The sequence below is a fragment of the Gossypium raimondii genome, chromosome 9, assembly GCF_025698545.1.
Source record: "Gossypium raimondii isolate GPD5lz chromosome 9, ASM2569854v1, whole genome shotgun sequence".
Classification (NCBI taxonomy): domain Eukaryota; kingdom Viridiplantae; phylum Streptophyta; class Magnoliopsida; order Malvales; family Malvaceae; genus Gossypium; species Gossypium raimondii.
The window spans coordinates 41,672,697-41,733,644 of record NC_068573.1 but is presented as its reverse complement, the minus strand read 5'-3'; the positions used below and the strand labels follow the sequence as shown (position 1 = coordinate 41,733,644).

The 60,948-nt window shown below is 34.2% G+C and overlaps 9 protein-coding genes and 3 long non-coding RNA genes across 20 annotated transcripts in view; 9 read left to right on the top strand and 3 right to left on the bottom strand.

The window, feature by feature from the left end:
* The first annotated feature begins 255 nt into the window (after positions 1–255).
* Positions 256–3,679, top strand: LOC105799816 (uncharacterized). The gene is made up of 2 exons (XR_001135672.2): positions 256–452; positions 1,858–3,679. It is a non-coding gene; the product is annotated as an uncharacterized LOC105799816 (long non-coding RNA).
* Positions 3,680–3,759: 80 nt separating this feature from the next.
* On the top strand, positions 3,760–4,245 carry LOC128032802 (uncharacterized). Its single transcript, XR_008189133.1, has 2 exons — positions 3,760–3,906; positions 4,110–4,245. It is a non-coding gene; the product is annotated as an uncharacterized LOC128032802 (long non-coding RNA).
* Positions 4,246–6,598: 2,353 nt separating this feature from the next.
* Positions 6,599–14,221, top strand: LOC105799812 (probable LRR receptor-like serine/threonine-protein kinase At1g67720). The gene is made up of 15 exons (XM_012630570.2): positions 6,599–7,104; positions 8,322–8,853; positions 9,025–9,530; positions 9,713–9,845; positions 9,963–10,034; positions 10,140–10,208; positions 10,285–10,356; positions 10,552–10,620; positions 11,185–11,339; positions 11,428–11,675; positions 12,371–12,497; positions 12,567–12,635; positions 12,734–12,920; positions 13,090–13,225; positions 13,444–14,221. Exons 1-15 carry the CDS (start codon positions 7,020–7,022, stop codon positions 13,777–13,779), a joined length of 2,796 nt encoding a protein of 931 aa, XP_012486024.1. The 5' UTR covers positions 6,599–7,019; the 3' UTR covers positions 13,780–14,221.
* A 451-nt stretch (positions 14,222–14,672) lies between these two features.
* Positions 14,673–17,375, top strand: LOC105799813 (pentatricopeptide repeat-containing protein At3g09650, chloroplastic). Its single transcript, XM_012630571.2, has one exon. The coding sequence runs from the start codon at positions 14,887–14,889 to the stop codon at positions 17,143–17,145; it is 2,259 nt and encodes a 752-aa protein (XP_012486025.1). The 5' UTR covers positions 14,673–14,886; the 3' UTR covers positions 17,146–17,375.
* Positions 17,376–17,858: 483 nt separating this feature from the next.
* Positions 17,859–20,465, top strand: LOC105799811 (uncharacterized). Its single transcript, XM_012630569.2, has 8 exons — positions 17,859–18,349; positions 18,603–18,679; positions 18,830–19,024; positions 19,112–19,378; positions 19,540–19,574; positions 19,661–19,729; positions 20,043–20,193; positions 20,295–20,465. Exons 4-8 carry the CDS (start codon positions 19,141–19,143, stop codon positions 20,453–20,455), a joined length of 654 nt encoding a protein of 217 aa, XP_012486023.1. The 5' UTR covers positions 17,859–18,349; positions 18,603–18,679; positions 18,830–19,024; positions 19,112–19,140; the 3' UTR covers positions 20,456–20,465.
* A 358-nt stretch (positions 20,466–20,823) lies between these two features.
* Positions 20,824–22,461, top strand: LOC128032505 (uncharacterized). The gene is made up of 2 exons (XM_052620895.1): positions 20,824–20,966; positions 21,158–22,461. Exon 2 carries the CDS (start codon positions 21,197–21,199, stop codon positions 21,794–21,796), a length of 600 nt encoding a protein of 199 aa, XP_052476855.1. The 5' UTR covers positions 20,824–20,966; positions 21,158–21,196; the 3' UTR covers positions 21,797–22,461.
* Positions 22,462–23,746: 1,285 nt separating this feature from the next.
* Positions 23,747–25,205, bottom strand: LOC105799810 (40S ribosomal protein S23). The gene is made up of 4 exons (XM_012630568.2): positions 25,039–25,205; positions 24,362–24,517; positions 24,137–24,263; positions 23,747–24,052 (listed from the first exon to the last, which is right to left on the bottom strand). The coding sequence occupies exons 1-4, from the start codon at positions 25,041–25,043 to the stop codon at positions 23,912–23,914; spliced, it is 429 nt and encodes a 142-aa protein (XP_012486022.1). The 5' UTR covers positions 25,044–25,205; the 3' UTR covers positions 23,747–23,911.
* Positions 25,206–28,651: 3,446 nt separating this feature from the next.
* LOC105799809 (interactor of constitutive active ROPs 2, chloroplastic) lies at positions 28,652–33,266 on the bottom strand. Of its 4 annotated transcripts, none has more exons than XM_052621108.1 (4): positions 32,989–33,266; positions 31,383–31,563; positions 30,675–30,855; positions 28,652–30,497 (listed from the first exon to the last, which is right to left on the bottom strand). In XM_052621108.1, exons 2-4 carry the CDS (start codon positions 31,400–31,402, stop codon positions 28,839–28,841), a joined length of 1,860 nt encoding a protein of 619 aa, XP_052477068.1. In that variant the 5' UTR covers positions 31,403–31,563; positions 32,989–33,266; the 3' UTR covers positions 28,652–28,838. The 4 variants fall into 4 exon arrangements, with proteins under 4 accessions (XP_052477068.1, XP_012486019.1, XP_012486020.1 ...); XM_012630565.2 differs by having other exon boundaries at positions 30,675–30,858; positions 32,989–33,263; XM_012630566.2 differs by having other exon boundaries at positions 30,675–30,858; positions 31,383–31,536; positions 32,989–33,263.
* Positions 33,267–40,150: 6,884 nt separating this feature from the next.
* LOC128032442 (uncharacterized) lies at positions 40,151–44,962 on the top strand. Its single transcript, XR_008188597.1, has 2 exons — positions 40,151–40,555; positions 44,557–44,962. It is a non-coding gene; the product is annotated as an uncharacterized LOC128032442 (long non-coding RNA).
* Positions 44,963–48,272: 3,310 nt separating this feature from the next.
* Positions 48,273–50,358, top strand: LOC105799808 (beta-1,4-xylosyltransferase IRX9). Its single transcript, XM_012630564.2, has 3 exons — positions 48,273–49,067; positions 49,243–49,489; positions 49,934–50,358. The coding sequence occupies exons 1-3, from the start codon at positions 48,382–48,384 to the stop codon at positions 50,105–50,107; spliced, it is 1,107 nt and encodes a 368-aa protein (XP_012486018.1). The 5' UTR covers positions 48,273–48,381; the 3' UTR covers positions 50,108–50,358.
* Positions 50,359–53,022: 2,664 nt separating this feature from the next.
* On the top strand, positions 53,023–56,912 carry LOC105799807 (protein IQ-DOMAIN 2). 2 transcript variants are annotated; one of them, XM_012630561.2, is made up of 6 exons: positions 53,023–53,417; positions 54,068–54,156; positions 54,250–54,537; positions 55,101–55,322; positions 55,566–55,685; positions 56,000–56,912. In XM_012630561.2, the coding sequence occupies exons 2-6, from the start codon at positions 54,082–54,084 to the stop codon at positions 56,651–56,653; spliced, it is 1,359 nt and encodes a 452-aa protein (XP_012486015.1). In that variant the 5' UTR covers positions 53,023–53,417; positions 54,068–54,081; the 3' UTR covers positions 56,654–56,912. The 2 variants fall into 2 exon arrangements, with proteins under 2 accessions (XP_012486015.1, XP_012486013.1); XM_012630559.2 differs by having other exon boundaries at positions 54,059–54,156.
* Positions 56,913–57,851: 939 nt separating this feature from the next.
* LOC105799805 (uncharacterized) overlaps positions 57,852–60,948 on the bottom strand; it is a 3,573-nt gene continuing 476 nt past the window's right edge. For all 5 annotated transcript variants that reach the window (XM_012630556.2, XM_052620458.1, XM_012630557.2 and 2 more), the window contains 6 exons: positions 60,488–60,948; positions 60,127–60,318; positions 59,810–60,049; positions 59,421–59,638; positions 58,883–59,137; positions 57,852–58,419 (listed from right to left, as the gene is read on the bottom strand). The exon at positions 60,488–60,948 is cut by the window's right edge. In XM_012630556.2, the coding sequence (XP_012486010.1) occupies positions 58,162–58,419; positions 58,883–59,137; positions 59,421–59,638; positions 59,810–60,049; positions 60,127–60,318; positions 60,488–60,920 (1,596 nt within the window). In that variant the 5' untranslated portion in view covers positions 60,921–60,948 and the 3' untranslated portion in view covers positions 57,852–58,161. The remainder of the gene's footprint in view (positions 58,420–58,882; positions 59,138–59,420; positions 59,639–59,809; positions 60,050–60,126; positions 60,319–60,487) is intronic.

Below are 60,948 nucleotides of genomic sequence, written 5' to 3'. Positions count from 1 at the left end.
TATAAAATTCAAAAATCTGAAAATTTCGAGTGCCTTCTTGGAAGTATCTAGGGTGTGCAAAATTCAGGTAAAATCGAAAAAATTCGGTTAACCGACCGAATTTTTTTCGGTCGGGGGTCGGTTAAGAAATTTTTTATTTTTTGGTTAACGGTTAAATCGGTTTGAAACCGATCGGTTAATCGAATTTTTTTAGTTTAACCGAATTTTACAGGGTAATGAGCCTTAAATTAAACCCAGCCGACCAACCCAATTTATTTTCTCTCCTCTAGGCTCCAAGCCCAAGAACCAAACCTTTTCTCAAGAGCACTCAGCAGGTAAGTGGTAACAGCAACACAAAGTCACAAATCAAGTTCTCATTTCTCAATCTTAATCTTAGATTTTCAGTCGAATCGGGAAAATCCACCATTTTTGCTGTCCATTTCTCTTCCAGCACAGCAATACCCAGAGGCCAGGTTTGCTTTCTTCTAATTTCCCTTTCGTTTTTTTTTCCAATTTCTTCAATGGCATATATATTTTAGGGTTTTCTTTTGTTTAGTTTGTCTACCTTTTTCTGATTTAACTTTTCTTCTTCTTCTTATTCTTCTTCAGTTCTTCTTTTATCTTTTTAAGTTCTGAATCACTGCAAACTCCCACTTGCTATTTTTCGTTAGTAGTACAGCCTGCTTCGAAAGGGAGTAATCTGCAAGATTTTTTTTCCTTGACGTTATGTTTTGTTTGGTGGCTGAGAAAATGTAGGAGGATTTTTCCTTTGTGAATTTGGAATTTCTATGGAAAAACTTGAAATTTTTCGTTAGTAGTACTGTCTTTGAATGTGCCTTCAATTTGAAAGATACTGAATTTGTTTTGAAAATTGTTTCCATTTCAATTTTCAAAGATACTGGCATTATATTAAAATATAATTGTTTCAATTACTTCATCACTCTTGCTTTGCTTGCTGCTCATGCTCCTAATTTGCATATTCTATTTCGTTTAATTTTTATTTTTCTTAAAAATTATTGAAATACAAAAGATAAATGATAAATTTATTTTATAATGCTATAAAATAAATTATTTAATACATATTAAATACAATATAGTATTTCTTTTTAGAAATTCAACAGTTTAAAACCAAATCATAAATCCAATAAACATGAAAGTAATATATAATTAACACAACTTGCTCTTGTTTTTAATTTTTTAACATCTATTTAATAACTCACTTTGTTTTTCTATTTACATTAATAAACATATTGTAGCGACTATAAAAATAGCAAAAGATTATTGAACTTAAAAGAAGAGAAAATAGTTGTCTCACTGTCTGCAGCCTTTCAATTTTCAATTTTCATTCTATTGATAAAAGATTTTAATCTCTACATTTTCAAAATAAGATGAAAAAATGCATTTTTTAAATTCTCTTTCATAGATTTTTAATATCTATTTAAATTTTAATATCTATTTAAAATTGGCGCTATCAAACAAGTTTCTAATAACTTTAACAGTAACTTAGCAAAGTGTTATCCTTTTCAAAATTTTTTCTAGTTCTCTCTCAAATTTTAAAGAAACCTTAAAACCCCTAATCTCTACTATAGCCATCGTGCAACCAACTTCTATTTGGATTGTTGAGCGCCATCCGTCCTTCCTCTCTCCGATCTTCCCTCTACTTTTTTATATTGGAGTTCGATGGTTTGTTGAGGAAAGCAGGGTTTTGTTTGCGAGAGTCAATGCACCAGTAAAATGACTCCTAATCTAGTGGCTAATGCCTCAATTTGCGTTGTTGACTCTTCTAATGCTTGTGTTTTTGCTAACCAATTTCAACCTTTGTCTCTCCGAATTGATGACTCGATATTATTTTAATTTATTATATTTTTTTTCTTGCAGAATGTCAACCGAACCAACATCTATTGAGGGTAGTGTTATACCTCCTACTTCGATAGATTCTAAAAATTCGGGAGTTGGAGCTTCAAGCCAAACAAAGGGGACTACCGGGAAAAGAAAAGTCGCTCCTCAAAGGTCAGAAGTTTGGTCTCACTTCACTAAGATTATTAATAGTCAGGGTGCAAGTAAGGCTAAATGTAATTATTGTCAAAAGAAATTTTGTTGTGATATGAAAAAATGGTACAGGGTTATTGAAATATCATATTGGTTCATGTAAGAAAAATCCTAGTAATGTTGTTGAAAATACTCAAGGACAACTAGTTTTACCTAGAAAAGGAGTTGAAGGGGGGGAGGGGAATCTTTCAACTTGGTGATTTGATCAAGAAGCATGTAGGAAAGGATTAGCACAAATGATTGTGATTGATGAATTACCTTTCAAGTTTGTTGAAAGTGAATGTTTTAAGAAATTTATGTTTGTGGCATGTCCTAGGTTTCATATTCCTTCACGAACTACTATGACTAGGGATGTTTACCAATTGTACTTAGATGAAAGGATCAAGACAAAAAACTTTGAGAAGTTCTTGTTCTAGAGTTTGCTTAACTACTGACACATGGACTTCTTTACAAAGAGTTAATTATTTGTGCATCATTGCTTACTTTATTGATAATTATTGGAAATTGAATAAAAATATTTTAAACTTTTATCCAATTTCTAGTCATAAGGGTGAGTCCATTGGGATGGTGATTGAGAAATGCTTGTTGAATTGGGGGATTGATAAGTTGTTTACTGTTACTATTGATAATGCAAGTTCAAATGATATTGCTATTGGTTGTTTGAGAAAGAAATTTAACCCTCGAGGAGGTTTAGTTCAAAATGGTAAATATCTTTATATGAGATGTATGGCACACATTGTGAATTTGATTGTTGTTGAAGGCTTAAAGGAAATGAATAAATCTGTTGAACGTGTTAGGGGGACTGTTAGATATGTGAGACAATCTCCAGCTAGAATACAAAAGTTTAAGGAATGTGTTGTGGTGGAAAAGATAGAGTGCAAGAAGATGTTGTGTCTTGATGTTTGTACTAGGTGAGACTCGACCTACTTAATGTTAGACACTGCTCAGAACTTTGAGAGAACTTTTGAGAGATTTGAGGAGCAAGATACAAACTTTAGGGCTGAACTTGAAAGGGGAGAGAGTTGGCCTAGTGTGGATGATTGGGATAATGTTAGAAACTTGAGGGATTTCTTGGAACACTTTTATGAAGTCACTTTGCGTATATCTGGCACTTCATATGCCACGTTCAATAATTTTTTTGATGAGCTTTCTGAAATTGATATTCTTTTACGAGATGCTCAGTTAAAAAGTAATGTTGATTTCAGTGTTATGGCCATCAAGATGAAAGAGAAGTATGATAAGTATTGGGGTGATATTGATAAGATGATTTTTCTTATGTTTGTTGCTTGTATTTTAGATCCTAGGCAAAATCTAAAGTAGCTTGAATTTGCACTTAGTGAAATATCTAGTTCTGAAAAAGCTTGTGAAATGATGCAAAAATTGAAGGAATATTTGTATGAATTGTTTGATAAGTATAAACCTCTACTTCATAGTACTTGTAGCCAATTGAGTGTGCCAACACATGTTTCTCTTGGTGAACCACAACAAAAAATGAAAAGGCGAATGCAAGCTTTGTATAAAAAGCGTGAGTTGGAAATTTGTGGTGAGGATAAAACATCTGAGTTGGATAAATATCTAGCTGAGGCTAATGAGGAATTTGTTAAAGATTTTGATATTTTATTGTGGTGGAAAGTGAACAGCCCTAGATTTCCCACTGTTTCAAAAATGGCCAGAGATGTGTTAGCTATACTGTGTTTCTCTGATTGCTTGAGTCATGATTAGCACGGGGAGGTGTGCTTGATCAATATAGGAGTTCTTTAACTCCTAAAATTGTACAAGCTCTTGTGTGTACTCAAGATTGGATTCGAAAATTATCATCACAAGAAGACATCAAAAAGATTGAAGAATAAATCCAAGATATTGACAAGATTGAAAATGGTATATTTATTGTTTTATTTTAATAGTTTCAATTTTTTTACTATATCACTCCTACTTATTTAATTGATTCAATGTTTAGACTTTTCTTGGAATGCATCAGAGCCTACCCTAAATTCATGAGCTTTCGTGAGTTGAAGGGTATGCTTACTATCTTATTCTTGTTAACTTATAAGCTAAATTTTTGCACATATTTTTTTTTGTAGATTTAATGCAAATGGAGATTTTTTGGAGAGAAGAAATGGATATAAATGGAGAATATTAAAGACTTCCATTTCAATTATGTGTTAATTTTAAGACTTATGTAATGTTTTTAATTATGTAGTGATTCAATTCGGGTAATTCGGGTAATTTTTAGCCAAAAATGAACAACACATAATTTTCGGTTAATTCAGTTAACCGACCTTAGTAACCGAAAAATTTTCGGTTCGGTTAAATTTTTTTAAAAAAAATTTGATTCGGTTAACGATTAAAAATTTTAGAAGGTCGATTAATTCGGTTATAGCAATTTCGGGTCGCTTAACCGAATAAACACACCTAGAAATATCTATAGTACTTTTATCGATAACATTTCCATATTTCAATAAAAATCTTGCCACTTGAATTGAAATAATGAAGCCCAAACCCACTTCATTGAAAAATAAACAGGCTTGCAAACGAAATTGGAAGTGAAGAAAGAAAACGGAATAGGGAGATGAGATGAGATATCTTTTGGAAAAGCGATAATAAAGAGACCAAAATTAAACAAAGGAAAAGAATGGAGGATGGAGTAAGTAATATATATGGTGGGAAGTCCAACGAGTAAAGTGAAAAAACGAAAGCCGAGGACAAGTGCGGATCATGAGAGATGTTATCTTTTTGAAAAGTTTGGACAAAGCTACCTTTGATAAAAGGAAATCAACTCAACCCCACATTTCTTCTAAATAAATAATACGAAACCAATGCCATTTCAAAGGGATGAGCCATCCGCTTACACAGTCTCCTTCCCTTCCTAGAGTTTTCCATATCCGATAATTACTTATATTGGACTAGAATGGTGTTGAAAAGGACAAATTGTGTTTTATAATTTATTTTTGGGGGTCAACTTTGAAATGAGTTTATGGTGAATGATTAAGTGACATTCTAGTGGTGGAAAATGGAAAGTGGGGGTTTCCTCGTCCTCGTTTTGGTCAATACACACATAAAACAACTACTTGAATCTTCCTTCTACTAATTAATACTTTGAATAGTTATCAATCTTTTTTTAAACTGTTAATATTCTAAAATATCAGGCACTTCCAGTTTCCCCCACTTGAAGACGGGTTAATGGTTTGGTTGGTATCCAAGTCTGTTCTCCCAGCTCCTTAGTCCTTATCTTTGAATCACATTTCTAAAGTCATTGTATTTTTTTTAAGACAAAGAATAGATAAATATGGTATAGTCAATATTGGCAGTTAGTTAAATTCATCATTTTACTTTTGAATAAAGGTTGACACTATATTGGTTTTTGCTAAAGTTTGTTATTTCATTGACAATTGGTAATATTAAGAAAAAAATCAGCAACAGGTAAAATGAGATCCACATCCCATTCCCTATACTTACATCAACGGTGTATGTTTCAGCAGGCTTTTCTTAACATGGAAGAATAAGCTATGATTTCGACCTGGATGTTAACACCAAAACCCATAGACCACATATATTCCGTTCAATTCATTACATAATCTTCAAATTACAACTTTGTTTTCATGGAAAAATAACTCTTTCACATTAACAAAATTAAAATTTTACAATCACACTTACATTTTTACAACTGCTGAATGCAGCAATTAATTACTCTCTTTATCAATTTTAATGCACTAAAAACAATCCTTTATCGAAAAGATAAGAACCCATAAATTTATTGTGCCCAAAATCCCCCATATAGTTTGCTTTATGGCCCCTCGGTTTTTAAAGTTTCACAATTTACCTCATATTCGTTATTTTAACCCTATTTTACAAAATCTAAAAACTCTACCGTATAAATTAGAAAAGGCCCTCCACAATACCAACATAATTAGAATGATGTTAATGAGTTGATATGTATCAATTTTCATGTAAACTTCAGCTCATAAATCATTATTATCTCATTAAAAGAGGGATATATGGCTTTGCTTCCTTTATCTTATCCCTATATATTATCACTTCTTTATTTTTCATTCCTTTTCTAAAAATTATCCTCAAAAAGTGAAGAAAAGAACTTCATCAATAAATATCCAATTAAATTAAAAATTAATTAGAGTTTTTTGAACCAAGACATGGAATGTAATATTATAATAAAAATGACCAAAAATGTAGGGATTTCTTTAACTGGTTAGAGCAATTCTTATGAAATACAAAAATTACAAATGATTCTTTTTAGTAAAAAACAAAGGAAGATTAGTTGATGATGACAAGCTGTATATTATAAAACTAATGGTGGAATGGATCTTTTATCCTTAATCAAGCCCTTGAAAAATTGGTGATTAAGATCAACAAATCTGTTCCCTTCATTTTGCTTACTTTGTTTACCATCTACCCCTGAATTGATCTGATCTGATCTGATCAAAGCCTCTTAAAGAGTCCACTTCCATTGGTACCCACAATTTTCTCATCACTCTCTCTCCCTTTCCATAAAGATATCAGAAATAAAATAAAAATAATTATATATAAAAAAGATAAAGTCTCATGCTTGAGTCGATTAGCATAGAAACAGCAACCAGCCAGCAAACAAAAAACATACAAAACCTCTAAGAAAACCCCAAAAAAATAAATAAAAAAAAGAAAGGAAAAGAAAAAGAAAAAGAATCATCTTTTTTTCTTGAACACCACTGATTCTCTCTCCAAATGATTCATATTTACTTACTCTTTCTTTCTCTCTGTTAGCTGACTTCAAAGTATAATTGCATAATATGGGTACTTGTGAATTTTGAAATTTACTATTTCTAAAAGAGCATCAAAACCAGATTTTCATTTTTTATTATTTTTCTTTTCTGGGTTTTGTATTTTAATATATATACAGTCACAAAGAGCTCTGTTTTTTTTAGCTGTTGTTTCTTTCTTTTTGCCACCATTTCTTTTCTTTTTCATGGTCTCTCATTTTACCATTTGTTGCCTTCACCATGGAGATGGAGAAAAGGCTTCTCTTTTCACTTCTTTTATTCTCCCTGCTTCTTCTTTTGGATTCCTCTTCAGCTCAGATGCAAGGTATTTCCTTTTATTTATATTTGTGTAGTTATTTAACAAAATGGGTTCTCTTTGTTCTTTGTTTGCAACTTTCTCCATGTTTTGTGAAATTTATGCTTTTCTTGTGATATGTGGTTTAAGGGCATCGATTTTATGGGCTATCTCATATAATCTCTTGTATTTTTTAGGCTGTTTTAACCTTATTAATACCTCATCTATTCCTCTAGAAAAATGTATCAATCTTGGGATCATTCTGTTTCAGGATTTTAACTTTGGGTTATATTTTGAGTGATATATTTGTTTTCTGTCGTCATTTTATCTTTATAAGATTGCTATAGTGAGCTATTAGGAGTGGTTTTATTTTTAGTGATTTGAACTTCATCTAGTGTAGCTAAGCTAACAACTAGTTATCTTTTTTGTGAAAAGAAAATTCTTTGTTCTGTTCTTATTTTTTTTTTTAAGATGTTATATGTTAGAAAATATTGACCATTGTAGATGAGCAAAAGAGGCAACAGCTATGGCCAGAGGAAGGCAGAAAATCCTTCTGGTTTTGAATTTGTGAAAAAACTGATGCATAGTTGACTGCTTACGTGTGTCAGAGGAAATTAGAATCCTAACCTATTGACCCGATTTCGGTGTTGCTTCCCTTACTGATAGAGTCTTGTTTTCATTATTGATGAGCCAACTCATGGAGAAAATAGCAAAATTTAGTCATTCGTACAACGATTTAAACAGTTCCAACAATCTGTATTTTGTTCGATGACCTTCATACTTCATGGTTTTAATGATCTGATGGAGAGTTATTTGCTGTTTGAGCTATTTTAAGCATAATCCCATAACCTGGGGAACATGCTTGCAACGTTGCAACAAAGGATAGAAAAAAAAAAGTATGATGCAACCAGGAAAGTTTGATTAAGTTAAAAAAATTTTCTCGTCATGATATGTCTAAATCACATTAGCATAAACTTAGCGCATTAAGAGTAAAACAGTTGTAAACCACAAAGTTTTGGTTTATTTATGGAGTTATTACAAGTAACTGCACATGAGGTGTTAGAAAAAATGCAATTCACCTGTAAAGTACATTTTCAAAATTACGTTTGACATCCTTTAAGCCAGGGGCCTTTCTTTTCCACCTTCATTTGCCCTTAGTTTGGACCATGGTGCGTTAGGTCTAGGATTTGGCTGGTGAGGTCTAATGGAGTTGTGTGATTTCTAACAAATCTAAATATATGAAACAGGTTTTGTGAGTTTGAATTGCGGGGGTGATGGAAATTTCACTGACGAACTTGGCCTCTCGTGGTCTTCCGATGATTTTCTTAATTATGGAGAAACAGCTAGCATATCTGTTTCGAATGAGACAAGACAGCAGTATATGTCACTCAGGCATTTCCCTGCTGATTCGAAGAAGTACTGCTACAAGCTTAACGTTGTAAGCAGGACTAGGTATCTTGTAAGGGCAACTTTCTTGTACGGTAATTTTGACAACAACAATGTTTATCCAAAATTTGACATTTCCCTTGGGGCTACTCACTGGTCTACAATTGTTATATCGGATGCAAATACTATAGAGAAGGCAGAACTTATATTCCTGGCTACCAGTCCTACTATTAGTGTCTGTTTATCCAATGCTACAACTGGACAGCCATTCATATCTACATTAGAGCTTCGACAGTTCAATGGTTCAATCTACTACACGCCATTTGAAGAGAACTTTTACCTTGGTGTCTCTGCTAGAATCAACTTTGGTGCAGACAGTGAAGCTCCTGTTAGGTATGCTTGGGCACATTTTTAAATTGCTGTTAGATAATGAACCATCAATGACCAGCATTTAAAGTGACACGAAGAAAATTGATATATACATTTATGGGAATTATGTGAATTGTTTTCGTTCCATAAAGATTTGTTTTACAGAAGATAAAATAAAGTATAATTATTTTTCAGGTATCCTGATGATCCTTTTGATAGAATATGGGAATCAGATTCTTTGAAGAGAGCAAACTACCTTGTCGATGTTGCTGCTGGCACTGTTAAAGTCTCTACGAACAAGTCAATTTACATTAGCAGTAGTGAAATGCCTCCTGAAAAAGTGATGCAGACTGCTGTAGTTGGTACAAATGGATCATTAACTTACCGCTTGAACTTAGATGGTTTTCCCGGTTTTGGCTGGGCGTTCACGTACTTTGCTGAAATTGAAGACTTGGCTCCAGATGAGTCCAGAAAATTTAGGCTGGTGCTACCAGGCCAACCTGATTTGAGCAAAGCTGTTGTTAATATCCAAGAAAATGCCCAAGGAAAGTACCGTGTCTATGAACCAGGATATCCTAACATATCCCTTCCCTTTGTATTATCATTTAGATTTGGGAAGACATCTGATTCTTCCAAGGGGCCACTGTTGAATGCTATTGAGATAAACAGGTATCTGGAGAAAAATGATGGTTCTGTGGATGGTAAGTAAGGTTAAGTTTCATTCAATAAATATGGATTAGTGGAATGCACTCTTTGATTTGATTCTTGGGATTATGACTTGGTTTTTCGTCTAGATTATTAATTAGACTTTGCTGTCTCATTTTGATTCATTATGAAAATTATAATCACAGTGCCTCTGAAAATAGGTTCTCATGAGTTGCAGGAATGGTGATTGCTAATGTGGCCGCACTCTACCCATCAGCTGATTGGGCACAGGAAGGTGGTGACCCTTGCTTGCCTGTTCCATGGTCATGGGTGCGGTGTAATTCAGACAGACAGCCAAAGATAGTGTCAATGTAAAGATTTATGCCTCTGGAGATTCTTGTCCACTTCTGTTAAATTGTTTGTTTCAGTAGTATCTGAAACAAATACGAATACATTATGACTTCTTTTATTTATGTGGTGCTTGGCAGCCTTTTATCCAGCCAGAATTTAACGGGGAACATACCTTCAGAATTTACAAAATTGAGCGGTTTGGTTGAGTTGTAAGTTTCAAACTGCATTCTTTCCATAGCTGGCTATTTAATTCAATTGGTTGAGACACCCGTTTTACCCCCTAAAAAATCTTATTTCTTATCTATTCCTTACAGATGGCTTGATGGGAATTCCTTGACTGGTCCAATACCAGATTTTACCGGATGTGTGGACCTAAGGATCATGTAAATACTGAGTGCTCTTTTCTTAATTGTGATATTTTTGTGAAGAATTTGCTGACTAAGAATCTGTCTCATGTAGTCATCTTGAAAACAATCACTTGACGGGTGAGCTACCTTCATCTTTGATGAACCTACCAAACTTGAGGGAACTGTAAGTCACTCCAACTTGTCTGTTGTTTTGATTTTGCCTGATAGAAGTTTCCACGGTTTACTAGTGATATTCTAAGATGTATTTCATGCATTAGTTACTGCTCATTTTCTATTGCTTTAGTTATGTGTCATTGTTTTCCATGTTGCTTTCTAGGAAAAATGAAAGTCTTATATAATTGATGCTCTCATGATGCAGGTATGTGCAGAATAATATGTTAACTGGAAGGGTGCCATCAGGCCTTCTGAGTAAAAACTTGGCTTTGAAGTGAGTATCATAAAATGTAATTGAAATTCATTAACATGCTTAATAATTGGTGTATCATAGGTTCATCTTAGATGTATACAACTCTTTTTTTGGAAATGGTATATCATTACAAGCTAGTTTTGGAGATACGTGAGACCATTGTTTGAACAGAGTTGAATATAGTGTGTGCATTAACAGGATTATAATGTTCTAAATCCCCAGATAGGTGTTATTATTGAAACTTCTTCATGAGTTGCCATATAAGTTGCTATAGAGTCCCTGATAAGTAAATATTAGTGTTTTGAATTTGCACTCTTTGCAGTTATTATTATTTTATGGTTTTCTTCCCTTGTAATGATATTATCGAAGGCCTACTGCTAATCTTCTAATGAATAACAAAAGTTGCTCAATAGTAGCCCGTCAAGGAATCCTACACAAACTGCAAATATGTTCTATCTGCTAGTTGGTAGGCAAAAATATACATATATTTTGGCTTCCCTGTTAACATTTTTTCTCCTTTCATACTAATATATGCTTCTTTGTTAGTTTAGCCCAAAATATTTACTAACTACTACTTTCCCACAGCTATGCTGGAAATATTAACCTTCATGAGGGGGGTGGAAGAGCAAAGCACCTTAGTACTATTATTGTTGGTTCTTCCGTTGGAGCTGCTTTTCTGCTTATATCTACGATTTTGTCTTGCATTATTTTGCGCAAGGGGAAGAAAAAACATGAACAAGGTATGGAACCAGGTTTTTGAAAGTTTGGCTTTGGCTAATCTATTGCATATCTGGCTTGACATGCTTAATATCTTCAAATTTATGTCAGAACAATTTCATCATCCTTTGCCTATTCAAGGTCAAAGAATTGCTTCTTCATTAAGTAACGCTCCCACTGAAGCTGCTAATTGCTTTACATTACTGGAGATAGAAGATGCTACAAACAATTTTGAGAAAAAAATTGGTTCTGGAGGCTTTGGAGTTGTATACTATGGGAAAATGAAAGATGGGAAGGAAATTGCGGTAAAAGTTCTCACTAGTAATTCCTTCCAAGGAAAGAGGGAATTTACAAATGAGGTAAGTTTCAAACCCTTGTTCCTCATTATGGAGTTTTGCTGCTTGTCTGTGGTGTTCATGAGTTTTGTTATTTTGGAACTTTTCTGACAGTTGTTTAATCTTTCCCTTGAGATAAAAATCAAATTCAAAATAGTGACATGAGAGTTGTTTGACCATTGAACTTGAAAGAATAATAGCTAAGTTTATTCATTTGAGGCTTCTCATATATAAACCTGTAGTAGTCAGTGTATTAGGTTTCTATCTCCTTGATGTTTTAAAGGGAATTTCATCCATTTTTAAGGGCTATTTAGGTAAAGAACATAACACCAGATTCTAGGCCTTGAAGCCGGGCAATTCGGTAATGATAGTCAGATTTGAAGTGACTTTATTTGACTAGGATGCCTTCAATGCTTTATCATGTATGGGTTCTGAAACGAGCTGACAGGATAAAAATATAAATTTTCATACAAATTATGAATTTGTTAGAACTTAGATCCATTCGATGAGTTTTACTGATAAACCTCAAGTGAATTGGTAGTATGCAAGTCTGCTTTCGGTTGGAAACTTTTCTTAAAAGGAATGTTTCGCCGTAATATGACCTTTTCTTTTCTTGAGAGAGGGTACTGAGGCTTTTAAATAATTTATGCTGCATCGATTTATTTATTTCTAATTGGCCATTTGAAGCTAAGATCATGTGAAATTGACTTATGGTGTAGGTGAGTCTTCTTTCAAGGATACATCATAGGAACCTGGTACAGTTTCTTGGATATTGTCAAGAAGATGGGAGAAGTATGCTTGTTTACGAGTTCATGCACAATGGAACTCTTAAAGAACATCTTTATGGTAAGTTCAATTATTCTTAGGTTAAACCTGATATTGATTGAGTGCTCACCAATGTGTAAATATTTGTAGGCCCTTTAACACAGGAACGTGGTATCGGTTGGATAAAACGCCTTGAGATCGCAGAAGATGCTGCAAAAGGTATTCAAGCTAAGGGACTAAATTGTAGTTTCTCTGTGCAGAAGTTTCTTGCTTTGTTCAAGTATTGAAAGTCTGATTCTTTCAATTCCTTTATTCAGGGATTGAATACCTTCACACAGGCTGTATTCCCGCCATTATCCATAGGGATCTAAAAACTAGCAATATTCTTCTCGACAAGCACATGAGGGCAAAGGTTTCAGATTTTGGGCTTTCAAAGCTTGCCGTAGATGGAGCATCACATGTGTCAAGCATAGTTCGGGGAACTGTGGGGTACTTGGATCCTGAGTAAGGCCTTGCTTCTACTAAATCCTTCTTTCTTTTGTTGAAATCATTTTAAATGACCATTTGCACTGATTTATATATAAGAAACAAAGTAGAGGGATTTGTCTTTTAGATAAGTGTTATCATGCATAAGACACCAAATCTACTGTTGCTGAATGCTTTTGGTGCGCAGGTATTATATCTCCCAGCAATTAACGGATAAAAGCGATGTTTACAGCTTTGGTGTGATTCTTCTAGAACTGATGTCTGGTCAAGAAGCCATATCTAATGAAAGCTTTGGCGTTAATTGCCGAAACATTGTCCAATGGGTAATTTCATGTAGTTTCACAACTATCATATAAATATATAGTTTTTCATAACTTCTGAACCTCTAATTCACTTTTAACAGTAACTAATAGTATACAAAAGCAATGACATTGTTCAAAATGTTACTTTGTTTCTCTATATACTTTCCTACTGCTGCTTATGGTTTGGAAAATGAATTGAGATTTCATTTGTTGATTTCTTCCAATAAATAATATTGCAGGCAAAGTTGCATATCGAGAGTGGGGACATTCAAGGAATCATTGATCCTTACCTTCGCAATGACTATGACATTCAATCAATGTGGAAGATAGCTGAGAAAGCTTTAAATTGCGTGCAACCTCACGGACATATGAGGCCATCGATATCGGAAGTTCTCAAGGAGATCCAAGATGCCATCCTAATTGAAAAGGAAGGTATGATGGTTAGAGAAGGTAACTCGGATGAAATGTCTAGGAACTCTGCCAATTCTTCGTATAACCCTGGTTCCTTGGATATGATTGGAACGGATAATTACCTGTCATTGGATGAGTCCATTGCACGGCCGGTTGCACGATAGTCCGTTGTTTGTCCATGTACAAAGAGGCAATTCCTTATGTTTTCTCTTCTTAAATTCTTTGTTATGTTGCCAGAATCTTCAATCATGCTTTAGCCTGTAGGAAATTTCTTCTGCAATCCACCCTAAATAGCCAGGGAAGATAAAAAAGAAAAGAAAAGAAAAAAGATGGGAAGATGATACCATGAGCTGGTCCTTTTTGAGGTTGTTGCGTAGTATAGTTTTATTGCCTTCCTTGCATGGAATTAATGTTCATTATATGTGAACGGAAAAGGGAAAAGAAAAGATATGACATGGTTTTCGTCGTGCTTAGATTGCGTGGGACATGCATGATTTGGCTTTCATCATGCATGGTAAATGTAAGATTTAAAGTTTTGGCACCATCAAAAGGATAAACAGATGTTCAACATGGTTATGAAATAAACGTGGTCAAATTCTGAAAGAATTTTTTCTTTTCAAGATATTCATTAGAGCGAGTCTAGTGATTAATTTTTCGTGTTTTGTAGGTTGATTAAGTGTGTTTTTCGACAATTATTTTACATGGATAAAAAAAATACAAAAATTATATTATTTGTTGAATTGTAAAGAAAAACGATGAGGTTTTTAACAAAACATAATCTCTAAAATTATTTAAAATTTCTTCTCAACCAATAAATAAAACATTCAGTTAAACATTACTACAGATTAAATTCATCGACCAATAATTAAGGGGAACTGGCGAAATTTATACTGAGCAGAGGAACTTGAAGACGATGTACCACGCGATCTTAATTTGAAACCACTTGTTCTAAACATTACAATAAGATTGTATTTAGATATATTTTTTAAGAAAACTAAATGAGATAAGGTATTTATAGATTTTAGAGCCAGGGGTTGATCGTGTTTTTAATATATATCCGAATAAAAAGAAATGATAGAGCGGTGTAAAGTTTGAAGGAAGAAATAGAGTTTGAGTGTGAAGGAGCAGCGAGGTGTGGATAAAGAAAAAAGGACATAATCCAGTCGACGTAGTACTTCCCTTCTCCATTCAAACCATACCTTTCTTCTTCCTCAACCACATCCTTCTAATACTTGTTTACCTTGTCCCTTCCCCCCCCAAATGGACCAGCCATGTCTATGAATATTGCTTCTCCTTCCCCTTGTTCTTCTTCCTCCTCATTTCCCTCCGCTCTCCGCTGGCTCTCTCTCCTTCCTCTACAGCCTTCACCCTCCACCTCCACTACTTCCTCTAAGCCCGCGCGTCCCTTTTCTTTGCGAGCTCAACCCACCGCTACCGATTTATCTCTCCCTAGTGATAAAAAGACCAACGATGATCAGACACTTCTTTCACTCCTCCGCCAAAGGAAAACCGAACAAGCTTGGACCCTTTACTCTCAATCCCCTCACCTCCCCACCCCTACTTGCTTAAGCCGCTTAGTTGCTCAACTCTCTTACCAAGCCACTCCTCAATCTCTCGCACGCGCTCGTACTATCATCACCCGCCTTCGCAATGAACGCCAGCTGCACCGTCTCGACGCCAACTCCCTCGGCCTCCTCGCATCGGCCTCCGCGAAATCCGGCCATACCCTTTATGCCTCTTCGCTCATCAAGTCCATGCTTCGCTCTGGTTACCTACCCCACGTCAAAGCATGGAGCGCTGTCGTTTCGCGGCTCTCTACCGAGTCACCCTCTGAGTCGATAAGCCTTTTTGACTCCGTGACTCGCCGCGTCAGGCGTTTCGCGGATCCTTCAATTGTTGCTGATTCCAAACCTGACACGGCTGCCTATAATGCTGTGCTTAACGCTTGTGCTAATTTGGGGGACAAAAGTAAGTTTTTGAAACTGTTCGATGAAATGCATGAATGGGGCTGCGAACCTGATGTTTTAACATATAATGTCATGATAAAGTTGTGTGCTAGAGCTGATAGGAAAGATTTGCTTGTGTTTGTGCTGGAGAGGATTATTGAGAGAGGAATACGTTTTTGTATGACTACTCTGCATTCCCTCGTTGCTGCTTATGTTGGATTTGATGATCTTGAAACGGCTGAGAAAATTGTTCAAGCTATGAGGGAAGGAAGGAATGATCTTTGTAAGATTCTCCGAGATGCAAATTTGGAAGATTTAAAACAAGCCAAGGAAGATGATGACTATGACGACTACGACCTGGAGGATGAAAAGGAGGAAGATATGGAAGATTTGAGTAAAAGAAAGATAGATGATGTAGTATTTGAGAAGTTGCTCCCTAATTTGATTGAGCCGAGCAGCGAACCGCTTTTATTGCCGAAAGTGTATGCACCGAATTCTAGGATTTATACGACACTAATGAAAGGTTATATGAAGGCAGGTAGAGTTACTGACACGGTGAGAACTTTAGAGGCGATGAGGCATCAAGATGATAAGGCTAGTCATCCTGACCATGTTACATACACAACAGTTGTTTCTGCATTTGTTAAGGCTGGATTGATGGATAGAGCGCGAGAAGTGCTAGCTGAAATGACAAGAATTCGTGTGCCTGCGAATCGGATTACTTACAATATTCTTCTCAAGGGTTACTGCCAGCAGTTGCAAATAGACAAGGCAAAGGAGCTGCTAAGGGAGATGGCTGATGATGCAGGGATTAAGCCTGATGTGGTTTCATATAATATATTGATTGATGGGTGCATATTGATCGACGACAGTGCTGGAGCACTTGTGTTCTTCAATAAGATGCGAGAGCAAGGAATCACTCCCACGAAGATCAGTTACACTACATTGATGAAAGCTTTTGCTTTGTCAGGTCAACCGAAGTTAGCTAACAAGGTTTTCGATGAGATGCTTAGAGATCCACGGGTAAAAGTTGATTTGGTTGCTTGGAATATGTTGGTGGAGGGATATTGTAGATTGGGACTGGTTGAAGAAGCAAAGAAAGTCATCCAGAGAATGAAGGAAAACGGGTTTTACCCTAACGTTGCTACTTATGGTAGTCTAGTAAATGGGATTGCAGTGGCTAGAAAACCAGGGGAAGCACTGTTGCTTTGGAAAGAGATAAAGGAAAGGTGTGAGATGAAGGAGGAAGGCAAGAGCTCATACTCCGATTCCCCTCCGCCATTGAAACCAGATGAAGGTCTGTTAGATAGTTTGGCAGATATATGTGTTAGGGCTGCTTTCTTCAAGAAGGCATTAGAGATAGTGGCTTGCATGGAAGAGAATGGCATACCACCAAATAAGACAAAGTACAAGAAAATCTATGTAGAGATGCATTCAAGGATGTTTACTAGCAAACATGCTTCACAAGCGAGGCAGGATAGGAGGATTGAAAAGAAGAGAGCGGCTGAGGCATTCAAGTTCTGGTTGGGTTTGCCCAATTCTTATTACGGGAGTGAGTGGGAATATGAACCTCCTCAAAGATGATTATATTTATGCCTCTGGCTCAGGGTCTATAAAAACAACACCAACATTGATCTATACTTATATAGCAAATTGTAACAAGGTTAGTGTAACTATAAATTGCAAAAGCAAAATAGAGTCTCGTGGTGCTTCATGTAATGAATTGAATGCTTCCTTCACTACGTAGTAAATTGTAACAAGTTTAATGCTACTATATATTGCAAATGCAACATAATCAGTCCATTGATGTTGAATACTTTCTTCAATGTGTATACGTCACCCTTTCAAAAAGATAGCTTAATCCATGTATTTTAGTTTGGTATTCTAGAAAATTCAAAATCTGATATGCAAATATATTATCATGTGAAAATATAATGTTATGTTAGCTTGTTATTTTCACGTACACTTACTAAAAATCTAATTAATAGATTAACAGCTACCATTTGTGTTAAGATTGAAATTTCAAAATTCAAAATCGTAAAGACCGAGAATAATTCAGTTGGAGAATATGGATTAACTCTACAATTGTGTACGATAGTACAACACTAATAATTAAATTAAACAAATGAATTTAACTACTATTGCTTGAGTCATGACTAAAATATATAAAAAAAAATAAAAAGCACCAAAGACTTTAATCGATCAATTCAAAAAAGTAAAAAGACTAAAATTGATCAAATTAAAGTTCAAGGAGTAACTTTTACAAAGTATAGAGAGTAATAGCAGAATCTATAACGCACAACGTAAAACGATCTGAACCTCCATACAAGGTTGTCACGGCAAATCAAATCTGTAGAAGCGTTGGATGTGGTGGGAAAGTTAATAGTCCGGGTAACAAACTGAAATCCTAAAAAAATACAAGAAAACAAAAATGGAAGATCCAACGTCATAAATCACCTGATCACCGCACTATACTTGTCGCTCCCACATCCTCTGTGAAGGGCTTCCTACCTCAACCTCGGTGCAAGTGTTTATATACATCATCAACCGCTCCTCACTTTTTTTCGGCTTCAAATTTATTTGTGTAAAGCATTTGTTATTTCCACATATTTCAAAATCTTTACCTTTTCTTCAATTCTTTTTTTTTATATCTCAATTCAATATTTAAATAATTAACGCATTTGGCCTCATTGGGGTGATTCCGGGATGCAAACCGATTTTGATATCGAAGGGCTAAGCCTCATCGATGTTTCGTCCGAAGACGATTGCCTCCTCTCTCAATCCTCAGGTCTTTCTTTATTATCATCATATGATTTCCTCATCTACATTTCATCGAAACATAACTTTATTTTTCATTTTTCTGATAATCATGTTTTAGACTTACGGTGAAATGTTCCTTTTTCCAATTTCTTATTCTGTTTATTACGAATAATTAGCTCCAGAAAATCATTGATGTTAAGCTGATTTTTTATGTTTTATTGATTTTTTATGTTTGACTAAACCTTCAAATGAAACTGATTGATTTTTTTCCCTGAAAGCAGTTCTATCGGCATTTGCTGTTTTTTCACTATAACGGATTCAGTTTGGCCTTCTGAAAGCAATTTCTTGTTAACATTAGGTAATTTGGGGATGCTTTTTCGAACAATATAAGATGATGATCCACTGATCCTCGTTTCTTTTTGCCTATTAAATTTGAAACTTAAATCTCATTTTAATGTTGCAAAACTATATATCTCTCCTGACAAATTGGAAATTGTGTGTTGTGCAGAGAACGGGATTAAAACCAAAACTGTTTGGTTTTCTTTGGATCTCGACAATGTAGAAATCTCATCAGGCTTTCTTGAAGAAGCTGGAGAGTTAGAGCAACCACCAGGTTCTTTGGAACAAGACGAGTTGAGAAAAAATGGAAAATATAATTTACGCAAAAGTTTAACATGGGATAATGCTTTCTTTGCTAGTGCAGGTACAATTTGATCTTTTTTTTTTATATACACTTAGCAAGTTATGGTTTTAAGTTACTTGTTTTGATATATTTGTAATAATATTTTAGGTTTTCTCGAACCGGAGGAGTTGTCTAGCATGTTGGGAGGCAGTGAGAAAGGTGAAATAAGTATATTTCCCGGGATCCAAGAGGATGTAAACAGATCTTTTGATTCATTAACGATGTTGGATACTGAAATTTTGACTTTGGAAAATTCTGATGCTGATTTGTTTGAGGATATAAGAGCTTCAATCCAGAAATTTAACAAAATTTCCAACACAGCAAATTCCATTGCCAGAAAGGAATTGGAAACAACAGATTCTGAAAGTGTATCATGTAAGTATAGTTTGTTTCTTTCTGAATCTGCATCTTTTTCTGCTGTTGCACCCAATAGTTTTTCTTCGATGCCACGAATACAACTGACAATATTCTAGGCATGCTTATTCTTTGCACAAATATTCTCAAACTGACAATACCTGTTTTCCTTTTACTTCCAGCTTCAAAGAAGGTAGCATTTATCACTCAAGATAAGGTACATCAAGATCTGCCAATGCAAAATTTCATTATTTGTAACTTTCTTGTGTGTCCCCGCTAACATTTATTTTTCTGCTATTTCAGATGAAGCAGAAAGCAGCTCCAAAGAGGCCAAACATTGGTGTGAAAGATACTGGGAAAACAATGAAGCAGGTTTCTTTCTGATCGCACATATCTCATGCATTTATTAGCTGTGTCATGCAAATGACTGAAACTGCAACTTGTTTCTTCTTTTGTTGAGATAGAAATAATTTTATTGAACAATGTGTTCTAAGTAAGTTTTAAACTTCCAAATCTAAGAGGTTAGGTGAAATTAATTGGATTTTCTTGTTCTAGAGATTCATAGAAAACAATACTATAAAGCTGTGGTAAGTTAATTATTGTGACTGCTGATTATAGACCTGCATAACGGCTATTTACTACCACTGTAACTCTTATTTGTTTTTCGTCTAACTGGCCTGTACAGCCTCTTTCTAAAAGTGGAGAATCAACTTCTTCTCTTCATAACCTGCCAATGGGACTAAGCCAGTTTGCTCCCATTTCCACAACGTCAACCAGAAGGCTCTCCTTGGATGCTAAGATTGTTAAAATGGAAAAGAATCCAAAAAGTGTGGCTGGTAAATTAAAATACTTTCTCTTGAGATTAGCTTCATCAAATTAGAAGTGTTCTTGCTCATGTATTCTATTTAGTTCACTCTCGATTTGTTTTAATGGTTAGGTAGAGGCACCACTGTATTAAAGACTCGTGGTTTGGGTGGTTCAAGACATATTGTGCCTCAGTCTACCCTATCTACCAAATCTTCTTCCTGCTTCCCAGCCTCTAGCAAAGCAGAGCTGATAAACTATTGTACCTTGCTTGAAAGTAGTGCCAGTGTTTAATCTGAGGGAATTGAAAAGTCTTCCTTGAATTTGACTAAACAAAAACGACTCCAGAAAAGTTATCCGTTCTTCCTCTGGTTATGCTATCAGTAACCCATCCAAAATTGTAGCAAAAGGTAAAAATCAAGCAGGAAATTCGAAGCTTTCCACTTTTTTGAAGTCTTCAACCAAGCTCTCTTCCAGTATATCTCCTGCTAGCTCTATCAGTGTACAGTCCTCAGAGTCACTATCATCAACCTCTGCTGCTAATCAAAGGCCTAACATTGTAAGAGATAGGCTTGGTATTGGCTATCACAAGGGACTCACTACAAATTGTGCTGTCCACCAAGATCTGGATTCTCCGAACCATCCTACCGGTCAGTGCTTACTGGAAGCTGGTGCTGAGGTTACTGGTGCACTTGATGAAAGAGTAAATAAAGTTTCAGAAGAAACTAGTGGGCTTCTTCATCCTGCTTCAGTGAAACCCTCCAGCCTTCGATTGCCATCACCAAAAATTGGCTTCTTTGATGGGGTTAGTTCTTATTTCTTAAAATTTCCATCTTTAACTGTGGTTAAGAATAAGCAAACAGAGATTTTCATATCAGAATCTTCAGCAGGAAAGGAGATAGAACCTGTCTGTGTCTATTCTTTGACGAAATCCAAATGGACAAATTGCCTGCTTGTATTCTTTTTAGCTCAATTCTGTTTTGATCATGAACGCAGGTAAGATCATCAGGTCGTAGTGGAAGCTCAAACAGTGCAATGATTGGAAAGTTTCAACCTGTTAGAATCCTGACTGCAGTCAAGGGCCCCAAAGTTGATGTTAAGCAAACTTCCTCCCTTGTAAGATCTAGATCTTCCTCGTCAATTCAAAAACCTTCAAATGCTGCAACAAAGGTACCAAGTGCTTCAAGAAACCTCAAAAGCAGCCCTGGCACATCTCCAAAACTTCAGAATAAATCCTCTCCTAGAACTGGTAGAGAAAGTTACTCAAAGGCTCAGGGAATTGGTTCTGTTGAAACAGTAGTAAGCCAAATAGTGGGTGTGGGAGGCAAGGATTGTGCTCGCATAAAGGATGCCAAGATTGTTCCTCTTGATGGAGTCCCTCAAACTGCTGATAATTTAACTTCCGAGTCTGATGTCCAACACATTGTCACATTGAAAGAAGCTGCTGAAAAAGAGACATACAGTCAACCATACTTTAAGACTAATACACTTTCCCTTTATAACACCACCAAGGAAGATGCTCCTCTTGAAGACCAAATTACTGGTTTTGTTGCAAACGGAGGCCCTGTGGAAGTGGATATAAATTCAGGCACTCATAAAGAAGCCATTTCTGATTATCATTTGGCTCATGGCTGAAAGGAGTTTGTAAACATTTTGTCAAACCCCACTCATTCCTCAGTGACTTCTGAAATTACTTCTGGGTCAAGGAAACCTTTCTCGGTCAAGGATTCATTTTACAATATTGATGCACCGCTAAAAAGTTTACCAGGAACAGCAGTGGCAGTAGACAAGAGGACCATATTATCGATTCCAGAGAGCATCTTACCCAAGAACAGCTAAGATAAGTGGAAAAATCTTGTTCGGTTTTCTCAAGGTACCTTGGTGTGGATCTAGGTAAAAAGCCTTGTAGAGTATATAATGCACTCTGGTAGCATTTTGTACTCTTTTCCAGCAATGAGGGTTCCAGATTCGAATACCACCAAAGTTGGGATCTGATCCTGATCTTGAGTAGATAGTGTCTTATGGAGCGCGTTTTATAGGTTTTCAGTTATGAAGTAAGAACTTAAAGATGAAGTCATGGATTGGATTTGCCATCATATTACCATTTGTGTCCAGACATATTTATTATGCAATGAGAGCAAGCTTTATTAAGGAAGAAGAAAGAGAAGGTTGTCTCATATAGATTGTGCCCACATCATGAAAATGTACTTGTCTCATATAGATTGTGCCCACATCATGAAAATGTACTTACAAACAACTCTTTATTTCATAGTATAATTTTATGCCCAGTTTGCATGACATGATTTTATATAGTTCTGTGCCAAACAAATCTGCCTTCTTGACTATGCAAGTTTCTGCCAGGCTTGTAATTGAAAGTTGCTGTACTTGTTCTTGGGATGGGATTTTTACGAGATTACTTGTTCTTAGTTTTTTTAAACTGTCAGTGTCATACCAACAAGAAGATATTTACTTATAGAATCTGTGGATTGTTTTTAGTACCAACAAGTAGACAGACCCAGCAAGTCGGGGCAAATTCTTAGCAGCTATAGGACTATTAAACAATGTATGAATTTTCAATCCCATAAATACAATTTTATCTTTTCCGATGCATTTGCATACTTTAAAACCCTTAAATCCAATAAACAGCTTTCATGTATATTGACAATCTTCATTCATAAATCATCTCAGGCTCCAAGTTTGTACTCACATTGAACAGAAGACAAACAAATTGACAGGATGGAGGTCTACTATTGGTACGTGTGAACTAGGGTTGAGCAAGGGTAATTTTAAAAACTGCAATACTCGAAACCAAATAGAATTCTATTTTTTATTTAATATATAGTAATTTTTTTATTTTTTATTATACAATAATAGTAAAAACAATTTAAAATTTGTTGAAAAATTGTTTTTTTAGAAATATTTATAAAAAAAATTGAAAATTTATCAAATAATATTTAAAAGCCATAAAACAAATCTGCTAAAGTTTTAAAACCAAAAATGTGTATGACCCAATTCAATCCATATTTGAGCATCATTAAAAACTAAGAATCAACCCAATTCTCACCTCTAATTCTTTGCATAACTAAAAACTAAAAATCTCATTATTGAAATACATGGCATTATGAAATTAATTGCCCTTTCTTACTATTATACGACACATTGCGAAATGTGGTTTAGAAGCACTAGAATTACTAAATTTCATTTTCAGTTAGTCAACCATTCGACCTGAATTTCCGCAATAGACTTAGAATTACCAAGAACCTATTTAATCTGTTTTGTTCTTTAATTATTTATAATTCAGTCCTACCTCTTATGCACTAATTTGATTAAATCAACAACCAAAATTGTTTTTAGCATTTTATTTAACATTCATTACAACTCAACCCTAATGGTTAGAGGACGAGTAATCCTGAATAACTAAAATTACCAACTTTTATTTTATTTTATATTGTTCTTCCTTTTATCGATAATTAAGCAATTAATTATAACTCAAATGTTTTGATGAAGTCATTTTGTTTACGCAGTTGCATAAGTCAACGCATCAAAATCATAGCAAGCGGAAGAATGAACATTTTGGAACAGATCTAAAGCACCAAAATCTTTTTGATCAAACGATGACACCAAAAATTCAATACAATAATAGCCAGAAAATAAACAAAAGTCCAGAAAAGCTACCAGGCAACAGAATGCTCTCAGTTTTAAGTAAAACTATAGAAAGATCATGAAAGCCATCTTTTCCTCATTGCAAACTTAAGATCTAGGCTTCTCTTTTTTCTCTTTGAAGAGTGCCAAGAGTGAAACACCAGACACCTTCACAACCTTGAATCTAACACCAGGAATATCACCAACCGCATGACCCTTTCGTCCAAATCCAGCAATCAACACCTCATCCTACATTAACATATTAATCATCAGAAGTGTAGCAGCGAAAACCATACCTTAGGCTTTAACTATTTTCAGTTCAGTAACACTCACATTCTCTTCAATGTAGTTTAAGCAACCATCATTTGGAACAAAAGCAGCAATCTTCTTGCCGTTTTTGATCAATTGAACTCTAGCACACTTTCGGATGGCAGAGTTCGGCTGCTTAGCCTCGATACCTCTGCATGTACCAATGCCTCAGTGAACTTGTATGAAATAAGAGTTGAATGAAAACATTAGAACCAAACAAATTTAAAAAGAAAAGGAAATAAGAGTTACATCTTCTCAAGGACAATTCCTTTAGCATGGGAAGAACCGGCAAATGGCTTCTTCCATTCATTTCCAAGGTTAGACTTCTTGTATGCCTTATCAGCCCACCTCTGCCTCCTGCGGTGGGTCCTCAGCTTGCGCCCAGCTCCCATACCACGTGTTTTCCTATAACATTTTTATATTTTTAAGCCATTACTTAATATTTCTATATTCTAATTGTCATTTAAGATATGGTTTCAAACAAGCTTCGTTCAAGAGTAATTCTTCCTAAATCTCAAAACCCAAAACGAAACAGACATTTTGTTTCTACTAGTCAAACAAGAAATCATTAACCCAAATTCATATTCGAATTCAGTAGTCCAGAATTAGTTCTAGAAATCTAAAACAGCAACCAAAATTCAAACTTTCGGAGTATCTAAAACCAGAACCCGGGGCTGTAAAAAAAATTTCCTTTCTTTGTTCTTCTCCCAACTTATTCAACACTCGCCTTAAACAAAGAATGGAATCAACAAAAGACTTCAAGATCCAATACCCAGATTTTAAAAACCAACAGTTTTCATGAAAAGTCATCCCTTTCACTGAATAAACAAGAGTAGCTTAAACACTTCAAAAAAAAAGGAACATAAACAAGTTGCGAGAAGATGTCGATTAGAGCTAAAAGAAGTAAGGAGAAGAAGAACACATACCCCATGTTGGTGGAGGGAGGTTGTTCGGAGTGAGTGGAATGTAATGAAGGTTTTGAGAGATTTGGAGGCGAAGACAAGAGGGAAACAACAGCTATCGCACTGAGCGAATTTTAAACCCAAACAATCCTAACCCTAGGAAACAATGCGGCAAATAAAGTGGGCTATGGTATTCGCCTTACAAATTGGGCCTCATATCTACGCCATTTCATATATCTTTTAAAACTAGTCCAATAATAATAACAATCACAATAATCTAGTGAATTATTTATTTATCACAAAGAAGAACTATTTTTAATCTCTAATTTTAATCTACTAATAACATTCCTTAAAAACTAACAGTAACAGTAACAGCAACTGGAACTGTAGCAACTTTGTTGATTTTCAATAAGTAGAAGGGATTTTCTTCCAAAATCATAGATTTTGTTTACAATGTTAGAGTTCCATTAAGAAAAGCATTGGAAGACCTTGTCATATTCGGATATATATATTCATTTGTCATATCAGGAGCAAAATGTTCAACGACAGCAATCAGATGTTCCTCAGTTGCAACTGGTCTTGCAACTCAAAGACATACCAGGGCATTTATAACCAAGGAGATCAAAACTAAGTATAGAAAGATGAAGGTTGTTCGAAAATGGAAGGAACCTTTTATCCCTCAGGTTACAAAGAAAAATAGAGCAGAAAGAATGAGAAAAATCGTTGCTACTAAAGATACTAACGATGAAAACATGTGCCGTTGGCTAATTTGGCACCACAAGTTACAAAACACTACTTCAAGAGAGTTAGTGCCCCCTCTTCAACCAAGAAAAGAAACAAGAAATTGAAAGATGTTGACGTTCCAAACATCCTTGAGGAAACTGCTGATGCTGCTAGGCCATGTGCCTGAACAGAGAAAATCTCGATTCCTTACCCCATTCTGTGCAAAGAGGATGAAGTTTATGGTTGAGAAAGGCTTCATCAATGAATGAAATATTCAAGAAGATGGGTTTTGTAGAGCATGACATTGACATCTTTTTAGAGGAAAATGAAATCTTGTTTTTTGTGCCCTATGTCAAGCCCTGTGTAAAGAACTTGGTGCTTGAATTTTATGTCAATCTTCAGAAGACTATTACAGATAAGGATGATGTGCACTACAGGCAGGCTAATTTGCAACGATACTTCTTTACATTCAGTCTTGCAGTGATCAACAAGTCGTAGTGAAGATGATGATAATTTCATTACTGACCACGATCAACTTGCCTCCCAACTCAAACAAAATCTGTTCCACTTGGTCAAAAGGCCAAGATTTCATAACTTCAGAGCATGAGCCTACCTATGCTGCATTATATGCCATTGCTATAAGAAATTGGCTGCCCTCCAAGCAAAACATGGTTGTCAATTAAAAGATGGCAATATAACCATATAAGGTAGTTTCATTTATCCCTGTTCTTCTTGGCAAACTATTATTTAATGAGGTTACCAAACACACAAAAACCAAGAACACTAGGCAGATGTTATCTTTTCCCTCACTCATCTATTAGATCATGCTACAACAAAAAGTAAGACTTGGTGCAAGAGGATGAAGTTACTGAGCCTCCACCGCCTAAATTGGAATATTCTTACTAGTAGAATAAAGGGAAACATAGAGTTGTTGATTCTGATGTTGGAGCTGATGAAGCTGATGAGGATTCAGTGCAAGATGATGCCCTAGTTGCAACTGCATCTACATCTGGCAAACCAACCAATGCAGATATGGCAAGATTGTTTAACCGATGCAGATAAGCAACTACATCATTTGGAGAGCCAAATAAAGCTCCTTAACAAACAAAAGGCTCGAGTCCTGCAAACTCATGACACTTGATCAAGCTTTTGCATTCTTGAACAAAATAGGGCGAGAATGGAGTATGGAGTCAGGAGTAGAGATATATTTTCTTGACGAAATTATTGTTTTGAGTCATGTACTTAAGTACGGATGATTTATATGAATTTTTTTTTATCAATGCTATGTTTCTTATTACATTAATTATTGACTTCATAGTGGATTGATGAAGGGGGAGCATTGTTAAAAAGATTGTTTTTGCCCTTTCTTAAGTTTGTTGTTATGTTTTTGGTCAAAATACTCGAGGGGAATTATTAGTGTCGGTTGCACGTCCCAAATGCAATGCCGGTTGCTACTCCTCTTGCAACTAGTTTGTCATTCAGCTTGTCATATTTTAAGGGTATCTTTCTTACTAAAATATCTTGGACTTCTCCTTACATCACCTTCACAATTTTAAGCAAATATTAATGACTTGGATCATCAAAATAATCGGTCAAGCAAGGACTTCTTTGAAGATTTTTGGTGTGATTGGATTTCCTTAAATAAAAAGATTATGTTTCTAAAAGAGGTCTATTCCTAGAAAATCTTTGGATATTTGATTTCCTTTAAGACCTACTCAAGCGCACTTCAACGAGAATGGAATTCACACTGATTGAAGTTTTACAAACCTCTAACATTTAAATGAGAAAGACGTATAAGAAGAAGTGATCTAGTTAATATATAAGAGTGAGGTTATAACTTAGTGAGTGAATTGAACTTAAATTATATCTTGTACCGCAGATCGATAGTCCAAAATACACAATCAATTTCCATGTTCATATCTATTTTTATTCTTCCGGTTGTTATTTCTATTACAACTAAACGTACAACAGACGTACAAATTCAAAGAACCCTCAATAAGTTTTAGTTAACTTTATTTATTATTATTTTGATGGAGTAGTCCTGCTTAATTTGTTTAAGAGTTTGACTAGTTACTATTGTTTCAATTTAATAGCACAATTAGGTTTTTTAGTGATTTCAAATTTGAACTGCAAAAGTCTTTTTGTTTAACCTTGTTTTTATGGTTAAAAAGTGTTTTTAGACCTTTACAAGTAATGCTAAACACATTTTTTATGTCCAACATTTCCATTTACATGGGTTCTCCTAACTTCGTTTAATAATGAAAAATATTACAATTGTTCTGTATCGCTTATTGACTTAAGTCTAAAGTATAATCCAATAATAAATCTAGTTGTTACAATTACTCACCTCAACATATCCTAACATAAAAGTCAAGAAAAACTTATAGAGTGTCAAACAAAATTATCAATAAAAACACAGGGTAGTAGTCGAAATAGACAATCCAAAGACTATGTTTTGCATGTCAACAATGCTACCTATTTACAAATTCCCTCAAAAGTCCCTTCGCGATGTTTTAATAGACTTTAAACTCTGATTTAAAAGTTAGATTTATCACTTGAATTATCTCCGATAAAAACGGCTTCAAATAATAAGGATACAATACTTAAAAAACACAAACTCTTCTCCTTTTAGGAAAACCATTCAAATGAACTAAAAGTTTTCACACGAATTTGGTTTCCCTTATCATGAATCACCTACTCATTTGCTACAATAAAATTAAACACAGTCAAATGTCACAAGCTTTGACTATCCCGATTTTTGTTCTAACATGAAAATGGAACAAACAGTCAAAATTCTAAACGGGGTCCAACTTGATATGAATAACATTTTAATACTTGGAATCTATTCTACCTGTAAGCTATTTTGATAAAACTGGATGAGAGATGTTAGTTGAAGCATAAATTTAAGAAATGGTGGAATAAATATTTGTCTTCTTAAAGGAATTAGGATTTTAACAAACTGAAACTCTGATCCTCTGACCAGACAAAAGTAAGGTAACTTTTCATAAACTGAAACCATCCACAGCCATTTCAAGTTTTACTTTTAGAGCAGAAATATATATTATATTATATATGCATTGCAACCTCTGATGCATTTGCTGCTACTTCTGACCTTTCTTCCATAACACACCAATCTTTTTTAACATGTTTCCATTCTTCTTCTTGGGTGAATCATCATCCATGTCTTCCGAGTTCGGCGAACCATTTCCAGGGTTATAGTTGTTGTCAACAGATTTTGTCTTGTCTGAATGTTTCCCTTTGTTCCCGGATGAAAGCATGGCAGTAGCTGCCTCAGCTGCCTTTCTCCACTGATCCAGCTGCACCTTCAGTCTCCGCAACTCTGCCTCCATTTCGGTGTTTGCTTCTTGTGCTGCATCCAGCTGCTCGGTTGCTCGTGCTGCTCTTCGGCTACTCTTATCTGCTTCTTCCGTTAAATAACCAACTTTCATCAGCGCCTCACGCTCTGCAGCCCTTGCTGCTTCCAACAATGCAACCGATTCTTCACCAACTTTGTTGCTACCCGTTTCCATGTTCTTAATTTCTGTTTTGAGCATTTCGTTTTGCTCTCTTATGCTCTGCAATTCCGTTTCCTTTGCTGTCAAATTTGCTTTCAACTCTGTCAAATCTGCCTCTAACTTCTTCAACTCTATTGCAAGTTCAGATTCTCTTTCGTTAGACCCTATTTTCTCAATCTTCAAATTCAGTTCCTCAATTTCCTTGGAAATACTCTGCTTTTCAGTCTCCTTATCCATCAAATTTGCTCTCAACTCGTCAGCATCAGCTTTTGTTTTCTTTAATTCTTCCTCCAGTTCAGCTTCCCTCTGGCATGACTGTGCTTTTATGCGCTCCACTTGTTCATACGCACCTCTAATTTGCAGCGTACTCCGAATATATTCTTCTTGGTACCTGACCTCAGCTGCATCCAGTGCTGATCTCAATTGATTCACTTCAAGTTTTGCAAAATTAAGCTCCACGTTAAGCTGCTGTATGCCCTCGTTTTCTCCATCCTGTTGGGGTAGTTTATTGTCTTTGAGATGCTCGACAGTTTTGCTGCTATTACCAATCAGTTCAGCCTGGAGCTTGCTCACAAGTCCCTCCAGTGACTTAACTCTAGCTTTTGATTGCTCCAATTCCAACGTCAATGTTTTGTAAGCTTTGGTTTCTTTGGTCGCATCAGAACCCAGCATTTCTATGGTTTTATTTGCTGCTTCCAGTTGTGTTTGGGTTTTGTGAACAGCTTCAAGAGCCTGCGATTCAGATTCTCTGCAATCAGTGAGCTCAGACTTAAGTTTTTGAACCAAGGAGAGAGTTTCGGTTAGTTCAATTCTCAAGTTCTGAATCTCAGTATGCGTGGATTCAGCGTGCTTAGTTTGAAGGGCCTCAGATTCATGTGCTTTTTCCAGCTGAACTTTAAGCTTTTGAATTTCATTCATGGCAGATGCCAAGGCTGCAGAATCCATTGAGTGCTGTTTCTGGACTGCCTCAAGTTCAGACTGCCATGCTCGATCTCGGTCTTGAGAAAGCTTACGAAGTTCTTGCACACGGTCATCCTCGGAGGCAGAAATTTCCATCAATTGCTGTTCGGATTCTTCAAGCTTAGCTGACATTGCTGATAGCTGCTTCTTGGCCTCCTCAGCCTCTTGCATTGCTCGCCTCTTCCAGGACTCTGATGCAGTCAGTTGGTCTTTCGTCTTTTTTAGATCATCTTGAAGATGAGTGAGCTGTGATTCCAGTTCAGTCACTCTGCTCGGACGCTTCTTCTGAAGCTCACAAGACAAGAGTGGACATTAATGTAAGTATGAATAACAAAGTACATAAGCAAACACACAAATGTCCCATAATGACCAAATTAACAGCATGTCGAAATATCTTCATTGCAGTTGTATCATCCTACACTTAAAAACAACCTAGTTTAGGTGTAATTGACAGAAGAATACCTCAGCTACTGGGCTTCTCAACACTTTTCGCTCAGTAACCTTTGGACTTCTGTCTTTGGGTGTCTTACTTGCAGGATTTGGAGAAGACACAGCCTCAGAATCAGATCCAGGTATCTTCAGTTGACGAGCAGTCCGAGGTGTTGCTGGAGATTTTCTCTGAGGCACTTCTGCAGAGCTTGTTCTACTGTCAAATGGAAAATAATAGCAGTAAATATCAAGAACATCAATTGAAGCTTATAGTCAACAACCAATAGCTACGGCTAAACAAAACCATGTACCATCTGATCAGTTATTCCAAGATGACCGAACTAATCTCGGAACTTGTCCATCGGCTAAATCATATATTTCAAACCTGGTGGGACAACCCTTGATTGACTACCAACAACTTCAAAATTCTGCAGCCAACCACCACCATGAAGCTGATGTCCCACCATTTTCACAAGCACAAGTAAAACAACCCAATATACACACCTCATCTGGAACCAATATAGGATAGGTTCACATGAAAATTTGGCGGAATCCAGCCTCATAAAAGGTAATTTAACATCTAAAATTAGTAGACAATCCTCAAGAAATGGACCCTTTTTTTTTCCTTTCAAGGAAACATTAAGAAGAGCAATGAAGGATTCCAAGGACATAGTCTACTTTAAGGGGGCAAAAGAATTATTAGAATGCTATAAACACATTATTGACTAACGAAGAGCTTACCTTCCTTTAGGTGTCTGCATGATTTCGATATTTTCCCTTGAGTTGAAGAGATGAAAGGGCAAAATATTTGTACTCTGCTTCAAAGTTCAACGTTCAAACACCCAATCACCGACCGTCTGACCCACACCACCTCCAACTAGTTTAAAACTGCGGGCTGAGAAGCGAAGTTGAAAGGGTGAATCTGATACATAAATATAGAGAAAATAACAAATAGTTCATGAAAGCTGCTTTCAATATCTTATCAGTATGCAAAGGACCTAACAAACAAACAATACAATCACAATGCCTTAAAAGAAACTCCATAGAAACTACTTCCACTATCACCAACCATAACCAAATGACAAGATTTAAAAGGAAAGATAAAAAAAAGAAGAAGGAAGACTAAAATAAGTAAGGTTGCCATCAAATTAATTCATTAAATATCATTACAAACAAACCCATTTTTTCCAACTCTTTTTTTTCTCATGTTTTTTACTCTCTCTCTCTCTCTCCTTTTTTTTTGGGGGGTGGGGTGGAGATCCTTCCTTTTTCACCCCAGTACTGAAAAATATACTATAACCCTCCCCACTCCACCCCCGCCCCCAAAAAAAAAAAAAAAAACAGAACACACATCATTGAAACCACAAGGAACCTGCTAGAAATGAATGAAGGTTTTTTTTTTTTTTTGAAAAAAATGAAGTTAATGTATATAAAATATAGCCCATGTTCTGCAATATTTTTGGATGAAAAACTGAATCATTCTGTCTTAATGAAAATTTGCGCCAGTATGCGCATGGAATAGTGTTTTAACTCTCCTTCCAATCAAAGAAACAATTTTTCCAACATTTTCCTTATTTTACAACAAATTTATGACCAAAGCCCTTTTTGACTCCATAAAAAATCTAGTATTTTTACTTCAAATATGCTTGTGAACTTAGAAAGTAAAAATGGAAAGCAAACTTAACTTAACAAGGCAAAACTAGGAATATAGGGAGTCAAACGAACTTGAAGACATGCAAGGTTTCAAGGAAATATCTCACTTAATATGTATTTACATACACACACATATATAATGTTTTCTTAGAGAAAACTAAAAACTGGGTAGGCATTGTTCACCCTTGTGTAATCTAAGCTGAGATGGAAAAAAGCTGTTCAAATGAAAAGCAAGTTATAAAAGAGAAGTAAGCTTAAAACACAGAGTTGAAAACAGTGTTCCAAGTTAAGTCCCGAAAACATGAGCAGCTAAAAATTTGAGAAAGAAGGGATGGAAACTCGATTCTTCTTCATTTACTGAGTAAAAGGTGGAAAGGAAGTGAGAGATAGTTATAAACAAGCTTTTGGAGTTCAAGGATGAAGTCACATTTTCTTTTCCCAGAAGAAAATCAACAGAGAAAATGGGATTTTTCTTGAAAATAATAATGAAAGAAAAGCACAAAAGGAGACATTATTACTAACATAAAAGTAAGCAAAACCCAGAAACAAATTGACAACTCCTCACCGACTCTTACACACATTGAAATAAAAAGAAAGAGTAAAAGAGAAGAAAAAACTACATTGGTGAAAAATGAAGCTGAAAACACAAATGTCTAGCAGTAAGGAGAAAGAAAACATAGAAATGGGGTTTTACCTGAAAGAGACTAACTAGCTAGCTTTGGTTGATATTTTTAATGGTTAGATAAGAAAAAAAAGGTTGCAAACAAAGAACCCTAAAATTCCCAAGCTTCTTTTATGAGCTAAGGATAATGCAGCAGCTGCTATCTCAATGCTCAGTTCCCTAAGGCCAAAGCCGAGTGTTTCTCTTTCTTCTATGTATGTATTCTTTCTTTCTTTCGCTGTTTTTGTTAAATGTCAGTGGAGAGAGTAAGCAAAAGGCGCTGCCTTCTTGGGACGATTTACTATGCAGGAGAGATTATGATTGATTAAAAGTACCACGCTCATTTCTCACGCGCTCTTTCACTCTCCTCACCTAAGCTTTTTAATTTTTTTTTAGTTTCCTCCATGTCAGTATGCATTTCACCATCTGCTTCTTGTTTCTTCTTCTCTAAACTAGTCACTTTAATTTTTTAGGGAGTTTTTTAAAATAGCTTAAAATGCAATGTTTTCATTAATTAAAAGAAAAGGTTAAATTGAATAGTTATTTATAATCACTTAAAAAATACTTAAATTAAATTATTATTATTATTTTGATATTATTTATGAACACTTGATTACATTTGCGTTACTTTTTCTAGCTATTTTCTTTTTCTCATTGTTTCTTCTTCATTAACCATAAGAAAGAAAGAAAGAAAGAAAGAAAAAAAAGTGTGTTGCCATAAATTTTGCAATAACTGAGGTATTTCATGCAAAGGGGTCATATTAGTTTACTTGCACCTTTTCCTGGAAAATCCCAAATTTTCCTTCGGAACTTTCCTTTGCATTGACAGTGGTGCGACTTCCTAATAAGCCAATTCAACTGCTGTATATTAAAACTTGGAAATTAAAGTGTGGGTGTCGTTGTTGCTGGTTTAGGTCATACTTTGACATGTGCAAAGGCTTATATTTTGGGGTTTGATGGGTCCCTCGAAATAATACCCATTTGTGGACCATTTTCTATTTATGGTTTAATTCCCCTTATTTCATTTCGTTATTTTCCTGTCAAAATTGAAGCAAAACTGGCCACTAACATTTTGTTAGTCGTATGAACTATAAATCAAGTTGTTCTGGCATTAAGGATTTGAAAGCCACAGCCAATAATTATACTTTTCTCCAGGCTTTGGGGACAATTTAATAAATATCATAAATATAAAATCAATGACTTGGATTTGTGCCTAATTAATTCCTTCATTAACAAGGAGCAATAAATATTCTTTGTGGGGTTCCAATTATTAGATTGTCTTGTCTTGCATTGTAATAAAACCTTTCTTTTTTAAAAGAAAATGTTAAATGCAAGCATGTTTTCATATGTTTAGGGGTTTATTTTGTTGAGATGAAAGCAAATAACAGAGAGGGATTCACGTGGTTCTCATCAGTTTAAAACACCTCAACTATACTATAAGTAATATCAGGATGGGTGATTCTCTGGAATTTTCTTCTGTTACACCCCTACTTAGCAAAAAAAATTATATAATAAGGTGATAGATGATCAAATCAAATAAACAGCGGTATTTGGGACGAGACCCTCTAAATCTTTCGAATCAAATGGCTTTTTGAGCATCTTTGATCAACACTTTTGGAACACTGATGTTTGTAGTACGGTGAAAAGGTCCTGCATCAAATTAATCATATAAGTATTGTTCTCATTCATGGGGAAATAACGTATGAAATCTCTCACAACAAACCCATTGTATATTGCAACTAATCTTACAATATAATATTCAAGATCCTAACTTCACGAATGAAAGCCTTCCTTCCAAGTATCATCCTTCAAGCACAATAAGCTTTCTTAGTGGATTGTCAAATTCAAGATAATTAACATCCTTATCACACATGAAGCCTTTCATGTGATAAAAGAAGCAAAAATAAGGCTCCGAAGGTACCAAGGCTATCAAACTTTGTTGACACATTTGAAGGCTGTGGTTGAAACAGTGGCCACAACTTGAGGCATTGTTTCATTGTCGTATTTGCTTATTTTTCAGAGTTGGCATATTTTAGAACAAAAGTATTATGCTGTTTGTTTTGGAGATATTTGGACAAGTTAGAACCTAAACCATGAAGGCCAATTGAGTTAAAGTTGAAGACTTGAAGTTTGGTTACTTGTGGATCAAGTAAAGTCACTATCTACATTTGAAGACATTGGGCTACACCGAGGTTCTTATGAAATTATGTCAAGATTATTCTATACGGATTTTTAACTTTATTTTTTAGAAAAGTGATTACACTATGACTCTTATGTAAGTAAAACTTAAGTAGTATATAAACTTAAGTTTTGTCTAGGTTAAAGATCGACCGAGAGATAGAAAGAGCACAAATTTGTTCAAGTTAGGAATGCTTTATGTGTGCATTATTTTGTAAGTAATCAAGAGGGTCCCTTGTGTTGCAAAACTAAGCTTTCGATGAGGAAGCTTAGTGGGAGAGTGATCTAGTCTTTGTAAAACGGTGAGGTCGCTAAATTGATGAGAATTAGCCCATTGTTAGGACTTAAATCATTGGTTGTACTGTGAGAAGGATAGTGGATCATTGCTTTGGGTAAGGCCCTACAAGCGTAGACTGAGGTTGAACTGGGTAAACAATCTCGGTGTTCATCTTTACATTTATGCACTTTTGATTTCGTAGTTGAAACTATGGCCACAGTTCCAAGCGCTATTTTAGCCACAATTTATGTTTGCTAAAGCAAGTATCTCCTTGTTTCTACAAACTCGATTTGTCCAAAGCTTATGATAAGGTTGAGTGAATATTTTTGGAGAAACTTGTGTTGAAAATGGATTTTTACCGACAATGGATCTCTTGGATCATGGGATATGTATCTTTACCAAGGTTCTTTATTGTCGGGTGACATTGGCTCCTTTAATCCACTACGTATAGCCTTCAACAAGGAAATCCTCTATTCTTTTCTATCTGTCCTAGAAGGTAATGTCCTTTCAATTTTAATTGAAAAGGAAATATTCAAGGTTTTAAACTTAGTCTGCTATGCCCCATGATCAGTCACGTAATATTCATAGATGGTTGACTTCTCATTGCAAGTGAGAATAAATTGCAAAGGTTTCCTCAATGTGCTTAGTAATTCTAACAGGCTATAGGCTAATCTATTAACCATGGTGAATCTAGTGTTTTCTCCTCTCCTAATACTGGAACCATAATTCAATCTCTTATACATGGTATGCTTGGCACTAATTTCGTAGACCTCAAATCATGTTATTTGGAATACTGTATCACACCTGTAAGCTATATAATTTTAAATCTCAAATTTTTAACTTTTGCTTTATAATTAATTATTTAATTACATTACATAAAAAATAAAAATAATTAAGTTAAAAATTATATTAATTAAGAAATTTTCAAAAGAATGTGAAGCAGCATAATATTCTTATTGGAAGAGGATCCTAAAAGTAACTTTTTAAAGATTATCCTAATAAAAAAGATAAAACAAAAAAGTTAATTAATAATTTAGATTCACATAATGTGTTATAAGGAAAATTTAATGATTGGATTGAACTGTTGTCATCCCAAGTCTTAACCCACAAATACATGGAAATTTTACACATTACCCATGGTGGCAAATTATCAGCAATAATCAATGGCAAACACATGCTCTCTTTCTCCTTCTCCACACCACCCAAAGCCATTAAAAAAGATTGCTTACCTTTCCATTGAAGTTAAGTTGTGGCCTTGGGCCCTTCAAATTCATTGTATATATACAATATACAGCTTCCCTTTCCATTTTTTGGCATCACTTTTTGTTAGTGCCGATACAATAATGTAATGTATCATTTTCCTCTCAAATCAGCAATTTCAGAGGGAATCAAAGGAGTAGCCATTTCCTATCTTACAAACGCTTCATCTTTACTCAAATAATTTCCCATATTTGATTTTGAGAGTGAATGTTTGATAATAAGACAACTTGATTCTATTTATAGAAAATGGGTGTGAAAACACTCTGCTACAGTTTTCTTAAAGGAATGCTATAGTGAGTGATGATTTTGATCCCAAAATAGGCAACTCTACACTAACTATAAATCGCATCAACTTGATAAGTCTAGAGTTTTAAGACAATGATTACATTGCCATTGGTTGGAAGGAAAAAGGCAGGTTAACCTAAATGAGAGACGCCAATCAAACATGCCTTACCATACAGTATCATCCTAAGGAAACATCTATATCACATAAAACAAGATAAAGAATCCAAAGGAGACTTCACTTTCCAGAGATTCCCAAGTTTGAACTAAAAATCAAGCTTCACTTTTAAATTATGTAAGAAATTTCATGAATATCCCTATTAATTATCATTGTCCAATATGATATTGAAAGTTTATTTCAAATGTGTTGTTGGCTGATTATCATTAGTTTTAAGCTTAGACAAATCAGTATTTAGCTTGTTGAAAATTTTCTATGTTATACATAATTATCTAATTTAAACCATAACTACTCATTAAATGGTATTCCAATTGAATTTAAAATAATCATATGTTTTGTCATTCTTCAGGCCCGACAAGCCTGATCCAAAGTAAAATATTGATTTTTAAGCCCCACCTGCTCATACTTTGTCCATTTTATTTTTGTTTTCCCATACACTGAATTTTAAATCTGGACCACTGATACTTTACAACACTATTGAAGTTGGGCTCGGTAACTCATGCTTGTTTGTATAGGTAGTATTGGATTTAAATAATAATAATCTCATTTCCTTTATTAGCTTGATTCTTTTTGCGTAGTATTGGATTGGCTTGGATGTGTTTTAGATTTAGTGCATCTATTTTTGTTTATTTTAGAATTTTAAAATATATTTTCCTAAAAATAGTTCGGTGATAATATATCTAACGAAGCAAATATAGCCCAAAAGAAATTTGTTGACAAAAATAATCAAACGATTTTCTTAAGCTTCAAATTGTTTCCTTTCTCAAACTTAAGTTTAACCAAATGCATGTTAGATTTAGTTTTTCTTATAACAAATAGATTTATTGTGTTTTAGAATGTCAAATTCTTATACTGTTAAATATATTTGAGTTCTGGTTTGTTTTGTGAATATGGAAGCTTTGGATTATTTCCTTTCTCTAAATTAAGTATAACCATTTTAACTTTCTACAATGTGTTGTTAGATTTATTTTTTCTTGTAACAAAGGGATTTACTATATTTTAGTATGTCTTGTAACATTAAATTTATTTGGGTTCTGATTTGTTTTATGAATATGTTTTATGTTAATTTTCAGCTTCTCTCGAGTTTTACAAATGGTAAAGAGAAAACTCACATCAACATTGTGGTCATTAGTCATGTCAACTTTAGGAAATCCACCACCGTTGTTCGTTTGATCTACAAGCTTGTGATTGAGAGGTTTGACAAAGAAGTTGTTGAGATGAACAAAACATCTTTCAAGTATGCATAGGTGCTTGGCAAGCTTAAGGCAAAGCGTGAACGTGGTATTACCATTGATATTGCTATGTGGAAGTTGGACCACTACATACTGCACTATTATTGTAGCTCCTTGATACATGCATGAATGGGGTGAAATTTATTAGATTCCAATTATCAAAACTGTCAATTTTTAGGCTTGGGAAATCAGCAGACTTGCGACGACTTTTTGGATAGGATCTTGACATTTTTGGGTTAAGATGTCTCATGACGTTTGAATATCTATCTCTTAGCTTCGAAACGCATTTTGAATCACTCGATTTTGAGTTCGGGAGCTCAAGTTATGACTGTTTTAGTGAAGACTGTGCGAGCAGAATTTCTGAACGTGATTATGACGAGAATTACGAATTTCGAGCTTTTAATTCGAGTTTAAATCATATTGGGTTCAGGTTTTAGACTTAATTTTTATTATATATGACCCCAATATTATATTTGTCAGATCTTATTATTTTATTATTATTTTATTCCAAATTTTTTATAATTATTAATTATTTTAAGTTATTTAGGAGTTTTATGTTAACAAGAAAATTTAGTTTAAAACTGCTTTTTGTTTAAATTAAATTAGAGTTATAATATAAGAGTTTTATTTAGATTTATTTAGCTAGCCTATATATAGTCCTTTGCATTATACACAATTCATTCAATTTATTATTATTCTATTTCTTTTTTGAGTTAATAAATTCTCTTTGGGTTTTTCTTTTTAAAAATTTCTCTTGAGTTTCTTTTAGAAGAGTTTTAACAATCTTTTTAGATTGTGGGGATATCTTCAAACTTTTTCTTGCCAAGGTTTCTATCTTAGAGGGATATTAGAGCCGTTTGAAGGGGGTTGTGAATTCTTCGTGTTTCCAAGGCTTCTTAGGATTTTTACACGCCACGTTCTATCTTTCCATTTATCTTCTTTATTCGCTTCCTTAATTTTTGATTTATTATTTTATTTTAGTGATTTATTTTTATTTTTATTTATCTTACTTGGATTCAATTTTGTTTCTGGTTGTGTCAAAGTCTAAATTTATTTTCTAATGTCTAGAGTCCTAAGTCAAATCTGTGACTTTGACAAACTTTACAATCCGCTTTTGCGTTCATCCATCTCATCATTTATCACTTCTGTAACACCAATAGTTTTGATAAGACACTGGTATTGTTCTAAGATTGAACATAGTGAAATTTAGTCCATGTACTTTCACATCTTTTTCGATTTGGTCCAAAAGTGATTTTCATCACACCAATAGACATTTCAAGTCATTACCATGCCAAGTAATCGGTAATAACTCATATTTCTCTTTTTGGTTAAAATTACATTTTACTCTTTCAACTTTTTAGAAATTACAATTTGGTCCTTTTTACCAAAATTTCCCATGCACAATTCTTTTCATTGATTTCTATCTTTTATAAAAAAAATCTCTATCTAGCTTGTTTTCCCATTTTTATCGAGAAAAGGATATATGAGTAATTTTACCACCCATGGACTATTATCAAGAATTGAATATGAATTATGACATTTGAGTTTGATAAACACCTATTTATTGTGGAAAAATTGTGCTTAGAGGCAAAAAAAGAGGTGAAATGGTAATTTTACCATATAAGGTCCTTTCTCAATAATTTTATATTGTGAATATTATTTTAATGAGATATTTGTTTTATAGAGTAAACTTAGATAATTGGATATGAATAAAATAGTGAGATGGAATGTGGACCACATATTAGGAATTTCAGTTAAACTTTTGGGTATTTTATTTAAGTGTTTTAATTGGAAAAAGCCATCCCCACCAACCTTCTAAGTAGTTCCACCCTCCCCTCCATAAGGGTTTCTCTTCTTTTCATTTTTCTTGACTTTTCATTCAACATTTCACAAGATCTCAACCCCCATATTTGATCTTTTGTTAAGAACACCTTCAAGTCCTTTGTTTTCCACAAATAAAGTTAAAGTTAGAGAGAGAAAATTTCAATGTGGTAAGTAATGATATTTTTTCTCTCCTAGCTTAATATTTGAGTGTAGATGCGATGTGAAAGCTTGGAAAGCTTAGGTGCTAAAATGTGATTTTTTTTTTTGTATGAGAAAATGATGAAATGATGTATCATGGAATTTCAAGCAAATGTGAGGATGGATTCAAGTGATTGAAAGCTTAGTTTTGTGTATAAATGCATCCAAGAGGTAAGTACCTTTAGATACTTTTATTTTTCCTATACTAACATGTTTAGGAAGTTGATTAAATTGTGGAATAAATATGAAAATAAGTATGTAAATATATTTGTGTAAGTTGATAACTTACAATTATAAAAAATTCAAAAAGAAAATAAAATTATAAAAATTATAAAATTAGCATAAAAGTACTAATTTTATAAAAAATATTATAAAATATAGACTACCATGTTTAAAATTTAAAATAATTTCACTATTTTTAAAAGGTTGATAGCTAAATTTAGGGCAAAAAAAGTCAAATTAATAAAATTTGTAAATGTTAATGACTAAATTTGTTGTTATTCCTTCTTTTTTTTTGTACCATATTTGGAGTTGAGGATAAGATGACAAGGTCTGAACCCGTATTAGACGGATGTTTAATAAAAGCTTTAACCACCGCTCTATACAAGTCAATATATACATTTTACCTTTAGCTTATAATGTTTTAAAGTATCAATTCATATCATAAAATTATTAAAACTATGATATTTGAGTTAAGTATTAATTACATTAGGATAAACATTCAATATATAAAAATATTATTATATAAAATAAAATATTAAATATTTATCTAAATCGAGCCAAGTTCGGGTTTGAAAACTTCTGTCCAATGCTTAACTCATGTTCTAAATGGGATTTTTTTTGTCTAAACCCATATTTTGAGTGTCATATTTTTTATCCAAACCCTTTTAAATTTTAGATAGGCTTTAAGATCTTGGGTGGGTAGCCCGACTTTTAAACAAGTCTAATCCAAATATATTAATATTTATAAATGACTAACTCAAATTTATTTAGGCTTTGTCCATATTATTTTTATTTTAAAATTTAATTAATTATTAATTATATATATCTTTTACTACAATTATATATATTATATCTTGATTAAAATTTTAAACATAAACGACTTAATATCCACATTAAGTATACTAGAAATCCTATCACATGCTTATGCATGTGGAAACTACGGATTAAAACACATATGTGTGTTTAAATATAGCATATAATAAATAATGAAACTTATGGTTTGAAACTAATTGATCATAATAACACATGAACTATGTACGATATTAAATAAATAGATTAAATTGTGAGTAAAACAAAATTATAACACATAAATCCATCAGATTAACAACACTAAATGTACTCAATCAACAACATTATTAATATATGCAACTAATAGAGATAATAAATTGTGTATATTAAAATAAAATGTATAAAACATATTAAAATGAAACTTTTCTTAAGTGGTAAATTTAAGATTTTACCTATTTAATTGACATGAGTTCAATTTTCAACGCATGTATATTTTTATTTTTATTGGGTTTTGTTAAAATAAAGATAAAAAACTAAAATACCCTCAAATAATTTAATTTATTTCAATTATAGAAAGATATTTCTGTAATTACTCTAATCGAATTGGTGTTTGGTTGATTTGTGACACTAAATCAATCAAGGACTTAAATAATAGTATAAATTTAAATTTTATATAATATAATTTACCTAATATAAAAAAAGAAGCATATCATAAACTTAAAAATGAATTGTCCAAACCATCTCAAATTTTCAACCAACATTTGAGTTTAGACACAACTTAACCCAACCTTATAGAGAATCTTGGAACATAAGGGCTCTTATATTCTGATAAGAGATAAAATTCAACCAGATTTTGATCATCAAACTTTGATGTTTTGACTAAAGCTGGAACAGCCAATCGAGTTTTAAGCATTTGATGTCGTTAAGTTTGACTTAAGTTTGCATTTGGCATTGCTTGCATTGAATTTAAGCATATCTTTTTAGAAATAGAAAAGAAAAAGTTGTGGGTAGACTAAGCACAAACGGTGTTCTTACAAGGGGAAAAGGAAATGGTTTAAAGATGCCTAATGGTAATGGAAGCTTATTTTGATGCCCTGCTCTGGTCTTCTCTGCCGCCCACCCACACTTAATCTTATGATTCATAAAGGGAGTTGTAAACAATTTTTCATCATCTCTAATATTCATTTGCCTCTGAGGAGCTTTTTTTTTCTAGTGGGTGCTTCAATAAACACCACAGATCATGGATAAGGGTAAACCCCGAAGACATGATCCATTAAATTCGCATATTCTTGGAGTCTGTCCACTATAATATAATATACAAGATACACACACTGCAAACCAGTGCAATCTTGAGCTTTCAATATTATATGCATGATTCACTTAAGAACCAAACTTTTTCACTTGTCTGCCATTAATTCTTTGATTCCAATTCAGTTAGATAAATAATGGAACCAAACCACTTAAAAGTATCTGAAATAGTAACCAAACAAGTTTTTTTTCTTAAAAACAAAAATGCGAATAAAAAGAGATTGTTTTGTAAAAAAATTAAGCTTCAAGAACGAAATGGAACCAAACCAATTAAAATCTACCCATTTGAAATAGTAAAGTAAATTCATAAAAATATTTCATTTCAAATTGAAACGATAAAAAAAAATATTAGTGAAGTGTTCAAAATTAATCAGGGAAAACAAGAGAGATTGATAACCTAAAGTCCATCTTCAAACATGGGACAGTGTTGACGATAGATGAGAATTGATCTTCAAATTACCAAGGAGTAGTGACATGCGTTATTATGATTGTGCATCCATTCTCAAGGACATAATGGATAATGTAATACGTGTTTGTAGGAGAATTTCAACCACAATCACAAATTCAAACAAAGAACATTTCTCATAATGGTGGAATAATGATAATAAAAGTTTTCAATAAAGAGAAATCTAGGACCAATATTATTAGTGAAAGATCAAAAGTGAATTTGACGACTTAAATCAACTTAACTAATGTATGGAACTTCATGCAAAACTTTGATACGGTAATGGAAACACAAGGAGATAGAAGTGTGCAACAAAAAACAAACAACTGGACTAAAGTGGTTGCATCTATTGATATATCCTTACGTTGTCGTAACCCTTTTTATATTGTCTACCTATTAAGTGAAAATTGGCAAGTCCCCCCCCCCCCCCAAACAAAAAACAAAGAAATAGCATAGTACAAAATAGATAAATAATGGTAGCTAAATGGTTTAAGGAGCCTCGTGTTATTCTATAAAAATATTAAGGGTATTGTAGTCAAGTTCAAGCAAAAATATTGAAAAACCTTCAATGGATGAATTAAGATTCGAGTGTCGGCCATTTTATTATCTTTAATCCAACTGTTAAAATAGAAACCCTAGCTAGTTAAAACAAAGTCAAGACCGCGGCTACTTAAGCTAAAGCAGGCAGCTATTATATCTTCCTCTTTACGCTCCCTTCTATTCTAATGAAGGGAGCTTTGAGGTCAAGCGAATCTCAAATAATGCATTTTATAACTTATATAAATCTTTATATTTTTTGATTTGTTGCTTTAGTTAGAAGGAAATTTCGATTTTCATGTTTCCTAGCTAAAATATTCGTTCTTTTCTTTTATTTAATTTAGTTATAGTTTATATGAATTTATTTTAATTCCTTCCATTTGATTCGTTTCTATTTAAATAATAATGATCTCATTCCTTTTATTAGCTTGATTCCTTTTGTGTAGTATTGGATATGATTTTTTCCTGTTTCAGATTTAGTGCATCTATTTTTGTTTATTTTTTAATTTTAGAATTCTAAAATATATTTTCCTAAAAAATAGTTAGGAGATAATAGATATAATGAAGTAAATATAGCCCAAGAGAAATGTGTTGACGAAAATAATCAAAATGGTGAAGAACCATTTCGAGATGTAGTGGAACTCCATGTTTGTGGAGGACAACTTTAGCATGTCAAATTCTTATACTGTTAAAAATATTTGAGTTTTGGTTTATTTTGTGAATATGGAAGCTTTGGATTATTTCCTTTTTCTAAATTAAGTATAACCATTTTACCTTTCTACAATGCGTTGTTAGATTTAGTATGTCTTATAATGTTAAATTGATTTGAGTTACGATATGTTTTACTAATATGTTTCATGTTCATTTTCAGCTTCTCTCTCGAGTTTTAAAATGGGTAAAGTGAAAACTCGCATCAACATCGTGGCCATTAATCATGTCCACCTTTGGTCATTTGATCTACAAGCTTGGAGGCATTTACAAGCGTCTGATTGAGAGGTTTGAGAAAGAAGCTACTGAGATGAACAATGCATGGGTGCTTGGGTGGAAGTTAGACCACTGAATACTACTGCACTATTGTTGGAGCTCTCGTAACACCAATATTTTCTATAAGACACTAGGTACTGTTCCAAGATCGGACATAGTGAAATATAATCTATGTATTTTCACATCTTTTTCAATTTGGTCCAAAAGTGATGTTTATCACACCAATAGACATTTCAAGTCATTACCATGCCAAGTAATCGGTAATAACTCATATTTTCTCTTTTTGGTTAAAATTGCATTTTAGTCTTTCAACGTTTTAGAAATTATAATTTGGTCCTTTTTACCAAATTTTCACTGATTTCTATTGTTTACTTCCATAAAAATTCTCTATCTAGCTCGTTTTCTCATTTTTACCCAAAACGGCATGAGTAATTTTCACCACCCAATGACTATTATTAAGAATTGAATGTAAATTATGAAATTTGAGTTTGATAAGTACCTATTTGTTGTGGAGAAATTGTGCTTAGAGGTAAAAAAAGAAGAAGGGTAAAATGGTAATTTTATCATATAAGGTCATTTTGGTCATTTCTCATATATGAGATTCAAATTGAACTCATAACAGACACATGAGCAGAACAATCCAACACATCAACAACAAATACCCAAGTGGAGTACAGAAACTCACCTTAAACCCTTCGTCATCGTCAGGTTAGCTTGCCCATCAGGATGGGAGGCAGTCTATCTTGAATTATTCATATATGCCAACTTGCTATCTGGATGACAGGAATAGCTATTCGAATGACAATTTAGTTATTTTCTTACCCCTTGTTTCTTTAAAGATTGTGTTTTTAGTTGTTTTAAATTCTTGGAGACTCATTTTATGATCTGGTCTTGTTCAAATAGCTATGAAATAATTTAAAATAGTTGCAAAGAGAATTTAAAATGTTTGAGTTTGCTAAAACATCCAAATTCCTCATTTGAGATGTTAGACATCCTATTTGTATCTCACTAAATGAAGTTATGAAAAAGGTTATTACGGAATGTGAAAGTGGGTGAAATAATTTGATCGTGAATAATGGGAGACACAATATATTACATGAAAGTCACGCTCACCAAAAAAAAAAAATTTGGCCATCTCAAGATTAATACATTTAAAGTGATCCTCCAATAGATCATATCTCCTTTGATTACTATGGACAAAAATGTTATTAACCAAAAAAGGTATCTATGGTTTGATACTTAAGTTTTCCTATTAAGATTTTTTAAAATAATTTTTATATTTGTTTTATTATTCATGTTTGGGGTTTGTAGTTATCCCTCTAAACAATGTCGTTCGAACATACACTCTTCCTTGAAAGTGTAACGTGACTTATCACAATATTAACACTTGTTGGTTCCTATTAAGATTTTAAGCACCCCCAACCTGAAGTAATTTTATCTTTTTATGAGTGTTTTTTTAAAAAGGTTAATATATAATTTGAGCTCTAAAATTATTCATTTGTACCTAGTTGGTCTTTGAACTTGTATTCCGTCAATCAGGTTGGTACTTTCGCACTAACATCGTTAGCTTGTGCTGACGTAACACTACTAGCCATTTTGGTGATACCACATGATAGCCTCTCAATGCGTAATGTGGCAAATATAAATATAAGTTAAATCATAAAAATAAAAATTATGTTTACCACATGGTGTTTTGAGAGGTTGTCATATGGCACCACCATATTGGTTAGAAATGCTCCATTAGCACAAATTAACGGTGTTGGTGTGGAGGGACCAGCTAGATCCAAAAAAAATATAAGAACCAACTAGATACAAATAGACAAGATTAAGGGCTAAATTATATATTACCCCTTTTAAAAAGCCTTTCATGAATCAATTTGGGAAGGCAACTGAAGCTTTCATTTTGTGTCCAAATTGAACCTGCCTTGCACCCAAATGCTTTTGAAGCCCAATTTCCTCCGCCAAATATCTTACTGACAAGGATTTACTTAAACCGTCTTTTATTATAGAATAAATTATTTTGTTCTTGTTCTTATAACCTTTTATTTGATTTATATTTTGTTTAGCTTAATAATATAATTTACATTTTTTTTATGCAAACCACTTTTTTTGGAGAAAACTAAAGAACTAGCAAAGCTTCAGACCTGAGTCATTCTTGCTTCCTTAACATCATGAATTCATTGCCAGTCTCTAGTTTCTTGTAAAGTTAGAAAAGTGAGGCATCAATTAAATTAAAATTAAGGTTAATTACACAAACAGTTACTCAATTTTGATCTCAATAACAAAATAGTCACTCAACTTTCAACTCAGTCACTCAACTTTTAAAAAAATAACAAATCGGTCACTAACGTTATTAAAAAGTGACAAATCAGCCACTCATTAATATTTTCCGTTACAGTCTAACGAGTTAGTTGATGTGGCTAGTTAACTTGCCACGTTGAACATGAGGAGCAGAAAGGTCTTCCTCTTCTTCTTCTTCTAAAATTGGTCCATTCTTTCTTTTCCCCCTTTTCTTCATTTTTTTTTTCTGTTTTTGTGTTCTATATCCAGAATAATCTCATTTGGTAGAGTTTGATTTTAAAGTTCAAAATTTGGGTTTTATTATACTCGTTAAGTTTTACCACCAAACCACGCCGACTATACTTGTTTTCCATTAAACAAAGAGAAACTAAAGATAAAAAAAAATCAAACAATAACTCAAAAAACTTAAACCCCAATTTCGAAATGGGTTGCTTCAATTTCAAGAAAGAAGTCAAAGAATCAAAGAATAAATGAAACCCTTAAAATTTTTTTTAAGGGATGAGGTAAAAATAATTGTTTGATACAAAACAAAAAAGCAAAGAGACAAATAAACAAACGAAACAAAATATAAATTTCATGAAATTAAAGGATTAAAATGGGAAAAAAAAGAAAATAATATCTAGATTTCCTCTCTATTTTCTCTCTTTGATCGTTGAAAGAAGCTTTATCTTCCTCTTTCTAGGGTTTGTTAACAGTTGTATTGGATTTTGGAAGAAAAGATTGTTCTAAAGAGGGAAAATATAACGGAGAAAAGAATTTTAATAATTTTTGTTATGTCTGTAATGAAAAATTGTTAGTATGACTGATTTAAAAGTTGAATAATTATTTGTTATTGAGATCAAAATTGAGTGACTGAAGTAAGAAAGAAATGATAAGGTGCACCCTTGCTTCAATCAATAGAACGCCCTTAAAATGTTAATGAAAACAAACTAATAGTTACCATTGGTAAGACGGCATTCTAAGCGAAGTTTTTCTTACTCTTGCATCATATAATAAATTCCAGTAACATGAAGAGTCAGCATGCCGCTACCTGAAAAACATTCTGCATCTACCTGGTCATGGCAACTAAACATTTCTCATCCAGTAAGTATTAAAACATACCAAGCCAACTCCTGTTATTACAAAAACGAATCATGACAGCATGTAAAATATGGTATAAATTGTTTTTGCAATCATATTTAGTTGATGGGTTCCATCTCAACAACTATTTGGTGCAGACAGCAACCGAATCCCTCGTATCTGTTGTATCTTTTTTTTCCCCATTTTTCTTTTACTTCAAGAGACAACCAAGTGAAGAAAATGCCTCCCCAATTAAACAACAACCTCCCAAAGCCAACTTAATTATAAAACCAAACCCCATTGCTCCTGGTCTTCTAAATTTCCTGACTTAAAATTCCATTTTACTCATAAGATGGGGTCTGCTGAGAGAACAAAGAAGAAAGTACAGCTATGGAAGAAAGCTATTGTTCACTTCTCTTTATGTTTTGTCATGGGGTTTTTCACAGGCTTTGCTCCAACTGGTAAGGATTCCATTTTTTCTAGCCCTGCTGTTGCTACACACAATAAATCACATATTGCACAACCGCCTGTGAACCAATCAGTAACGCCAGCGGTACATAGCAGTAATGTTAACCAGAGTTTGAGAGCCGAAACTCCGGTTCCGGTTCCAGTTCCGGCAAAGTCTAATGAGCTAGAAAGTCCGAAACAAGTGGATGGTACTGTTGTTCATGAAGTCAAGCTGCCATCCAGGAGACTTGTGATTGTTGTTACACCAACCAGCACAAAAGATCAGTTTCAAGGTGTGTTCTTGAGGAGGCTAGCGAATACTATTCGGCTGGTTCCTCAACCATTGTTGTGGATCGTCGTGGAAGGGCAATCGGATTCGAACGAGCTATCCGAAATACTTAGGAAAACAGGCATTATGTATAGGCATTTGGTGTTCAAGGAGAATTTCACAGACCCTGAAGCAGAGCTAAATCATCAACGAAATGTTGCATTGAAGCACATTGAGCAACACAAGCTGAGTGGGATAGTTCATTTCGCTGGACTTTCCAATGTTTACGATCTTGATTTCTTCAAAGAACTTAGACAAATTGAGTATGCATCATTTCTCTCACCTAATTCTTTCTCATATTATATTTCTTATGATAACAAGTTCCGAACTACCTGTATAATAATGATTTTGTAGGGCATACTTAAAGAATATAATATGCTGGCTGGTACATGGAATATAAATGTATTTAATTTATAGACAAAATTTGGCAATTTGCAGGGTGTTTGGAACTTGGCCAATGGCCCTGCTATCAGCAAACGAGAGACGGGTTGTGATTGAAGGACCTGTTTGTGATTCATCACAAGTTATAGGATGGCACCTAAGGAAGATGAATAACCAGACAGATGCAGAAACAGATGCTGATACGAAACCTCCTATTCATATATCAAGTTTTGCATTTAACAGTTCAATCCTTTGGGACCCTGAGAGATGGGGACGTCTCACATCGGTCCAAGGCACTTCACAGGTAACCAAATATTCATTCAACCAACCTATAGAAACTTGTATAAAAAAAATACCCCTATATTTAACATTTAGCCTACTATCTAACGGTTTGGTAATAAATTCCATTTAAATCATAGGATTCCATGAATGGAGCTTCATCCCATTAAAAATTAGGTTCCAAATAGAATGCATTTTGCTGTTTTTTGTAGGAAAGTAAATGGTTCAGTAGAGATTAGACTAACTACCATTTATTTATATGAAGAAATGAGTAGCAAATTGCATACTTCGACAGATATTAGGTAAAGGGTTAATTTATAAGATGTTGCTGTTGCTTTGTTCAATCACCCCCACCGTAAGAAAATAATAATAAAAGGAAGGGTACTTAGAACAACGTTTTTAGTTAGTTTTACATAGACATTGCAGGCAACCTTTAACAATTTTTTTTTCATGTTTTATTTGCCTTCAGAACTCACTGAAATTTGTGAAACAAATTGTAATGGAAGATGAGGGCAAGTTAAAGGGTATCCCACCAGAAGAGTGCTCCAAAATAATGCTATGGCGTCTTCATTTCCCCATTGGAGTTGTGCCTAGAAATCTTGTCAAAACATCCTCATTGTTTGATGTAATTACTCGATTGTAAAAAAAAAAAGAAAAAAGAAAAAGAGAGGAAATATATGCATCTGTTAGAGGACAAAATCTATATGATACTATGAGCATAATCTCAAAATTTTCCCATTTTTCATGTAAAACATTTTTCAAGTTTATTTTGCTCTCTTTAATTGATGTCAACAACATTTGGAGTGGTGAAGTATTATAATCCACCAACCTGTTGGAAGTGGTTATACCAAATTACTTGATTAGAAAGCAATGAAACAATCATTGTTCTAGAAATTAATACTTCCTATATCATCTTGCTTCATCTCTCAATGTTATAGAATATAGCAATTCTCAAACTGTTACCCTCTCTTGTAAAATTTTCAATTTATCTGGAACCCCCCTCCCCCAACTATTATGCTACAAACTGATCACCATTGATGACCAATTATTATGGGGGAGGGAATCAATTGTTAACTGCCATTCTTCGTTAGCTTAAGCCAGAGTTTTGTAATATGCATTCCCACACCTTGCAGCAGGTGGCCTGTCTTTGTCACTTGGGGTTGATCTTCTAATTAACATATTTCAATTATCCCTTTTGTTTACGCAATTTGTCCTTCTCAGTATATTATATTAGAATAAAATTTGAAATTTGAAATATAAATATAAATAAAAACAATTAAATATATTTTTCTATCTTAATTGTTTTATTTGCATTTATATGTAAATTATTTAAAATTTGAATACTATAATATTTTATAATAATTTTATTAATTCATTTAATGTGTTTTCAATTAGGTATTAACTTATAGTTAGTTTTAATATAAATTTATATTTTTCAGTTAAGTATTTGAGTATTATTTGGTGCACTATTAGTAGAGTTTTTAAAATTTACGGTCGGGGAGTTGACAAGTGTCCTATAAGGGTATAATAAAATATTAAAAAAACACGTGTTAGATTTTTAATATTGCTTATGGAATAAACAATATATATTGATAGTGTACCAAATACTCACACATTTAATATTATCTTACCCGACATTTTTATTAATAATTATAATTAAAAAGGATTTAAATTTAAAAAAAATATTATGTAGACTTAATTGTGAGATACACTGTTTTCAAAGAATCCAAACTTAAATATTAATAAGGGTTAGTATTAAGTACGATTTAGAGAAAAGAAAAAAATTGTTAAACATTTTATAAGATTATTTTAAAATAAATAATTAAATATTTTAGAAGGGTAGAAATAATTTTGATGAAATATTTTATGGGATATTTTAAAATAATTTTATATAAAAATAATGAAAAATTTTAAAAATTATTTTGGTCAATCACCTTGAATACTTTTGGATTGGAGTAAGACACTTGCATATTCATATCGGATGAACAGGGAGGGACATTGGCCCAAAAATGAAATTTCGCTTTTTAACCCTGAAGTTAAAACTTTATATACGGTACAATTGCACATTATCTTTCCCAAATAAAATTATTTCTATTCAAAATTACATTTTAGTTCCTTAAAAATTTCGTAATTCAATTCTAAACTCCTAAAATCGGATATATAGTTGGTAAAAAAGCATGAGTTTTTGAAATTTGAGACTAGAAAAAAAGGAATGGTAAAGTATTGCTAGTTGACATTAACTAGTGGCTATTTGAGTTAAAAAAGAGTTGATATGGTCTTGTATTGCCCATTCATTAGGTATAATTTATTTAACAAAATGACTTCATTTCTTAAAGATTAAGTCAACCAAGTGGCTATTATTATCGTTCCAATTCAAGCTAAATATTAAATAAGCATGGGATTAAGAGCAAATTATCCTTTCTTTTTGCCCAACTTACTTAAATATGATTTATTATAAAGCTATGTGAACCATTCATTATCATTTTCTTTAAAAAAGTTCTTAGCAACTGATTCTTTTATTATACTCCTATTTTGTTTTTTTATATAACATTTTCACATTATATATTTACAAAATTTGATATAAATAATCAATAAAATTTGTTAGTTTAGTATTAGTTCGATTGACATCAATATCGCTGTCAGTGCAGGAGGACGTAAGTTCGAACGTTGAATCACATTTATCTTCTTATTTAAAGGTTGAGAGTGTTATGGTTAGTTCTAGACATTATATCAATAATAATAAGTGATGCTTTAGTTGGATGGTAAAATAGAAATGTTAAAAATTAAGGAGGCTTGGGTTTGAATTAGAGATGTTCATGGGCCAAACCAAGTCAAGTTCACATGATGTTAACACTGTTTATACTTGTTCAAGCTCGACCCGAAATATGTGTTTAAAATTTTACCCAAACTCATTCATATTTGCAAATAGCTAACTTAAGCTCATCTTAGTCATGCTCATATTATTTTTAAAAAAAATTAAAATATATTTTTATTATTTTAAGCTAATATTTAATAATTTTATTATTTTTTATTTATTAAATTTTTACATATAATTATTTTAACATTTTTAATATTTACATTGTAGTAATATTATATATTACTATACATTTAATTTTTATATGTTATAAATTACATAATATAAAATATTACAAACTAAAAAATGGGTTCGGTCAAGCTTAGGCCTTGAATGTTCAAGCTCGAGCTCGGCTCATATTCTAAACAAGTTTGATTTTTTTTACCCTAATTTATTTTTCAGGTCTAATATTTTTGCTCAAACTCTTTAAAATTTTAGACGAACATTCGAACTTAGACAAATAGCCTAACCAGTGAACAAATCTAGTTTGAATCTAATTATGTGTGTATTTTTCTATTTTTCGATATATATATTTTACTTAAAAAATATAAAATAACAAAAATATCTTTAAAATAATATATTTTAAGATATTTTCGTTATTACTCAACAAAATTAATACTCCTCGCACCAACTTAAAGTTGTGGATTGCTTGCTTAATATGTAATATAGATTTATATAAATTTGATATGCTAGTTTCGAGTTTTCACTGATCCGCGTGTAAAATTTAGAAACAAGTGTTCATAAAACTGTGGTTCAGTTGCCAAAATTTGGGGGAGAAATGGGTGGACTTTGTTTCCAACCAAACCAATCAGGGGAGGGTGGCAATGCAGTTAGATAAGTGTGTCGCATTTTTTGCCCCAAGAACTGGGTCACACTAGCAAAAGGACCAGCTGTTTCTTCTTCATAATCTCTAAAATCCACTTGTCAACTTCTCTTTATATATTCCATTTTCTTCTCCATATCAAAAGGATGCAGTCTGCTAAGCCTATGCAGTGACAACCTTTCAAATTTCTGGGTTCTTTTTTTTCTGTTTGTATTGTGAATAGAAAGGGAAAGAGCACTCTTCAAATTCTTTGAGATCTGGGAATTACAATCTCAGGTGCTTCTGCTACTTTTTTTCTTTTTTGTTTCATGGAAACTCAATTTAAAGATGCAATTTTTAGCTTCGTTTTGTATGACAATTTTGTTGCTTGGTATTGCTAATTGTCTTTCTGAATCTGGGTTGTTTTTTTTTTTTTACAAATACATGGGAACCTTTTAAGCTTTGCTCTATTGTGCTTTGCTTAATTGAGGAGAAAATCTAGGAAAATTTTGAAACTTTTGTAACTAAAGTTGTTACTGTGCAGTTTTACTGGATTAGAAAAAAAAAAAAAGACTTTATTTTGCTTAATCATTTTTGAACTGAAAATGCAAAAAGAAAAGAAAAGAAAACAAGTGGACAAATTGTTTTGATATTTGCCAATAGAAATGCATATGATAGATCATGGGATTATTCTTTCTTTTTTTCTTTTTAAAACATTTCCCTCCTCCAATCAAGTTCTACTTCTTTTCTAAAACTCCCACTTGCCTTCCTAATTATCACTGTTAATATTTAATTTCCCCATGATTTTGGCACTCTGTCTTCACGATTTATCTATTATTACCATTTATTACCTATCTGCCTCTATGAATATTGGTTGGAGAATATACATTCCAAAATCCTTTCATTTAGAAAAGGCTCTTTTGTTTTGCCTGTTAAAGGGTTCACAGTGAGGAAAGATACGATGGGGAAGAAAGGAAAATGGTTGTCTTCTTTGAAGAAAGTGTTCAGCCCAGATTCCCAGGAAAAAAAAAACCAGGTTTGAAGAAAATCCCATTCGCCTAATTGTGCCTTTGCAGTAGTTTATAGTCCTCAATGAGTTTTTAGTATTCTTGATTGCTATGTTTTTCAGAAATCAAAACAGCAGTTGTTGGAGAAGCAGGTGCATTTGGGTTCCAGTGATTCTGGTGCAGCCACTTTAGAAACTGTCAGCTTGTCCCCTCCTCCGCCAGAAGAAGTTAAACCGATTGAAGCTGAAAGCAAGCAGACTTACCCTGTGGTAGTTGCCAGTGCTGCTGCTTCACCTCAGGCTGCCGTAGAGGTTGTTCAACGTCAGCTTAATAGAGATGCTCTGTTCGCTGGAAAATCTGAGGAGGAAGTGGCAGCAATAAAGATCCAAACAACTTTCCGAGTTTACCTGGCATGTGCTGCAATTCTAACTTTTTATTTTATCAACAAGAGTGTTTGCCTAATAATTTTTCTTAGAAATTCAATCTGATATGGTTATTATTTATCAATCAAGTCCAGCATATTCTTGGTTAAAGCTACTCAACCTGCAGGAAACATTGCAAAAACATCTTTGTGAAACTTTTCCTTGATAACCTCTTGAGGTTCTCATCAAATTTTCTAGAAGAGAGATGTTTAAGTTTATAGTTTTGACTAGACTCATGGAACAAAATCTGCATAGAATGGGATTCTAAGCAGCTTAACGTCTACTTATGACAGTTGCAGATTTTTAGCTGCTAAGTATTTCCTTCTAATGGTTAGAAAAGACAAAAATGATAAAAAGGTCAGAGAAAGATAATTACTTTGTTTAACTCATATGATTTGTTGATTCCCATGATAATTTGTTGCTTTATGTTATGTGTTCTGGGGTCTAATTAAATGGTTTTAATGTGTGAAATTCTTTCTCGATCATAATTTATTTTTCAGCTATAGCAGAAACTTTTGTAGTGTTTGCTGATTATGATTTATTCTTTTCAGGCTAGAAGGGCATTGCATGCTTTAAAAGGATTGGTCAGGCTGAAATCATTGATGGAAGGGCCTGTGGTCAAGAGGCAAGCAGCAAGTACTCTTCGGTGCATGCAAACGCTTTCTCGTCTGCAGTGTCAGGTTCGAATTAGGAGAACCAGGATGACTGAAGAAAATCAGGCTCTTCAGAGGCAACTCTTGCAGAAACATGCAAAAGAGATTGTGAACTTGCAGGTAAATCCCCTTTCACTGTGATACATTAGATCCTATAATTAGAGTTATCTTTATATTGCAGACATATAAGATAATTGATTGAGGTATTATATAACATTATAGAGCTGATCTTAGAGTGACTTCATTAAACCTCCTAGTTTCCCCCATAGCATTTTCCATTGGTGGAAAACAATTCTGTGGTGTTGATTTTCCACACTGTCTCCATCATGCTGATTAGTGTGGATTTTTGAAATGTTTAAACAGATGGGGGAAGACTGGGATTACAGCCTGCAGTCAAAGGAACAAATCGAGGCAAGCTTACTTAGCAAGCACGAGGCAGCTATGAGAAGAGAAAGGGCCATGGCATATTCATTTACTCATCAGGTGACCTGCTGAAATTTTACATATGCTGTTGAATACTTTTAAGAGCATCAAATATTTAAGTATTTGTATGTTCAAGTGAGATTTAACAACATCATCAATGATATGAATGAATGAAGCATAAATAATTACTTGAAAAAATGTTCTCCATAGCTTGGTAATGAGGCAGGAAGTAGCATTATCTTGTAAACTTTTATTATTGGCTCATCCAAATGCTTATACATGAGCCTCCTTTTAAGGTGTTGAGTATAGTCCTTTGCAATTCAAGTACCTGAAATTTAAACAAAGTTGTCTGACACCTATACTTCTTTTTGCAGCAAACCTGGAAGAATGCTTCAAGATCTATGAATCCGTTATTCATGGATCCAAACAATCCCTCATGGGGATGGAGTTGGTTGGAACGATGGATGGCAGCACAACCACAGGAGGGTCGTGGTACAACAGAAAAGGAACAGAACGACCAGTCATCCATAAGGAGTGCACGCAGCAACTTTGGAGGAGAAATCAGCAAAGCTTATGCTCGCTACCAACTCAATTTGGATAAGCAATCCCCAAAGGCTGGCCAAAAGCCGAACCAAACATCAAGTCTCCTATCCGTTTCAACTCCTAAGACATCAGCTTCAATACCTGCCCGAAAGCTGAAGTCAGCAAGCCCTAGAAGCAGTGTGGTCGGTCCAGATGATGACGGAAGAAGCATGGTGAGCATTCAGTCAGAAAGGAACCGTAGGCATAGCATTGCAGGCTCCTCAGTGCATGACAATGAGGGCCTAGGAAGCTCTCCATTGCTTCCAAGTTACATGGTACCGACTGAATCCACAAGAGCTAAGACCCAGTTGCAAAGTCCGTTGGGACTAGAAGCCAATGGAACACCTCGGAAGGGACCGATTGCGTCTGCCAAGAAACGCCTTTCTTATCCACCTTCACCAGCTAGGCCAAGGCAGCACTTACTAATACAGAAGTTGGTGTCATGAATGGAAAGGGCAGTTAGTCATAAAAAATATAATATTAAAGAATGCAAGCATCTGTACGTGGGTATGGAGAAGTCCAAAAGGAGCAAAAAGGGGGGGGGGGGTTGAGGGGAAGGAAGCAAGGAGGAACTATAGTCATTTGATTTCTAAAGTTTTTAATTCATTAATGCCTGAGTGGTTTTTGTTGGGGTATAATTTTTTGCTGGGATGCGCTGTTATCTAACAGATCCTTTTCAATTCATACATCTTTGGGTTTTTTTTTTTTGATAGATTGATATTTGTGATTGAGAGCAAATGATGTCCAAATTCAGTTCTTTGATGTTTGTGATTTTTAGTTTTAGATTTAACTGCTATTGAAGTATTTTCTATTTAATTAACTTATTTTTCTGGCATTTTGCGGTCTAGCTGAGGGTAGTTTTAATCCGTATTTCAGGTTAGAGACTTCCAATGACTTCTCATTTTTGGCTTGTTTATTCACCAGAAACTAGGGTTGTAATCAAAGCGAAACTGAGCTTGATAAACTGCGAAATCCACAGCTTGATGTTTGCCTCAAACACGATCCGAGTATCATTTTCAAAGCTTAAGATATGTTTGGTTCTATTAAGCCCGTGACTTAATTCCTGAGCATCATTCCTTTTAAGCTCGAGATATAATGAAACTATTACTCAAGTTAAGCTTGCTCATATATATTTTTAAAAAATACTATATTAAAATTTAGAAGAGCTATTTGAAATTAAGTATTAAAATATTTAAATTCAACTAGTTAACGCAGCTTAATAATTAAATGAAGTAATTTGCAAACACAAGTATTTCCTTGAAACTGTTGCCTCGCCCTTTTTACACCATTTTGATATACAAACCAGAGAAGAAAGCCCTTGATAATCCCAACATTTTGAACATGGAATCATCACTCTTTCTTGTTGATTATGTTGAACTAACCACCAAGGCCAGCCCTATTGTTTCAGTCAAAATTTCTAACTGTCAGTTCCCTTTCCAGGAGTGGACAGGTTCCCTGTACAAAAAGCAAGCACAACCACCCAACTCAGATGCACATGCAAAAAGATCACATGATCAGGCCACTGGAACCACCACGGTTGTGCACGTGCAGGCACCCGTCTCCTCCAGCAATTATTCTGAAACATATCAGTACAACAAGAAAATATTTGCCCCAAGCTGAATCATTGCATAACCATAACCAACCTTTCTGGCAATAAAATGCTGTCAACTATTTCAAGTATAGAAATGGGGAAATACCAAAAAGAATTGTTCATAGTTAATACTCATTGATTCTAGTGTTGTGTAAGGTAAATCGCTAAAATCAGTGCTTCCTTGCCTGTATAACTCATCTCTATTGTACGTTTTCTTTTAGCTTCACCTCTAAAGTGCTTGTAAGTTGTAACAGAATATTTTCAAACATCTAAATGTTCTCCCGCGAGCTATGAGAAGCAATATGTGGTTTATTTACACAAAAATTGGGATAGCATAATCAAAATGTGTAAATCTATGGTGTATCATTTGTTGGTAGAATCAGTAGCTAATGATTGTTCTTCCATATCTCCTTCGGAGAGGATTTCACCTCCATTCGTTGCCTGCTCAAGAGGACCTTGAGGGCTTCCAAACAGAGTAGAGAATATCTGTCGATGACACTCGTCACAGAAAAAGAAAAAGGAAAAATGGCCTTCATTTGGGAGCTTATGCATGGTGGCTCCTGGTAGAACCCGGCTTACGTGATCTATCATTCCTTGTGGAACAGCTTGATCATCCATCCCCTGTACAGAAATTGATCAATGAAAAAGTAAAAACCGATAACAACTTATACTGTCTATGGTTGGCTCAACAGTATCAGTGACACTTCAGATAATATGTGGTTCAAACTTGAAAGGCATAACAAGTCACAAGCACAGTCAGTCTAATAAAAAATGCCTCACCAACTAAATTAGACACTTTGAGAGACACTTAAATGATTAATGCATCACTAGAATGAAGGCTGACCGGCAAAAAATTATGGATCATGATGCATGGCATACCACACTATACAGTTATACTCTCTCCAGTCCACAACAATAGAAGAATAGATCATGCTCCTCACACTTAATATTCATAGAGCTGTCAAAACTTACTGCTTTACAAGACTGGAAAGCAGGCTACATTGAGGTGATAAATATGAAAGGACAGGCAACTTACATGGTGATAGTTCTATGAAAGGAAACAAAAGGGAAAGAGTATGCAGACCTGCCATATATGTATTGGTCCCAGAAATCCTGCCAATTCACATTCTGCTAGACTGTACAGGGACTTGAGCCAAGGGAAAATTCCATTTCTGTAACACTTCCTCTGCACCTGAAGATCTGCCAAACTAAAACCCCAATTGGAAACCTGCAGGATAGCCTCCTCAATGAATGGTTTGGTATTCCCCTGACGGACTGACTCCTCCACATCTCTATGCCAGAAGTCTTCAAAGGTTGCTCCTTCAGTCAGAATCTCATCCTGCACAAATCAAGATTAGCTTATGCAAATCCTTAAAATATATCAAAGGCCAGTTTTCAACTATATGCATAAGTGTAAGGGTAGACCTTATCACATGGCACTTCCAAACTTGGAACAAACCCCACAAAGTTAAAAAGTTCACCCAAATAGGAGGCACTCCAATATGTTTGCAATTGAAAAGAGATTATTGAAGTTGTCATGAAAACCCAAGAAAGGAGGAAATGTGACAGTTTAAACACAAAAAGTTCTTTAAATTAACACAAAAGGATGAGAGTTGACTTACCCTCCTTCCAAGTGACACAGACATCAACTTTTCAACTCGACCATGCTTGCCTGATAGGAAACTCCGGCGGTAAAAAAAGGACAGCAGTTTTGGCAATCTTCTAGCTAAGTAGTACATTAGCTTCCTTCTTGGTAATGACTCTCCCCAAATACTTCTCATTTCTTCCTTAGTCATGCTAGGCTCATACGGATTGATCATTGGAGCAACCACCGCTGCACCTGTAGATTTAACCAAAATGCAACATGATATAAGGTCCAGCATTGTTAACAATTTGCCTTCACAAAGAAAGTTCATTATGAAACAAATATCTATTCAGGCTTCTAAGTAACATTATGCATTATTATGTCAAGTACCAAACCAGTAAATGTACAAAAGCAACCAGTTCACACCTGCAATTCTGTGAGGAACATATCTAAGAGCAGCCCAAGCATGGATACTTCCACCTGAGTAGCCCAACACCCAGAACTTATCATCGACCCCAACAGCATCAGCTAGTTGTAGCATATCAAATGCTGATGAATTTAAATTTCGACTAGGATGAGGATCACTCTCCCCAAAACCAGGAAGATCATAACTGACCAAACGAACGCCAAACTCTTCCAGCAGTGGTATCTTAACTCCAGGTATACCTGTTCAACAAAAAATATTATACAAAGTCCACCAATTTTGATTGAGAACATGCATATACAACTTCTAATAAACTTACCTGCAAGTCGGGATGAAAGAAAAGAATGTGGCGCCATAAGAGAAAATCTAGCTTTATCCGCTGGAACACCTATTTCACGATAAGCCAAGTGTCTACCGTCTGGAAGCTGGATTCGGCTGGCGCTAGGAGGATGAACAAGCACTTTCTTCACTGCTGGTGCCAATCCATCATGTCCACCATTCAAATTTAGAGCTGCAAAATTTTAAACAATGTAGTATTAACAAAAAAATATTCTTCAAAATTATTCGAATTTGCAATCAAGTAACCGAATTTCATAAATACGGTCCTAAAATTGTGCGAATCTAACGTTCCAGATTTTCAGTAACCACTGGCCAACCGCAAATATTAAAGGATTTAGTACCTGAAAGTGCAAGGATGAAAACGAAGAAGATAACAGGCCAAGCATGAACTGGATCACGATCCTCAGGCAAGAACTCATTCAAGAACCTCAATCGACTGGAGACCCTAGCGACAGGTCCACCAAGCTTCTGTACCACAAACGAATCTTCCGTAACTACCGTTTGCTGCAAAATATCTCTACATCCTCTTCCAAGTTCAAGAACCATCTCGCACCACGATTTCAAAAATTCCGTCACTTGTTCCTTCAAAGTCTCAGGCGGCTCCGTCTCATGATCAGTCTCAGAAACCGCCGCCGCCATCGCCGTCGATTTTTCCGGATTAAATGGCGGTAACGACGAGAAAGTGGCCGCTTCCCCGGTGTATAGTATCCCCGTGTCTTCCACTAAACTCGCCAGTTCCTCCCGCCACGTGTTTGCTCCTCTCACTTCCGCCATGATTTTGCTAAAAGAATTCGCTCACTCT

Coding starts and splice junctions, on each gene's coding strand:
- LOC105799812 (XM_012630570.2), top strand. CDS start 7,020: ATGGAGATGGAGAAAAGGCTTCTCTTTTCACTTCTTTTATTCTCCCTG. Junction 8,854..9,024: donor GACAGTGAAGCTCCTGTTAG/GTATGCTTGGGC, acceptor ATTATTTTTCAG/GTATCCTGATGATCCTTTTG. Junction 9,531..9,712: donor AAATGATGGTTCTGTGGATG/GTAAGTAAGGTT, acceptor CATGAGTTGCAG/GAATGGTGATTGCTAATGTG.
- LOC105799807 (XM_012630561.2), top strand. CDS start 54,082: ATGGGGAAGAAAGGAAAATGGTTGTCTTCTTTGAAGAAAGTGTTCAGC. Junction 54,538..55,100: donor CAACTTTCCGAGTTTACCTG/GCATGTGCTGCA, acceptor TATTCTTTTCAG/GCTAGAAGGGCATTGCATGC. Junction 55,686..55,999: donor CATATTCATTTACTCATCAG/GTGACCTGCTGA, acceptor TTCTTTTTGCAG/CAAACCTGGAAGAATGCTTC.
- LOC128032505 (XM_052620895.1), top strand. CDS start 21,197: ATGATTGGAAAGTTTCAACCTGTTAGAATCCTGACTGCAGTCAAGGGC.
- LOC105799813 (XM_012630571.2), top strand. CDS start 14,887: ATGTCTATGAATATTGCTTCTCCTTCCCCTTGTTCTTCTTCCTCCTCA.
- LOC105799810 (XM_012630568.2), bottom strand. Junction 24,264..24,361: donor GGAATTGTCCTTGAGAAGAT/GTAACTCTTATT, acceptor TGGTACATGCAG/AGGTATCGAGGCTAAGCAGC. Junction 24,053..24,136: donor TAAACTACATTGAAGAGAAT/GTGAGTGTTACT, acceptor ATGTTAATGTAG/GATGAGGTGTTGATTGCTGG.
- LOC105799809 (XM_012630565.2), bottom strand. CDS start 31,402: ATGCAGACACCTAAAGGAAG. Junction 30,859..31,382: donor ATGCAGACACCTAAAGGAAG/GTAAGCTCTTCG, acceptor TCCATTTGACAG/TAGAACAAGCTCTGCAGAAG. Junction 30,498..30,674: donor TGAGAAGCCCAGTAGCTGAG/GTATTCTTCTGT, acceptor TGTGAGCTTCAG/AAGAAGCGTCCGAGCAGAGT.
- LOC105799808 (XM_012630564.2), top strand. CDS start 48,382: ATGGGGTCTGCTGAGAGAACAAAGAAGAAAGTACAGCTATGGAAGAAA. Junction 49,068..49,242: donor AAAGAACTTAGACAAATTGA/GTATGCATCATT, acceptor GGCAATTTGCAG/GGTGTTTGGAACTTGGCCAA. Junction 49,490..49,933: donor CGGTCCAAGGCACTTCACAG/GTAACCAAATAT, acceptor ATTTGCCTTCAG/AACTCACTGAAATTTGTGAA.
- LOC105799811 (XM_012630569.2), top strand. CDS start 19,141: ATGTTGGGAGGCAGTGAGAAAGGTGAAATAAGTATATTTCCCGGGATC. Junction 19,730..20,042: donor CTGGGAAAACAATGAAGCAG/GTTTCTTTCTGA, acceptor TGGCCTGTACAG/CCTCTTTCTAAAAGTGGAGA. Junction 20,194..20,294: donor GAATCCAAAAAGTGTGGCTG/GTAAATTAAAAT, acceptor TTTAATGGTTAG/GTAGAGGCACCACTGTATTA.